Source organism: Pleurodeles waltl, chromosome 11, assembly GCF_031143425.1.
Source record: "Pleurodeles waltl isolate 20211129_DDA chromosome 11, aPleWal1.hap1.20221129, whole genome shotgun sequence".
Classification (NCBI taxonomy): Eukaryota; Metazoa; Chordata; class Amphibia; order Caudata; family Salamandridae; genus Pleurodeles; species Pleurodeles waltl.
The window spans coordinates 989,712,613-989,784,701 of record NC_090450.1 but is presented as its reverse complement, the minus strand read 5'-3'; the positions used below and the strand labels follow the sequence as shown (position 1 = coordinate 989,784,701).

The following is a 72,089-nucleotide window of genomic DNA, read 5'->3' as shown; positions in this document are numbered from 1 at the left end:
TGGGTACCCTAAAGGTATCCACCTACGAAAACCTACACGTAGGGCCCCAGCCAAAGATCTGTGCTCGCTTTGACTCCTCGTCGTCCTTCTCTGAACTCAGCTTTCCTTTCAAGGCTACTGAAGTCCGTCAGATAAATCACAACTGGAGCTACTGGAGAGTTTCAAAGACAAATGGCCCCGGCCTCATGGCTGCGCGGGGCAGGACTGAGGGGCATGAGTACGAAGAGCCTGATGTACCAAATGTCCATTCGCAAACAGTGGTCAAAACTTTTCACTGCCTTTTTGCGAATTCAAAACAATTTTGAGAACCAAGCTATGTACTGATAGGGCGGTTCTCAGAATTCCGAATTGCAGTGGCTTGTAATCCAATCTACCTCATGAATATTCATCAGGTAGGTCACAATTAGCAACTCACTATCCTGGATTTTTTTAAAGGGTTGGCAGTGGTCCCCTGTTCTTTTTGACCGTCACAGTGGGGACGGTGTCCCAAGAGGACGCCTTCCCTTCGGCGAATGCTAACGCCCCAACTCGGGAGTCTGTAACTTTTCAATGTTTTGCAACCAGATTATGGTCACAAAAGATTAATGCACACACTAACCAATTACTATTTGGAAGCCTCTACCGCTTTAACATTTTTTCCCTTTGTAAACCCAGTTTATTATTCTGTAACGTTACCAAATAGCAAAATGGGTTTAGTACTTTAAGAAGAGATATCTTGTAGTCGCAAAACCTGTGTTTTTTGCCAATTGCACGCTTTGCAAGCACAATATGGCTTTGTACATCAGGCCCCTAGTTGAATGCACGTTTATGTCACACACGTCAGTCCAATACTCTTCCAGATTCAGCAGACTGAGCCCTGAATAATTGCTTGAGGTCCCATCCCTGATGTAAACATTTGAGTCCTTTCCACGCTTCTCTTTCTTTGTTGGTGTCAGTAACTGGCCTTGAGGACTGTTCTGAACAGGGATCTTGGAGAAATTGCTGCTGAGAGAAGTTAAGTCCCACCTGTACCAATTCTGTTCTTACATTTTGCCCAAAACGTCTGACAAAAGTTCTTGCGTTTGATCTCAGACAGCCATGTTACTGAGGTACTTCTCTCGTTCACTACTGTCCACAGTTTGAAAAATAAAAAAATCACCAAGTCTCGCATCTCTGCCAAACCTAAAGGAAGAATAGGGAAAAGCCAGTTAAGTCGTCCTGGGTGCTGTTAAGCCCTACATGGCATGCTACATGTATGCCCCACTGAGGATTCTGGTTAGGTCACACAATTCCTCACATGTCAAGAGGAGGGTACATTCACAGATAGTGTCACCCGCAGGGTCGCTTAAGCAGATCCCTACTCCTCTGCGGTGACCATGGTGTAACATATGTTCCCTGGCAGGACAAGGAATTGCAAGTGAAGCCAACTGAGTGGTGCTGGGCATTGTGGGGTACCCCTAGGATGTGGGGGCTTGGACCTTCGCTCTGCCTGGATGTAAACCTTTAGCATCTTTGAGTACTCTGCTGGGTGGCCAGGCATTTCTCTTCTCTCCCAGGAGTACGAGAACAGGGGAAAATGTCTAAAAAGGTCTAAAAACCCTTCTGGTCATTGCCTTGTATCAGCCATTCTTCCAAGGCATGTTGACTTAAAACGCCCGAAGGCTGCCACAGGATATTTTGTTTTACGCCTTGTAGGGTAGGCCTTTAAATAGTTTGGAAATATGCCCTCGGCGAGCAGGGGAGTCATGATCTCCCTTAGTGAGGTCAGGCTCTTGTGTGACCAAGAAGTTTCAGTCTGGCCACCTACATCACACAGAGGACCAGGCAGAACTGGAGCCGCATGTGCCTGGAAGGCAGAATCAGACAACTGGATCTAGAGCCCTGTAGGAAGTTGGCTCTGTATGTGCTATTTCAAAGTAAGGAATAGCATGCACAGAGTCCAAGGGTTCCCCTTAGAGGTAAAATAGTGGTAAAAAGAGATAATACTAATGCTCTATTTTGTGGTAGTGTGGTCGAGCAGTAGGCTTATCCAAGGAGTAGTGTTAAGCATTTGTTGTACATACACATAGACAATAAATGAGGTACACACACTCAGAGACAAATCCAGCCAATAGGTTTTGTATAGAAAAATATCTTTTCTTAGTTTATTTTAAGAACCACAGGTTCAAATTTAACATGTAATATCTTGTTTGAAAGGTATTGCAGGTAAGTACATTAGGAACTTTGAATCATTTCAATTGCATGTATACTTTTCAAGTTATTCACAAATAGCTATTTTAAAAGTGGACACAGTGCAATTTTCACAGTTCCTGGGGGAGGTAAGTTTTTGTTAGTTTTACCAGGTAAGTAAGACACTTACAGGGTTCAGTTCTTGGTCCAAGGTAGCCCACCGTTGGGGGTTCAGAGCAACCCCAAAGTTACCACACCAGCAGCTCAGGGCCGGTCAGGTGCAGAGTTCAAAGTGGTGCCCAAAACGCATAGGCTATAATGGAGAGAAGGGGGTGCCCCGGTTCCAGTCTGCCAGCAGGTAAGTACCCGCGTCTTCGGGGGGCAGACCAGGGGGGTTTTGTAGGGCACCGGGGGGGACACAAGCCCACACAGAAATTTCACCCTCAGCGGCGCGGGGGCGGCCGGGCGCAGTGTTAGAACAAGCGTCGGGTTCGCAATGGAAGTCAATGAGAGATCAAGGGATCTCTTCAGCGCTGCAGGCAGGCAAGGGGGGGCTTCCTCGGGGAAACCTCCACTTGGGCAAGGGAGAGGGACTCCTGGGGGTCACTTCTGCAGTGAAAGTCCGGTCCTTCAGGTCCTGGGGGCTGCGGGTGCAGGGTCTTTTCCAGGCGTCGGGACTTAGGTTTCAGAGAGTCGCGGTCAGGGGAAGCCTCGGGATTCCCTCTGCAGGCGGCGCTGTGGGGGTTCAGGGGGGACAGGTTTTGGTACTCACAGTCGTAGAGTAGTCCGGGGGTCCTCCCTGAGGTGTTGGTCCTCCACCAGCCGAGTCGGGGTCGCCGGGTGCAGTGTTGCAAGTCTCACGCTTCTTGCGGGGAGATTGCAGGGTTCTTTAAAGCTGCTTCTTTGGATAAAGTTGCAGTCTTTTTGGAGCAGGTCCGCTGTCCTCGGGAGTTTCTTGTCGTCGTCGAAGCAGGGCAGTCCTCAGAGGATTCAGAGGTCGCTGGTCCCTTTGGAAGGCGTCGCTGGAGCAGAGTTCTTTGGAAGGCAGGAGACAGGCCGGTGAGTTTCTGGAGCCAAGGCAGTTGTTGTCTTCTGGTCTTCCTCTGCAGGGGTTTCAGCTAGGCAGTCCTTCTTCTTGTTGTTGCAGGAATCTAATTTTCTAGGGTTCAGGGTAGCCCTTAAATACTAAATTTAAGGGCGTGTTTAGGTCTGGGGGGTTAGTAGCCAATGGCTACTAGCCCTGAGGGTGGGTACACCCTCTTTGTGCCTCCTCCCAAGGGGAGGGGGTCACAATCCTAACCCTATTGGGGGAATCCTCCATCTGCAAGATGGAGGATTTCTAAAAGTTAGAGTCACCTCAGCTCAGGACACCTTAGGGGCTGTCCTGACTGGCCAGTGACTCCTCCTTGTTGCTTTCTTTGTTCCCTCCAGCCTTGCCGCCAAAAGTGGGGGCCGTGGCCGGAGGGGGCGGGCAACTCCACTAAGCTGGAGTGCCCTGCTGGGCTGTGACAAAGGGGTGAGCCTTTGAGGCTCACCGCCAGGTGTTACAGCTCCTGCCTGGGGGAGGTGTTAGCATCTCCACCCAGTGCAGGCTTTGTTACTGGCCTCAGAGTGACAAAGGCACTCTCCCCATGGGGCCAGCAACATGTCTCTAGTGTGGCAGGCTGCTGGAACTAGTCAGCCTACACAGACAGTCGGTTAAGTTTTCAGGGGGCACCTCTAAGGTGCCCTCTGGGGTGTATTTTGCAATAAAATGTACACTGGCATCAGTGTGCATTTATTGTGCTGAGAAGTTTGATACCAAACTTCCCAGTTTTCAGTGTAGCCATTATGGTGCTGTGGAGTTCGTGTTTGACAAACTCCCAGACCATATACTCTTATGGCTACCCTGCACTTACAATGTCTAAGGTTTTGTTTAGACACTGTAGGGGTACCATGCTCATGCACTGGTACCCTCACCTATGGTATAGTGCACCCTGCCTTAGGGCTGTAAGGCCTGCTAGAGGGGTGACTGACCTATACTTGCATAGGCAGTGAGAGGCTGGCATGGCACCCTGAGGGGAGTGCCATGTCGACTTACTCGTTTGGTTCTCACTAGCACACACAAGCTGGCAAGCAGTGTGTCTGTGCTGAGTGAGAGGTCTCCAGGGTGGCATAAGACATGCTGCAGCCCTTAGAGACCTTCCTTGGCATCAGGGCCCTTGGTACTAGAAGTACCAGTTACAAGGGACTTATCTGGATGCCAGGGTCTTCCAATTGTGGATACAAAAGTACAGGTTAGGGAAAGAACACTGGTGCTGGGGCCTGGTTAGCAGGCCTCAGCACACTTTCAATTGTAAACATAGCATCAGCAAAGGCAAAAAGTCAGGGGGCAACCATGCCAAGGAGGCATTTCCTTACAAGCCCTAAGTGGGCTGTGGTGGGATTCACAGCTAAGATCTGTGCCCTGGCATTCATCATTTGTTTTGAATGTTCATATGTGGACTGCCAGTTGTGATGTGCGCTGCAGAGCTGGAGTGGACACGCAAAGTGGTGCACCCATGTAGATGTACACTTGGTACGTTTGTGCGCGCTCCATCTGCATATGCGTGGGGGCACTTCATATATGTTAACTCCTGTCCTCAAGAGATTTGGAGAGCCTTCTTCAAAGGACCACAGGGTTCTTCAGAGGCAGGTACTGGCTGACCATGATAGCACCCTTGCCCCACTTCCCAGATGTGGTTGTGCCAATGGAGGATGGAGAGTAGAAGGCTTACAGCTCTTTGCAGGACCTGAGCAGTAGCTGTACTCACAGAAAGAAGAACTACAGCATCCATTACCCCTCATTCACTCATCAATGTCACAGTCCTGATAAACGAGGTTTATCCTCAGAATTTCTAGTTTTTTGCCTGGAGAGATCCCCTGCATTGCAAAACTGCAACTTGTCGACCCTGTATTAATCGAAGAGTATTCATTTGTTTCCATAGACACACAGCATCTGCCCTACCATCCATAACATAAAAATAAGATGTCGCCATCATCAAATTCTGCAGTTTTTAGTACCCTGTAATGGAAACAGTCTCATAGGTGGACTTTTATTGTCTTTGAATAAGGACTTGTAAAGAGGACAATCACCACCTTTATAGGGCGGAGGCTTGAGTATGAGCAGCTTCTAGGGTCATTTGCCCTTGTTGTTATGCACTGATCCTTCCCTAGCTCAGGTTCCTCTTGCAGTTATACGTGAACGATGAAGTGCTAGACCACTTGTTTCGTTTAACAATGGACATACTGGATTGACGTTGGATCATCCTTTAGTTGTACTTTCTGGCAGGAGTTTTAATCCATGTAGAGGAGAGTGCAGGCCTCCTGGAAGTCCCCTCAGCTTTCTGAATCTACAACTACTGCTGACGTGGCAGGTGATGCTTTTAGCAGATAAGAGCCAGTGATTGTTCCTGGCTGTTGCTTTTTCATAGCATTTGTTCACTGATTCTTAAAAAATGGGCAGAGGCTGAGAAGTTTGTTGCTCACCTGCCTGGCAGAAGCTTTACACACTTTTGGTTCCTAAGGAAGAAGCCTCTGAGAACCGGACCATCGATTCCCTCCAGGTTGGCAGGGCGCTTAAAAGGGGAGTCGTGGTCAGTGTTTATGAAACCTACTCGTGGTTGTTCTACTGGTTCTAATCATGATCTAGATCCTCATTAGCTCTGGATTCTTTCAGGAGGAAGGGCTGTGACTTTTGTGTACCAAACTGCTGTGGGGCTTGGCAAGCTGTGAAACAACTTGGAGGCTTGCGCAGCATGCAACACGATTAAACTGTGGAAGAACCACTCTAGGTCACAGAGAGGGAACACAGGAATCTCAGATGATTGGGAACCCTTGACATTCGTGGAGTACCAGGGCGTCTGCTTCTACAGTCTTATTCATCTGCAAAGCCCGGTCATAGCTAAAACCTTAATTTGCGGAAGATGCTTCAGGAGCACAAATCTAATCTTTCCTCTCCAACGCAGTTATCTTTCACAGGAGCTTTGTGAAGGATGCTGTTAAGGATGGTTGTGGGAGCATTGTTCCTAGTTGAGTATTGGGCTCAGAAGTTTGGTTTACCTTTGACCCCACTACTTTTACCCATGTGACTCCCAGGTAGCGGAGTGTCCAGGAAGACATGGCGGCTTGTGTATTCCTGGTGCTGTGGCCTGGGATGCTTTTAAAGTCACCAATCACCTGCTAAATAAGCAGTAGAGCCCCACATTTCTGGACACAGAAAACATTGTGCAGGGGTCCCTATCAATTAAGGCACGATACTAGTGTTTTTTTGTCTTAAACACTGGCACTGCCAATTACCTACCCTTATCTCCTAGGAGCATCTTCTATCTCTCTTTCTATTCAGTTTAAGTCCGGATTTCAGTAGTCAATCAGTCATACTGAAGATCCTGGAAGACGCGCATTCCATATTGGGTGAAGGAGACTTCTTGCTAAATTTACTGGTATCCTTTTACGCAGTTCATCAAAGCAGGTTAACCCAAAGTCTGGAACATAGCATGGGCTTTTGTAGTCAAGTCCCAAGCTGGTTGGGTTTCTTCCTCATTCACAGAGGCCAAATGGTGAAGATTGGGAAATGCACATCACGTGAATGGAAATGCAGCGTGAAGCCACCTTCCTTCTACGCACCCGCTTTGGAAGGCTACAGAACTGGCGGGCAAATCATTTAATTGTGCTCAGCCCACAAATAACAGAATTCCTCCTCTGTTACATCATCTCACAGGAGTAAATTTGACCTTTCACTACTATATTGTCCGACGTTTTAAGCTTGGCATTCATTCTCTCTTATTATAAAACCTCTATTATTTTTTATATATATATATATTTTATTGTTTTTAACACATGTAATCATTTACAAATACAAATATCAAATACTGGATCAAAGCATTCCATTGTCCTAAAGTCAGCATCACAGTTAATTACTGGTTCATTGTGCAAACTTTCTAGGGGGTTGCAAGCGATACACCCGCAAAGCAAGATAATTACAAGGTACAATACAATAACATGTAACATGTGTCACTATTGGCTGCCTGCATGTTTGGTTTTGTGTGGATCTATTCTATTGCTCATCTCACCCCTCAGCCCGATAACACATCCCATTGCAAGCATGCAATTCAATACGGCTTGACCATTATAATGCTATGCACACACAGGGATTCAATCAGCTGGATATAAGCAATCTTTTGTTGGCATTCCGGGAAGCTCAACATCAACCCATTACCATATACAATATACAAAGGCCCCTTACATCTGCCCGGTGCCCCTCCACTCTGCATGAAAACTCCAAGCGCCACCCTGCAGGCGCAATTGCCATGTTTCCTTAATTCACGGCGGGCGCTCCAGTCTAGTGACAAGCCTTTCCCAAGTGTCATGTCCCGTGTGCACCTGTCCTTTATCTTGCAATTCCCGTAACACCCGGGACTCCCTCTGTGCCCAGTGCAATGTCATGGCACGCCACACCTGGAGCTCCATAGCCCCGGGCGCCTTCTAGTTCATGGCAATCAGTCTTTTATACATGATAAATGCAAAATTGGCAAACCTATGCATATAAATGTGTTGCTTATCTCTGCTTTGCATCTCCAAGAGACAAGATCCCGGTTCCAGTGGGAACGAATGTTCCGTGATGTCAGTAATGTCCGCCACTATGTCGTGCCAAACCGACTGAAGGGGCCCACATTCCCACACCATATGATAGAAATGAGCCGCCGGGGAGCCACAACAGGGGCACGTCGGACTAGAAGCAGGGTACATGTGCCGAATACGGAATGGGGAAAGATATGTATGGTTTATAAAATAAAATTAGGTATATCAGAACCTGGGGTTTCGCGATACGCGCTGCACCTGCTGAAGGGGAAGCATCCAATCCCCGGGAGTCAAGGGCACCAGGAGAACTGCATTCCATCTCTGCCTCGCAATCTCCGCCTGTTACCATCCACTCTGTTTAGGGATTTGTACAAATTTGTATTCACTTTTGTGAGGCCATTATCTGAAAGCAAATAATGTACTGCGGGAGAAGTGATAGGCTCCTGACTGCCCCCGCCCATACTCTTCTAATTAAATTACATATGGAGTAATACGACATGAATTGTCCTGAGCCCACCGAGGTAAGGTCTCTAATGGCCTCAAACGACATCAGGACACCATCCTCAAAACAATCACCCACTGTTTCTACCCCTGCTTCCGCCCACGGGGCAAGAGAGTGAGCCCTAAGCAAACGAGTACCTCTCGGAATCTGGCACAGGGGAATGAGAGGAGTATTGGGAACCCGTTCCTCCCTTTTGCACAGATCGCCTCCAACAGGCATGAGCTGCTATCAATTAAGAGTTGCCGGTGTTGTATTTCACCGTGCGCTCCGGCAGCCACGTATAAACAGGGACACCTTGCAATTGTGTGCGAACCCACAGTGCCTCAGACGATTCAGGTCTGTGTATCCAATACAGTGCCCATTGCAATTGTGCTGCAGCATAAAAGTGTTCAAAGTTCGGGGCACCCCGACCCCCATCCCGCAACGGTCGCTGCAAAGTGACAAGTGCCACACGTGCCCTGCCACTCCCCCCATATAAGTCCCAACAACAATCTATTCAGTTCATGGAGAAAACTCCTGGGCACCACTATAGGCAGTGCAGCGAAATAGTAAAGGAACCGTGGGAGCACCAACATGTTTGCTACTGCCACCCTGCCCAGTGGAGACAAAGGGAGTGAGCACCAGAACCGAAGCGAGCTCTTCATGGAGCTTAGCGCACGTCCCAAATTGCCATCCCTCAGGTCCTCAGATTTATGTTATATATGCACTCTCAAGTATTTAAATGTGTCATAGCACCACTTTAACCTCCCCCCAGGAGAATTTTGTCTCACCTGCGTGGGCAGATCAGTCAGAGGGAACATACAGGATTTAGACCAATTGACCCTCAATCCCGAAATCTCTCCATATGCATCCAACAGGGACATCACTGCAGGTAGCGTCGTCCAAACCATCTCCAGATAGATCAGTGCGTTGTCAGCATATAATGAAATAATATGATGCGTCCCCATTCAGCGTATCCCCCACTGCTCGGCCAGTGCACGCAATCGGACCGCCAGCGGCTCCATTGCGATGGCAAACAGCAAAGGCGATAGGGGACAACCATGTCTAGTTCCTCTACCAATCGGGAAGCTGTCTGATATTACTCCTCCAGTTTTCACCCTAGCCGTAGGCTCAGTGTATAGGGTCTGTACCCAACGTATGAAACCCAGACCAAACCCCATACTGTGCATTGTGGTACATCAAAAATCCCAGCCTAACGTGTTGAATGCCTTCTCAATGTCCAGCGACATTGCCACATTATCATATGCCTCAGACGGAGTGTCGCCAATAATACTTAAGAGTCTGCGGATATTCAGGTACGTATTTCGCTTTGGCATAAAGCCATTCTGATCTGCATGGATTAGGGTGTGTATAATGGGGACAAGTCTGTTTGTCAACACCTTAACCCAGAATCTTACAGTCCAGGTTAAGGAGAGACAACGGCCTGTATGACCTCACGGCTGTGGGATCACGGCCTTGCTTGGGAAGAACCACAACTAACGCCTCTATCTGAGACAATGGGAGTGTCCCCCGGGACCATGCCTCCTCAAACACCAACAAGTGCCGCAAAAGGTGCTATGCATAAGTGGCATAGTACTCTAACGGCAAGCCATCCACCCCGGGGTCTTATTGTGGGCTATTTGTGCTATGGCTACGCCTATTTCCTCTACTGTAAGGGGTACATCCAATGTTGCCATGCCCGTTGCTGACAGCTGCGGGAGAGGTGCTCGGCTAAGGAAGACCTCTAATTGCAGAGTATCGCATGTCGTTTGCCCCCGATACAGTCCTGTATAGTATTCCTCGAAAGCATTATTAATTGCTTCCTGTGTAGGGGCCAAAGTTCAGTCGTCTAGACGTATAGCTCCAATAGGGGTCCTGCTCCTGGTCCTCCCTCAACAACCATGCTAACAGTCTTCCCGAGCGGTCACCCTCCGTCTGTAGGCGCATAAGGTGATAATTATAGCAGTGTCAATGAAGACGTTGATCCACTTCCTCATACTTCGCCCGGAGGGCTTCAAACAACACCCTGTGTTGTGTGACTGCCACATCTAAGGCCCGGAGATCATTTTCCAGGGTAACGACCTCAATGTGCAGTGAGCAATGCACTCCCTAAGAGGCCGAAAGACAATGTCCCCTCACCATGACCTTGTGTGCATCCCACTCCGTTGCCCTCAATTCCGTGGACCCCTTGTTTAAGTCCCAGTATTGCTTAATTCTTCTCTAAAGGGTGGGTCCAACAGTGCCTCCCTCTCTAGACGCCAAGTAGGAATTGTGGAGCGCTTCCTACCCCATTGTAGAGCCAGCAGCAATGGGGAGTGATCGGACAACATCCTGGCCAGGTACCCTGAATCTTTAATCAAGGAGCACACGGCCGTAGTTCCCCACAACAAGTCAATTCTAGTGTGTAGTTTGTGAAGTGCAGAGTAAAATGAGTACTCCCTATGCGTCGGGTGACCCACATGCCACATGTCATACACCCCAATGTCACCGGCCCAAGCTGTCAACAAGTTAGAATTGCGTCTGATCGCTGCACCCTGCGGGGGCAACGCTGAGCGATTCAGCAGTACATCTGGGACACAATTAAAGTCCCCACCCCAGATGGCAGGCGCAGCAGGGGCAGTCAGCAGTGCAGGAGTCAATGTCTGGAGCAATTCAGATAACGCGCTATTGGGGGCATAGACCCCTACTAAAGTGAATGGTCTACCATCAAGCTGTCCTTCTGACAGTACGTATCTGCCCCCCTCATCTATCTTGTGTGCGTGCTGAACATATGGTACTCCCGGGGCTATCCACACCAATACTCCCCTCGCATAAGCTGAAAAAGTTGTGCCATAAACCTGTCCACGCCAGCGTTTCTTCAGTGCCTGTAGGTCACCTCCCAACAATAGTGTTTTCTGCAATATAGCAAAGTGCACTCCCTGGCGCTTGAGATAAGTGTGTATACGGTGTCTCTTACCCAGCGCAGCCATCCCGTGCACATTCCGTGTAATGATGTTATACTCCTGCATAGTGTACGGTCCGCAGTAACCCACAACATGGTAGGCAATCAATTTTGTTTGCTGTGCCCAGGGACTAACCGCCAGTAAGGATATACAACTACAATTTTGGAGACAGCATCTATCTGGCAATTGTAAAAATAAAACCTCTAATTTTCACCCTCAATTCTACACCCATCCTGACATACATCAACAGGGTGACTTATTCCAAAAACCTCTACCCTCAATCCTCACAAAACCAAGCGTGTGAACTCCAGAATAGCTTAAACAACAATTGATGCTCTTCTGGTCTCTGGACGGGACGTGAAGAACACTTAACTAGTAGGTATCACACAGTTAACACTCTTTGACATGAAGTCAGTTCTTTAATCAGTAGCAGGTTGGTCACTACCACAAACAAATTCCATAATATCATCCCTATCCTTCCACTCGTGCCAGGACGACTGCACGGAACTCCGCTTCTCAACATCAGAACAAAGACCACCCATCGAACTTTGAGAAAACACTTAAGCCTATATTTTCCGCCTCTTTGTAAGCTATTCCTCAAAGCCCCAAAACATGCAGTCTATATACCACAATGTTTTTTTAATTTGTGATTTTTTTCCCCCATGGGTTTCTTGCAAACCATATGTTCTCCTGATGCAAATCTGTTCGGTTTAATGGTTCAGTGTAAAGCGTGCCGCTACGTTATCTGTGAAATGCCCCAACGCTCTTGTGGTGGAGAAGCGCTACACCAGAGTGTTAGGATAAATAAACAGATAGATAAATGAAAGGCATGCGGCTGGATCCAGCTCTAACCAAGATTTTAACCATGGATTTGAGGGCTTGAGATGAGGTGATATCACAGACTCCATATTTTGTCAGGTGTGTGTGCTGCTTTGGAGCATCACTAAACCAGAATGGGGATGCAGCGATATTCATCCTCACATTTTCATAACTGTAACTGTGCATACTTGTTCCAGCCAATCCCCAAACAGGTGAGATCCTACCTTTGTGGAACAACAACAGACAACCAAACACAGCTGATGGTCAGGTCTGCTTACGTCTCCTCAAAGGGAGGGCAGAAAAGAACTGGCCAACTCTGGATAGACATCTATTTGACATTCAGAGCCAGAAATCTGGTAAACACAATGGAGTCTCGCAGGGAAGCTGCCAGTTACCGGCACCTGAAGAGGGCAACACCCACAGCAAGTGACCCTCATGTGAGGAACCACCATTCTGTATACACTGCCATGTTCTGTATGATCACAGAAATGACACATGCATGCAGGGGGTGGAGTGAGGTGACAAACTCCAATTGGTAGACACTGAAATTACTTTTCAGAGGACCAGAAGCTTCTTTCTCCAGGGGATAATTAAAAAACCACTGTATATTGAAGGACAATCTTAGTAACAAAAGGTACCACAGAAACCAACAAAAGGAGGCATAAGTTAGGTTTAGCATGAGAAGGTGTTACAGTAAGAGGTGGCACTCAGGGTAGGCAGAGGAAGAAATCAAGAGGGGTCAGTAGGAGGAGAAGCCGTCACTGGCTGTGGTAGGGTGAGAAAGAGTTCCTGGAAAACAGTGTGAGGAGTTCCCAATTTGTGTTCAATGAAACAAGTAATTATCCAACAGAAAGAAATGCCAGCCTTTACTTTATCTTCAAGAGCCCCCAACCCCCTTCAAACAAACTCACAAAACAAGCAAGCCGGAATCTTGCAAATACTTTTTTTAGGGGTTTTATTTTTTTCTACAGTGGGTTCAACACTCAATGAGTTATGGGTTCCGTCCTTTCTTACGCAGTGATTGTCCCTCGCCGGAGAACGCAATGAACCGCGCTGTATCGTCCTGAAAGAGGAGTGAAGAAAAGAACATGCATTTAGGGCAGCCAGATGCAGTGAGCAGGTATAAAAATCCAAAAGATGCTCCTGGGACATGTACACAAGATGTTGTGATCAGGGCACAGTGAGATCCCACATATATTCAGCACAGCTGGCAGCTTCTCCCTCTATGAATACAGCATCAATCTCAAGATTACACTTTCATATTTCACACATTGATAGTAAAAGGAGGTGGGAAGGGAAAACAAACCAGCAGGATATCCATAGTGAGGGATCTGGCTTTGAGGGATCTGGCTTGCTTACTCAATCCTCAAAGGAGACATAGACCCCCATCCCCTGTGACACTTAAACTCTCAATAGAACTGTGTGCAAAGTGATGATCTCAAGCACTAAAATGTAAACGAAGTGGGCACTGATGTAATAAAACTTGAGGGGTGCCCCCCTGCAAAATACTTGGAGGGGCCCCCTCCGGACTCACTCAGGAGCTCTTATGCTAGGTTACTGTGCTGAGGGGGCCCACAAGGGCTCGCTACCCCCACACCAGAGCAGGGGCTGTGGAGGCGTTTGTTACACCTCTGGAAGCAGGCCACATTACGGCTACTCTGCACCCTCAAAATACCCCCAACCATTCACTAGACCTACTCTCACTGCCGCACCCTTCAGGCCACAAAACCTCAACCATACTTGTAACAATATCTGGAAATTGGAGAGTTCATTTTCGGTAGCATGACCAGGTGGTACACTGTTCTGGCTCTAATTTGGATGTAGGTCTTGGTACTGCTACCAGAACCACATGTACTGTCCCAGCTCAGGCACTGGTGCATTGTGTGAACTTGTGCTGAGGAGAGTTCCCAATGCAGTAAGTGCCCCAGGAGCTGGGAGCAGGGTTAGGAACTCTTAATTCCAATGGGCTTTCTTGGATCAGACTGGGGATCACACCCTGACCAGCCGGTGTAGTCACTTAAAAGTGTATCTGGGGCAGGTAAACTCACCTCCTCCACTCGCTTGACTTGTGGGCGCGAATTCCGGATGAAAGTAAGCGTTCCAATTTTAAAGTCATAGTTTGGAATTCCTCTGTGAAAACGAAAGACAAGAAAGATGATGATCTGAACGATCGGCCACTGCTTTCTACCATCTGCCTAATGTTTATCATACCATATCCCAGGCGGTAATCACCAACAGCACGGAAAGCAAAACAAATTTTCCATTCACAAATACCCTGAGTGCTCTCTATGAACAACATCTATCACTTGCTTCTCTTCTAGGTTCTCCTTTCATCAGTTCTTCAGATGTGTTAGTTACTCAGTACTGCTCTTCAGAGAAGTTTCATGGTTGAAAGAATATTTATATTAAAGTACTAGGAAGGTGATATAAACTGGCACTTTAACTATAACTATTAATATTTCAAGATGAGTTAATATAGGTTTATTTTCTTGCAGTTGTTTTGCTTCATATTTGGTTCAGCTGCTTTGATTTCATCTCTAGATTTCAGTATATTTTGAGATCATCTTTCAATTCAGCAGTTGGGCATCATCTTGGCTGTTCTAGGTGGACACTGCACCAGCTCAGATCCAGAGCTTCTGATGCAAGAAGTCCTGTGTGCCTGTGTTTAAAGCTCTTGCCCTCTGCACTTATGCTAGGCGTGTGCCTGCTGCGTTCTGTGCACTCATATGTTGACCTTACTTTGTGCTCAGCTATGCCCTGGAGCACAGCCCACGATGATGCTACACTTTGACTTCCTCCCGATGCCAACACCTGTCTTTGGGTGCTAATGTTTACCTTCACCATACACAGGCAGGGACCGGTGCAGTATACGTTCAATTAACAGGAGGTCTCGCAGGGGTTTCTGGTAGGAACCAGGGAAGCAGCCACACCGAGTGAGCATTAACTTAACCAGAGACGGGATTTCAGTCTGCGACAGTGTGGCATTCTTACAGCTACTGCCCACATCAAATGAGCAAGAGATACTTTTAAAGGTCCTAAGGAGGCATTTTTTATGTTGGAGATTATATTTCAATGATTGTTGTTTTAGCAGAACTTCAGGTACAAAAACAAAAATTCTCTATCCTCAATATACAGAAAAAAATATCAAAGTGATCCAAATCGTCAATTGTAGAAAATGTGCATGGAAATGCATACAAAGAGAACAAATACAACTCAGCGAAAGCTAAATATTCCCCCTACTAAAACATAGAAATCAAAAATCAATTAATTGAATCCATTTACTCATGTGATGTCATTTACAACATCGATACGAAAATAAATAAAAGATCTATTTTAATGAAGCGCCATAGTAGTAAGTAGGAATTACAGTCTTACTCTACTTTTTGTTACGGGAGACTGCCTCTTTCGCCGCACCTTGTGCGGAGTCTGGGCCCATGTCTCTGGGCGCGGTGTACTGGTCTATTTTTGTCTGCGCCACCTTAGTATGAGGGGGGGCGGTCGCAGCCTATCTCTCCAGGTGCATCCAACCGAACAGCCGCCACCCAAGGGGAGACTGGGTCATCAAGGAGTAAATAACAGTACTAGCAGGGTCACTGACCTCGCTGCCACTCAGTGTATTGGCCGCCCCACACCAAGGCCACAGCACAACACTCCCGGTCAGAGGGGCCTCAAGCAGTCACCGCCGAGCATATGAATTAACCTACACTTGTAATTGGTAGAGGAACTGCACGTGGAGCCGCCAGAGGTGCGCCAAATTCGTATTCGCCCAGTATGAGGCATCGAAGGCCAAGCCCTGTCACAACATGCCTCCAAGAAATAGTTCGGCCAGCCACAAGTAGGTCATCAGCACTCAAGAGCAGGCAAGCAGGGCCTCAAACAGTCCACAAGGGGCCTGCGACAGGCTCGGGCAGGGTGAACTCATGTATGGATCAAGAGGGTACCCTCCGCTCCGGCCGTGCGCCGGTGATGCGTCTGCAGTCATTAGAGTCACCCCAGCATGCTGAATCTGCGGCCCGACCACAGCAGCAGTCTTTAGCCGGGGGAGGAGAGGTGGGATTAGGAAGCCCGAGAGCCCTCTCCACAGGGCCCTGGGGCCTAGAGTGTTAGGCTGACTCCTGCCCCACTCACAATGACCCCCAAATTCACTCCATCTCACTCCCCTGGGGACACCACCAAATCACGGTCCACGTTGCTGCAATTCTGGCCCCGTCGTGGTCTCCAGGGCAGCCGCGCGGCTCACTCTCACCACGGACTCGAGCCGGCCGCTACAGAAAAGGTCCCTCACGGTCACCGCTGGGCCGTGCTGCCACCTCCTGTGTTGTCCGCCACCAATGGGACCGCCACTGCTATAGGCCCGCCTCAGGGCCTTGACCCTACATAGACCGCTCCGCCGGTCACATCTGGTCCCTGCCACCGAGACATCGCCAGGGACGCTGCCACCCCCTTTGTCGCAGCTGCACGGTCACTCGGTGCTCCAGTGAGGCACCCAGCGTGCACGAGCCAGCGCCCTCCTCCCGGCTCCGGCCACTCCAGTATATCAAATGTTAAGCCCTGGATGGCCGGCTCAGGTCTCTCGTTGTCCGACGCCCGCGGGTGGAACTCGCATGCACCTCAGACGGCCGCAGCGGGTTCTCCCCATCACCAGGCGTCAACCCCACCAGTGTTGGTTGGTGGGGACGGTCCGCTGTCTGGAAGAATCGAATATCGGATCGGAGGAGCAGGAGCTCCTTCAAAATGCGGCCGCCGTGATGGCTCGCTTGCCCCCCCCCTTCCCTCCTGCCAGTATAACACTTTTTTATAACAGTTGAGACAGTATGTTTGTTTAACTGAATTTATTCATAGGATTTAGTTGAACTGTGAATACTTGCAATGCTTTTGGTTCTTTAATGATGCCGAAGCCACTGCGGCATCGCTCTGCCTGTTACACTATTAATAATTGTTTCTATATGGTTTCTTTGCTGTACTAACAGATCCCAGTTCTAGCTGCTTGACGAAGGTGGTGAACTGCAAAGAAGTGAACGTCCAATGTTTGTCCAATATTGGAAGGATTACTACTGAAATAAAGCATTCCCCTTCTTTTTCTTGGGCGAATCAAGGACTTTATTCTTAACAAAAAATGGACTAAGGGCCTCATTACGATTGTGGAGGTCTGAGGGCCGATACACGAGCGGTGATGGTCGGACCGCTGCATTCCAGGAGGTCTGACGTTCAAATTACAACCCCGGTGGGAGGACCTGCCAGGAGATCGCAGTCACCGCCAGGAAAACCATTCCCAATGGGCCGACGGCGGTCTGAATTGCACTCAGCCACGGCGGTGCTGCACTCAGAGCTGCCTGGCTGATTACAACTCAGCTTTCCGCCAGCCTTTCCATGGCCGTCACCCTGCCAAGGAAAGGCTGGCGGAAAGCCAGAGCCAGACGCCATACGGGGGCCCCTGCACTGCCCATGCCCCTCTGCCCAGCACCATCGTAATGCGCACTGTCTGCTCAGCCACTGTGGCGATTAACTCAGCGCCGCCTGTCTGGTTACAAGTCAGCTTTCCGCCAGCCTTTCCATGGCCGCCACCCTGCCAAGGAAAGGCTGGCGGAAAGCCAGTGCCAGACGCCATAGGAGGCCCCTGCTCTGCCCATGTCTGCTACGGTATTGGCCTTGGCTCCCAATATCATAGCACTGTTAGCGTAATACAATGTTCCCGCCGGTGAGCCTGGTGGGAACATTGTAATACGCTTGGGAGGGACAAAACCGGTATGACAGTGGCATCCTCCCTCGGCTCGTCCGACCTCTAAACTCGTAATGAGGCCGTAAGACTGTGATTCCTACTTAAAGGTAAACTTACTTTGTTAAAATAGATTGTTTATTGTTTATACAACATAATATATGTTTGATATTATGTTTGTATTGATGTATTGCCTAAATGGATTAAATTGATATTTTTGATGTCTATGTTCGAGTAGGATGGATATGTAGCTTGGTTTAATTATATGTGTTTCCGTCAAAAGTATATATATATATTCCCAATGTGATTTAGATATTTTTCTTATTTTTCTATATGCTTATTTTGCATTTGGATGGAATTCATTGTGTGATTACCAAGTGCTCCCGCCAGCACAAGCAGAAACAGTAGAGCTGCAGAAGCCTGAAGTCTCCGTAAGTTTCATGTCACAGATGTGAAACTAAACTTCCCTAAAGCAGATAGGCATATAAAGTAATTTTAAGTCTGAAAACATCGTTTGATAATGCGGGCACCATCAGTGTTGTCAAATGACTCTTAAAATAAATGCAAGACGCTTCGCTTATTTAGTAGCATGACTATGCCGAAAAGGAACATCGACAAGAAAAACCTTTTTTACAATTTTATTCAACATGACTTTGCTTTAGCTGTTTAGCTGTACCCTGCAACCTATGGCTGACATTTTAATAAGGGTGATAAGCCTACATTCATGGACATATACAGTAGCTTTACATATGGACACAACAAAATCAAAGTATGACGTGAAATACTTTCTAAAGAAACATAAAGAGTGCTCTAATAGAAGACATGGAAGAGACCTTAAGAGCATAATATGTAAAGGACTATTTTTGAGGACTGCAGAGTTTGATGTGACAATGGGCCTCTCACAGGGCGACATAAGGGGGGTCCTGGCCGAGGAGCTGTGGCCTAACGTACAGCTCCTTAAAAAATCCCCTGGCCTCTTCACAGGGAGGAGAGAGGGAGCCCCAGGAGGGCCCCTTTACCAGGGGCAGGAGGGTGAACCGCTGGATGGCCTATTAGGTGCTGGAAGTGAAAATGCTGATGGGAACCACAAACAGCCATTGTTTTCCCCTGTACAGCGTGGACACCATTGGACACATTGCCTACCTCCTAATGTCCCCGGGCTTGATGGGTGAGGGACTTGGTTCAATGCCCTTTGTCTTGCCATCCAAACGATTGCCGGAGCCTGTAAATGCCTGTAAAAGAAGCATGTGTTACTCAAAACATGGACTGCAGCAAAAGTTTCTAAGGGGGAGGCGATTAGATTAAATTTAATCATCCTGATGTACAATTGCATGTTAAACGTAGATGACAAATGAGCAAACTGCATGAATGTCCATTTTATCTAGCAATCCTAACCACACCGGGCCACAAGGGAGGGAGAAGGCCAGAAAAGGAAAAAGGTAAGGGGAGTGAGAGAAAGGAGGAGGGGGAAAAGAACACAAAGGGAGATAGGGTGAGATAGGGATTAGAATGAAATCTGCCTCAGACAAAAGGCTTGATTTGGACTCCAAAATAAGGATAACTATTTTCGTGGAGCAAGCAACCCTACTTAGAGAACAGAAGAGCTCAAAGGACTCACCCGGAACCCTAGGTCCGCCATGTATTCAGTGCTATCTGCTTCAATGTCCTATTAAAAGAACAAAAAGAAAAAAGAATTACAATTCACTTAGACACCAGCATGTCACACAGAGCACAGGAAGCTGTAAAAACAACGCTTTCACACTGGAAACCAATGGCTCTTCGCCTACAAGCCACCTGAACCAACTTCGCACTAGCAACTGAAGGGTGGGCGGAGGATTTAACACTCAACTGATTTCTGTAGGTTGACAACTGTTGTGGCATCTGCAATCGCCACTGGAATACTTTTCGCTAGTAATGCAGATGTTCATACTGTCGACCAGGGAACGGTGGCTTTCACACCGTCGACCAGGGAGTCTACCAGGCTGGGTCCAGGAAAGATTTTGTTCCTCATAGCAGCATGATAGGCACATTTTGGCAACTGGAAAACCTTCTCCACTAACAGCTGAGGGGACTACCAGGGTTTAGGCGCTTCTACGCTGACCACCTGACAATCTTTTGCAGTGTTAACTATGGAGGATTCGAAGCTGACAACCAGTGAGGCTTCTGTACGGGCAACCGGGAGTTTATCATGCACAACTTTACTCTAGTGACTGTGCGCTCAGTGTAATGCTCTACAACAAAAACATCACAGGAACCTTTCTGTTATCTGAAATTCTTGAGCATTTAAACACAATCTACAGATCTTTGACCCTCAATGTTTTTCCAAAATGGATGTTCCATTTGCGGTTAGGCCAGCTGGAGAAACATAAAGGAAACCCTCTAGTACAGTTTCAATTTTACATTTGTGTGGTGAGGCTTCCTTACTTAGTGCACAACTGGGAATAACAGGTTATGGCCTATAAAACAAATGCCAATACAGAGAAGATTATAGTCAAAGCAGTTTGAAAAATATTTCTTAATACAAAAAGCGTAACTTTAATAACAGTCTTCATCATCTTAAAGTCTTAAGTAAACAAAGCAACTGAGCAGGCAATGAAATGGGAGGCATTGTCACCAAGTTTGAAGAGAGACACCACTTGTCTAATTGAGACATCCTTTTGGTTAAAGTGATGCATTTTAATTAGAGGCATACTAAAAAAAAAAAAACATTTAAAAAAAGTGTGAAGTAACATGTTTGCCTGTTTTACATGCAAATATTTATATTAAAGAATCACCAGCATCAATTGTGAGCTTTGCAATAGCAGAATGAGCTATTAAGAACTCACTGTCATATCATTCTTTATACTGAAAAACACAGACTGTGATACAAAGGCTGAAACTTGCCAAATATGAGTTAAACCTCCAGTTACACGGAATCTATCTCTACATGAAGTGACATTTCAAAGCAGAATCAATGCTTCATACACAGTGAATGGGCAAACCAGCTCTGGACACTGTCCAGTATAAATATGGTCCAAAGTGAAGATTGGTTTGAAGTTCCTCTCTCTCTCTCTCACATCCTCAACCTGACTCCACCCCCTGAGGCTTTTGACCTAAGTAAGTTGTCTGGCCCAGACATCAGCAGGGCCACAAATTAGGTTAGGCGCTGGAGGTGTTTGGCCCCGCTCACCATATTGCTAGCCTTAACCCAGCTCAGACATCCAGCCGCTTTTTAACACATCTCATGTTTGGGGCCCCCATTAGACCCGGATCAGGCATCTAGCCACCTTAAACCCGGATTAGACATCTGGCCACCTTAGACCCAGCTTTGGCATCTCTCCACTTTATACCCAATTTAGGCATCTGGATGCTTTAATCCCAGTTCTGGCCTGTAGATGCCTTAGTCCCAAGCTCAAGCCTTTCATGGCTGAAGATCACAGCTCAGGGATCAAGCTGCTCTAAACACAGGTTAGGCATTCACCACCGTTAGAATCAAACACACAGTGCTTCCCTGCCAGGACTTGTTTGAAAGTCAGGCTTCCATGTACCATTCTGCCACCTCGTAGTACTGTGGTTCCTTCTGCGTACAGGAGATGCAGTGCTTTACTTTGTGTGAATCAGCACCTTATACCACTCATTGCACTAGAGACCCAGATACATATATATCCACACAGCCCTCTTATTTAATATTAATAACTAACTGCTATTAAAGATAGAGTAAGACTACCACATGTTTAGTGGTGTGGGTCTGGGTATGCTAATCAGGGTAAGATGCCCTACCAGTAGACTGTCCTGTTTTCAGTATTTATTTTTTGTGGATTTCAGCGTTGTTTTCTCAGTTGTTTCCAATTCTTTTAAAATCAGTACTTCAGCTGCCTAACCCCCCCAAATAGACAACAAATATAGTTTTCAGTGTTTACAAAACATGTATTTTTGCAGCGATTATTACAACGCACGTGTTTAATTTAAATGCGAACACGTGCAGGGTTTGTAGTGTCTTCCCATTTGCAGTGCGTCCAAAGGACTTGTTAGATTGTTATAAGTCAATCTGTGTATTGCACTCCCACGCTCACTCACATCTCATTACCCGCTCTAACATATCATTACATCTCACATTCACTCTGACAGGGCTTGGAATGGTTTGCAGGACTATTCATGGATTAAAGTGACAGTGCTATATTCAAATGTTTTAAACAACAAATTCCTGGAAACAGTTGGGGGTCACTCATCTACTCCTTACAGAATATTATAACACTGTAGGAGTAGTCAACCCTGCCACCAGCATAGTGCCTTGTGAAACCTTTAACACTGTGAATTACACCAGATTAATTTTTTAGGAAAGTGCCATTTTTGTATGGTCACCCCCAACCTTTTTGCCCCAGTGCTGATGGTTATGACTCTAAGTGCACTGAAGACTGCTGCCCAGGCCCCAGTGCCAGGGCTCTCTCCCTATATCTGAAACAAGTGAATTGGTAACCCAATCAGCAAGGATTGTAACCCCTTTATAAGCACCTGTAAATTGTACCAGTGGTACCCATGGCATGGGTGTTAAATAGGTCACCAGGGTCTGCAGCACTGTTTGTGCCACCCTGAGCAACCCAGGTAAAAAGATGACAGCAGTCCCGCCATTGCAGACTGCATGAGCAGTGCAAACTGCTCAAACTCGATTTTGCCTTCACTATGTGTGGCAAGATCAAAGCACTATTTTTAATATACCCAGTCACCCCTGAGGTAGGCGTCCTGAGCCCAGGAAGCTGGGTGCATTATATAAAAGATTTGGACATATAAGTGCAAGCTTATATGTCCCTATAATAGCCTCTTTCCACTAAGGGCTACTATAAGTGATAAGGGGGCCACAGGATAGCATGGGCTGGCACCCGGGCACTCCCGAGGTTGGCGGCTCCATAATGGTCGCACTGAAATATGTCATGTTTGGTATCAAACAACTTGTCTCATCACCCCTTACATGATTCCCATGTCAGACTTGATGTGATAGACAGCCAGATGGCTACCTTAGAGGTTTCCCACCTTGTTGCCGCAGCCTTTCCTGTGCCCTGGCTGACAGCCCGCAGCTGCTGCTGCCAAGACAGGACAGACTGTTAACACTCCCAGGAGTCAGAAACAAAGGCTTGGCCGGGAAGGAGGTCACGCCTGACAGGATGGCTAGTAAAGTGGCACATCAAGGTGGTGAGCTTCAAAGCTTACACCACCTCTGATATGCACCCAGGTTGCCTCCCAAAGGAGGAAACATCCCCTCCCCCTTTCCCCAGGCACATTTGCACCACGGCAGGGTTCTGGGTGGCAAAGGTGGCACACACCCCAAGATGTGGTCACCTCAGAGGCGGATTAGCTCCTGGGGCTAGTAGCCTAACATCCCTAAATCTAGGATTTAAGTGGCACCCCTGGCACCAGAACCTCAGACCTGATTCAAATTGCAACAAAGGACAAAGAACAGACCAGAGTCCGCGACCTCAGGACCTACACAAAACAAAGGCAAGATACTCTGCACCTGTGGCTACCACCCTTCAACTGCACGACTGCGGTTCATCCTGGACCAAAAACCAACTCCTCCAGTCAGAGGGGAAGACCCCTTTGAGAGCTACAGGCAACTACAGACTTCCATGGACTACTGGCACTAGTCCCCTGCAGCAAGCAGGTAAAAAGGTAAAAGCACGCTCCTGGAACCATAGAATCACTGGCCCCTCCGAGGGATCACCCAAAAGTAGATGATCCAGTGCATTGCGGGAAACGTAATCCTGACCTTCAGTAAGTTTCAGGTAGCTACCATTTTCCTCCGGACCTCGCAGTAGCTTTGCACTGAGCTTATCACTGCCAAGGCTTGTTGGCTACCACTGCCTTCATTTGACACTGCAACCCAAGCGAACTCTGCAGCACCTTCAACCAACCCCATCAGAGGCACCGTTGTGGACTTTTTGCATCCGTTTCCTCACCAGCACCGTCTAAGCAGTAAAAGTAGCTCTCCTGCGGCTCCCGCTTCAGCACCAACAAGAGCAACTCTGCACCTGGGCCGTACAAGCCAGGTAAAATTCGACTTGCTGGTTGTCGTGGGCTGGTCCTGGGACCCGCATCACCTTACCTCCCGAGGGGTTTCGATGGAACTCGACCTGCAAGTGACCAATCATCACTAGTGTTTTCTACCATTGACCACAATGCTAAAGTTCTGCAGTATTGAATTGCACCAATTTATTTTTCCTTCTAAAATCCATAACTTCAATTATACTTATCTGATTGTGTTCGTTTTAGTGTTTAAACTTATATAACAATCTGTTTTACTTTTATAAATTGGTATTGATTTCCTTTGAGTGGTGTCAATTGTTTATCGTCCATGTTGGTAATCTGAAATGCCTAACACGTTCCTCCAGTAAAGCCGGACTGCTGTGTAGCACATTACGAGGACTGAGCTATGGATTTGTTAGTGTGAATCTAAAGGACCTATATGGGGCATTGTGAGAGTATTACATAGTGAAGCCTAACCAGTATCACTGCATATTACTCCACTTTCCTATATGTTGTAGCACTGCATCTTAAGGCACCTAGACTTTGATGATTTAAGCATGCTCCTCACTGTTGTTCTTCACACGTTGTCAGACTACATGGTGCTGCTTTTATGTGGACATTCCTAGCTGCAAGTGTCCCAGTGGTAAATGGTTTAATTCAAGTCAGTCCTGGCCATTTAACAGACATCACATTGCATTCTAGAACTAGAAATATGTTGCTGTTAATGTGCAACTATGGGCTCAAAATATCCAGCAGTGAAGAGCAGTTTGGTAAAAAGACAGGATTAGCTGAATGTATCACACATAACAATGGGATACCTTGCAACTATGAAATTTCTTGGTAAGTAGAAAGACATTTGTCACGTTTTCACCACCATCCTGTGTACACTGTGACAACATAATTTTCACAGGTAGCTGTCTGTACACATTTTATTGAATGTTTAAAGCCTGGGGTATAATTGTGTGAGCCAGCCATTTCACCAATCCTAAAAATAATTAAACACTGCCAAAGGATCAAGTATGATTTTAATATTCTCAGCTTCTCTGCAGTGTATAAAATATTTACATCAGACCTAAAATATGCTTCTGAACTTTGCACCTTTAATCCAAGCACATAAAACTGGCACAAACAAAAGGAAGAAACACTTTTTAGTGACATCCTTAAACAACAAAAATCAAGAATAATAATCTTAGACCACTCTTATTTGCTACTACTTTGTATAAGAAAGTTACATTGTGTTGACCCCTTCAGTAAAAAAAAAAAAAAAAAATGATTCATTCTCTCTGACTTTTCTTTCTCTGAATGGCATTATATTTTGTGGCTGTGCATGTGTTTATCAGTGTTTATATGTTGACACTGATGAGGGCTGTTTCCCTTGCAGTGGGTTTTTATCAGTTATTATAGGTTTAAACCTAAAACAGGATACCCTACCTTCCAGTAATCCAAAGAGGTCATTAGTATCATCATAAAAAGTACAGGTTGGATAACTAAATACAAAGATCATCAGCACAGAGTGGAAACTATTCACAGGCTATGCAACACACAAGACATCGAAAGTGTACCTTGCCTTGAACATTTAATATATTCATGCAACATCTGCCCTTTACCAGCAGCGATTTCACAGTAGTTGCTGTGAGACAACTTACCGTAACCTCTTCACGATGCGCATGTCTTTCAGGCTCTTTATAACCAAGTGGGGCATCGAAATCCACCTGTGTAGAAAAGATAACACAACTCATGCGCATCTTGGGAAGTTGACGGTAACGAAGACAGCAGATGATACACAATGCCATTTAACTGGTCAATTCAACAAGGAGGCTGACTTATTTTGCTGAAATTGAGGACTCGCATAGATCACTGCAAGAAAACTGATGAGATTGAACCATCTTTTTAAAATCATACATAAAGCACAGCTAGAACATTCGCTAGTCAGGTGGTATTTGCTTTCAGCAGCTTGTCAGATAACTTATAAAAAAAAATTATATGACGGTGCAACTCAATGCACCTCAGAAAATGCAAAGAAAGGACAGCCAATAAAAAAGGACCAAACAGGAGGAAAACAGGAGATAGCCAGTGACAGCACAAAGGAAAGAAAGGTAAGGAAATGAGTTCTGTAGGAGCACCACGAACACATGGGGGGAAGAAAGATTGGCGGTGTGATGGAGAACCTGAAGAAGACACTAGAAGGCCCAGGGGAAGAAAATATGGGGCAGGACACCAAGAAAATACAGTGGAGAGGGGCATCATAAAAACTCTAGGGAAAGAGTTAACACTGGGGAATTCCAAGAGAAAAGAGCAGCACAAACTCACCATATTACAGCAAAAGGTAAAGAGGAAAACACCAGTTGGACACGATAAGAGAACATCAATGGCAGAAGACGAAAACAGTGGCACGTTGGGGAACTGGCTAGGCAACAAGAAAACACCAAGATGGGGGTGGTGATGCACTAAGGAGGGGGCTAGGTGGAAAGGAAGAAAAGTATACAGTACAGTGGACAGGAAAACACCAAGAAAAAGAAAACATTAAATAAACAATTTTATTGGCTCTAGTAGAATGAATGGTTTTCCTTTCCTCCAACTTCTATGCACACAGTGCAAGGTTCCTACACACATCGAAAAGAAGTACAGCAGACAGCAGCAGTGTAATGCACTCACACACAGAACAGCTAGAACAAGGGTAGCAACAGTACAAAGTACCTTGAGAGACCTCTTTAGAGAGATAGAGACAAACGGCTCAGAATAGGAAGCAGCAGTGAAAATTTTACTAACATACAGAAAATAGGTACAGCACAGACAGGCATAGTGCAGGTTTCACCCATAAATGAGGTCCAACATAGCAAGCACAAGTACAAACATGACACAGCCACAGAGAAAATGCAGAACAGGCAGGAGCACTCCAAGCTCCCCTTACACACAGGAAAGGTCCAGGTTTCTGCTGCTGGACAAGGAGCACCTGCGCAAGCAACCCCGCCAGACAGAGTGGATGTAGTATGGGCAGTAGCAGTGCAGACAGACAGACACATTACTGCACAGGTGGCAGAGACGTAAGAATCTCACCTGCACAAAGCAGGTACAGCCTGGGTAGAAGCAGTGCAGGCTTTCCTCACACACAAAACAGACACAATATCCAACACAAAAGAAGCGACTTAATAACCAGAGCTGAAGAAAGAGTTCAATGAGGCAACTGGAATATCCATCTAGAGTCCCTCCCATGCACAGTGAATGGACTGGCCCTTTGATCTTTATATGATGTGATAAACAACCCATTAACTGCTCATAGTGAATGAGCTGCCCCTGTGTCCCATGTGCCACCACTCTATTGCACCAGTCCCCTTTGCATAACAAACTTTGGCGGTCATTCTGACCTTGGCGGACGGCGGAGGCCGTCCGCCAAGGTACCGCCGTCAGAACACCGCACCGCAGTCGAAAGACCGCGGCGGTGATTCTGACATTTGCCCTGGGCTGGCGGGCGGCCGCCAAAAGGCCGCCCGCCAGCCCAGGGCAAATCAACCTTCCCACTAGGATGCCGGCTCAGAATTGAGCCGGCGGAGTGGGAAGGTGCGACGGGTGCAGTTGCACCCGTCGCGTATTTCAGTGTCTGCTGGGCAGACACTGAAATACTTTTTGGGGCCCTCTTACGGGGGCCCCTGCCGTGCCCATGCCATTGGCATGGGCCCCCAGGGGCCCCGCGGCACCCCCTACCGCCATCCTGTTCATGGCGGGAGAGCCGCCATGAACAGGATGGCGGTAGGGGGTGTCTGAATCCCCATGGCGGCGGAGCGCGAAAGTCGGCGGTAGCCCGCCGGCTTTCCGCTTCTGGCCGCGGCTGTACCGCCGCGGTCAGAATGCCCGGCGGAGCACCGCCAGCCTGTTGGCGGTGCTACCGCCGACCTGAGGCCCTTTATGTCTCTTACTCATGGCAGACCTTAAGCCTGAAATCCTCTAACGTCTTAGGATGCACACTGAACTACGTCTTCATGCCAGGTTGCAGCCTGTGCTCACCTACCGGACCAAAGAACCAACTGCACTCTCTGCAAGCACATATGCCACATCTGCACCCACCCCTCACACATCTCAGATGCTACACCACACACAGACTTTGTACTTGGAGATTCCTGGCCTTGGGAAAGTCCAGGCCAGATGGAGGTAAAGACATCCGTTTTTTTTGGGGGGGGGGGGGGGCAGTTCTCCACTCCTCCCACAGAACGCAATTAGCTACACTCGCACCCAACATGGTGACCGCGTGGACCCTGCTATGCACACATGCAAGGTCCAGCCTTTAATGACTGTGAAAAGACGCATCAGTAAAGGACATGTAAAAGAGTGCTATTACATTTTGATTGGGAAAATGGGCTAACGTGTGATCTCTAGGACTTATTGTTCTCTAATCCTCAACGCTCCAGACCTTTTTCCAGGCTTGCGCCGGGGGTGAGAGAACTTGATGATGATGGCTGGCGTGAGGCCCTCTGGCTCCCAGAGAACTGGCCATCCCTGCTCGCCGTTGCATGATCCAACTCAAATACTTACACCACACCTACCTGACTGCATCGAGTTGGCAGAGCTCCCTAGGTTCAATGTGCACAATCTTACTTATTGCAGGCTGACTTCTTTCACATGGTCTGGGCTTGTCCGCTCTAGTCTCCTTCTGGGAAGGTATAGGAAGGAAGCTTTCCATGGTTCAGGATTGCCCAATATACCTCAAAACCCAGGTGGCACTCTTGGCCTACTGGAGGAGCATATGCATAAAACGGGATCTCTGGGAACAGCTGCCAGTCCAGAGTGAGCACAAGAGGAAAAGCCCATTTTATTTTTCAAAACTAAACTAAAAGGGACAGGACCGTAGGGAGCAGTTGAAACTATTAATTGCTCAGGTTGGAGGATTGCATGTTCTGCCTCTGCTGATGAAAGAAAGCTTTGTCAGACAAGTAGGGTGGGCCTAGGTTGTGGAGAAAGTTCAACAAAGGTCATGCCAATTAAAACTGGGCCCAGGTTGAAACCATAAGTTGATATAACCTTTTTCTGGCTTTAGAAAGGTTTCCTTTTCCAGAAACACACAAAAGATGATGGGTAAAATACTTGCAATGTTTCTAACCATTAACAATCCCTTAGAGTAGCATTCCAACCCATTGCTCTTTTGCCCACCATGTCACCTCAGATTAGACCCAGGCATATGCAAATCAGCATTCGTCCTGCTCCAAGAGGCACAGTCCAATGAGAACTGCCAAGCCAGGTCCTCAATGAGTTGGACACAAACAAGCCAAGACAGGTTTCAGCCTGATTGGGCTTCTTCAGTCCGGTGCAGCATGGTTCCACTGGCACTGTATGGACTGGATTGCTCTTATTGGAGCAGGACCAAGGCTGATTTGCATATGGCTGGCTCTAATCTGAGGCGGCACAGTAAGCAAAACAATGATGGGTTGGAATGCTAGCTCAGGCGAGTGCCAGTGGTTAGACTATTTGCAAGTATTCCTTTACTCATTTTCTGTGTTTTTGATGGAACGCCCTAAAAGGCTAAGATTATGTCCAGAAGTGGATCCTTTGCTCACTGTGCTGCTGGAACCAAGCTGACCTGACTGGAGAGGCCACAACTACGGTGAAACCGGTCTTGGGTTGCCTATATTTCAATTTAGAGAGGACCTGGCTTGGAAGTTCGAAGTAGGCTGTTCTTACTGGAGCAGGGCCTAGGTTGATTTGCATTTGGCTGGGTCTAAGATGAGGTTGCATAGTAGGCAAAACAAGATGGATTGGAAATCTACCCAAGCCTTTCTCAGTGGAATTTGAAAGAATATCTACCATCACTTTATGTTTCTACCTTTTCCAGACCCTCCACGGTAAGCTGAATCCTGCATTCTGGGTTACATTAAGCTTCCTAAAAGGTTTTTAGGAGCTCCACACTGTGTACATAACAGTAATCACACTGCAGATTCACTTCAGGGCCAGCAATGAAAGTCCAAACCTTTTGGGAGAGGTAATGTACTGAGGCACTGAAGGATAATATTTTTGTGCCTTGTTCTAATTTTGGATTTAAGAGAGACATCTCGGTCTAAAATTAACTCCACATCTTTCATTTTATCTGCAGACTGGTGTGATTCACTCAGAAAAGGAGTGACCCCAAAGACGGAGACTGATGACCTTCCCATAAACCTTGGACTATCAACTCCTGACCCTATGCTGAAGTGTAGATAGCTATGTACCATCCAGTCCACAGAGAAGCATTTCTCAAGGGATGAAAAGGAGTTTGATCCGGCAACATCTTCATGAGAAGCTGTCCCTATTCTGCATATGAATGAATTTTTCTGAACCCCCCACTCCAAACACATTAACAAGCATTGGCAAAGCCAATAGCTCTTGCCTATGCAAGAGCTATTGGCTTTGCCAAGGTGTTTTAGCCATGTTGTATACCAGCATGGACGCTGTTCAGCATGGCTAAATGTTATTGGCGTACAGGAGAGTGTCATAAAGTGGAGTGTCATAAAAGTTGCGTTATATAGAGTGAAATGTCCGTAGTGTTATGCAGTGGCGTGAAGTACCGTGGAACAGTGTCGTCATGGAGTGTTGTAGAGAGGAGTGGAGTGGCGTAGAGTGTACTAGAGTGCAGTGTTGTGGAGTAGAGCAGAGTGCAGTGGAGGGACAGCATAGGTTAGAGTTTAGTGCCGTACAGTGTAGTGGCATAAATTGGAGCACAGTGTTGTAGAGTGGAGAGGTACAGAATAGCATAGAGTGGATGGCATACAGCAGAATGGCGTGCAGCGGTGTAAAGTTAGATGGAGTGGCATAGCAGGATTTGCATACAGAGGAGTGGACTGATGTGGCGTAGAGTGCAGTAGAGTGCCACAGAATGGAGTTGCATAGAGCTTTGTGGAGTGGCACAGAGTGTCATGGAGTGAAGCAGAGTCGAGTTGAGTAGAGTGGAGTGTTGGAGAGTGGCATAAAGTGCAGTGAAGTAGCATAGAGTACAGTAGAGTAGAGTACAGTGGAATACAGTGGATTAGAGTGGAGCGGTGTACAGTGACAGTGAGTTGTGGAATGTTATGGAGTGCAGTGGACGGAATAGAGTGGAAGGGCATAGAGTGGAGTAGACTGTCATACAGTGGAGTGGTAGTCCACTGCCATTACAGACAACATATTTTCAATTGAAATTACCATTAAATTTGCACAGATATACAGATTTACGGATATAAGTATACAGTGCACAAACGATAATGTGTAGAAATGTCATCACCTAGTGAACTGGTTTTGATCTTATTAAAATATTTGTTTTCACCACACTTCGGAATTACAAAAAAATGTGCTTCATTTGTTCTTTCCTAATTCTGATATATTATGAAATATCTGCACAGTTAATTTACAGACATTTGAATTGTGTTGTGTGTTAGAAAAAAAGCCCTGTCACATAAATCCTCGCACTTTGAAGTCAGAGAAAGAAAAGTAAACACTAAGCTCTCTCCGTAGACAAGAGCCTGACATTTGACCTCTTCTGTGAATGCACAGCAAATGTGACGAAATAAGAACAAGATTTAAAGGCCCGTTTACAGAAAACGAGCCCTGTGGATGATTACATTAAATAGGGTATGTGCCAACGTTAGGATGAACTCAAGCTGGACAGCCTAAAACAAATAAAGCCAGCAAATAGAAAGCAAGCAAACGTTATTTACAAAACACAAAGCTAATGGTAAGCAATGGGCAGAATGCATTACCAGGGACTCTTTCAGAATGTCCCCAAGAAGTCATCAGCAAACCAGACAGCTTCCCCCGAAAAAAAGTGGCCACGCTTATCATAAATATCATGGGGAACAATGGTGAAACCTTGGACATTGCTTTACTCGACTGAACAAGCAATCCTAATAAACTGGGATTGTTTTTTCAGGAAAATCTCAAAATCAAATTAGGGTCTTGTCCACTGTGCACCTAAACAAAGCCTGCCTGTGCAGAAGAACACTATGGTCGACAGTGCTGAAGGCTGCAACACATCCAAGGATAGGTGTACTACCCCAATTACTATCCAGTATAACTCTTCCCATGACACTAGAAGCATTGCATTGGCCTTCTAAACAGGATGAAAACCCTTGTCACATGTCAAAGTACCTATGAATTGGCAAGAAGAATTACTGTTGGGACAACTTTAGTGTTTAAGTCAATACAAGGAAGTTGCTGATAGGACTAAAATTACTAAGTAATGTGGAACCTAGGGCAGTTTTTACAAGATTCTGAGTCACCGGGTTCTGTTTAAGACACAATTCCTTCAGACAACATCTTACTCATGAGCACTGGCTCTATAGGTGCAAACGTTTCTGTCTGATTCTTAGAAGGAACCCAGAAAGCAAATTTAAAACTAAATTAGTTGCTATAGGAGAAACCAGGAGGTAGTTGTGCCTAAATGGCTTGTTTGGTAATTAGCAATTGCTGGAAGATCTTTCTCCCTGACTGCGTGTAATTGATAGGTCTGAGTTGTTCAAACACCTGAGGTGATCAGCTCCAGAGTTCTATCTATTTCCTTGCCCTTGATTTGGGGAAAACTAGCTGTGTTACTCCAAAACCCACTGATCTTTGGGCATGTCTACAGTATATGAAGATTTGTACCCGGTCCCCCACATTCTTTTCAATGCGCACAGATCTGCTCTTTTTAAATTTATTTCACCAGTCGGGGTTTAGTGCCATCGATATAAGATCTTGTAGAGCATTTCTCACCCGTGTGTGGTGTGCAAAGTTGTTTCCCAGTGTGTAAATTTTATCCCACTGGTTATGCTCTAATGAGATATTAGGACATTTTCTCATTGTCTTTTGTAAGCATAACATGGCTGGGAGCCATGCATTAAGTGCTACATAAATTCTGGAAACTAGGGGCCACATATGTGAATGCCCCAGGGGCACAACGGCAATGTGCGCCTACTATGCATGCCCCTGGGGCACTTCAGTATTACAGAAAGGGCCACAGACGCTTGTGAGGCCCTTTTTGTAACACAGATAGCGCTGCCGCACATATAGCATCAGCGCTATCACCAGAGGGTGTTCCCTCATTTGTATGGGGGCATGGCACCATGCAAATGAGGGAATCCCTTTGCCTCTGCACCCGCACTGCAATACTGATGCGGGCGCAGAGGCAAAGAAGCTATCAGAAGGCGCACTGACAGTGTGCCACCTAAAGTGTGGCTCACTGTACGTGCACCCCCTGAAGGCAGCCCTCGGGGGGGGTGGGTCCTATGGACCCCCCCAGACATCCCTTTGCAGGTAGGTGCAGTCACTCACTGCAGCTGCCTGCAAGGGAATCACTAATGCCCCTTAAAAGTCCTGAAGGATTGCCGCCTGCACAGTTAAGCACAGAGAGGCTGCTTCACAGTCGCTCCGTTTTTCACTTGAATACGCTGCCCCCATGACAGTGCTAGTTCGCTGCTGCAATGGGGGGGTAGTGCTTTCAATGTAATAGGGCGCATTTTCTCTGTTCGCGCCTGCGGACCTGTTTTTGTGTGATAGGGCCCCAGGTGTTGTGTAGCTGTTAAGGTTTGCAGAAATCTCTTGAAACTTGCAGGTGACTTTGTGGCATCCTCCTTCATGTAGGATTGTGTGCACCAGTACTTCTTCAGCAGTTAGTGTTATTTTGCCTGCTAAGAGATATTGTAAGTAGCCCTAATGTCTTTAAAAGGGGGAAATTTCCAGTTGTGCTAAAGATCATGGAGTCTAAAATAGCCTGCCTCTTCCAGATCTGGAGGTGCGATACATATAACCGTGTGTGAAGTCCAAGTTCCCGATAATGGTGAAGTAGGACGTGGATATGTGTGAGATCCTAGCAATCCCAGGTCTCTCTACTCTGGCAAAATGGGAAATGTACAAACTCCGACCTTGTTGCCACTTCAGGATCTAGGATCTGGCTGTCACTTTCTTGTCTAGGAAACTCCATATTTTATCTATTTCACAGTGAAGCCACTTAATCACATAAAGGAATTGGGTGCCTTCATAATGATAATAATGCAAATGAGGTAAACCAAGACCCCAGGTCTAGGGTGTTTTGTGCATGCTTGTCTGTGCAGAAATAGTTTTTTGCTGGACCAAACATAAGTGTTGCAGATGTCGTGCAACTGTGTAATTTCACCTCTAGAGAGGGGGAATGACAGGGCCTGAAACACATACAGTACCCTAGACAGACCCACCATTTTGAATGATGAGCTTCTCATAAGAGAGAATGACTGTGCCAAGAGTTCAAAAGTGTATTAATCTCCTTCGTAAGAAGTTTAAAGTCACTTGAGGTGCATTCATAACGGCCAGGGGTTAGAAAGATCCCTAAATTATTTAGTCATTTATTGTCCACCTGGATGTGTCTCCGTCTGTAAGTGTGAAGCTAGCTTTTGCCCCCGCCAGCATTAATCTTTCAGATTTTCATAGATTTATTTGGAGGCCTGCCAACCAGTGATGTTCCTCTAGCAATGAGACCAGCTGGGACTGTCTGAGAGCAGTGAACTTTGGTAAAATATTGTCTGTAAAGGCTGACACTTTAAATTTGTCTTGGCAGAAATCAAATCCACTGAATTGCTTCTGCTCTCTAATCTTTTCCAACCGCAATTCCAGGTACAGTGCAAAAAGCAAGGGGGACAGAAGGGAGTCCTGCCTTGTGCCTCTTTGGATCTCCATGCACATGGAAGCTTTGACAATCACTTGTGTTCTGGCCTAAGGTGAAGCATAAAGCATTGATCCCAAGTCTAGCGTGTGCTACCTTCATTCATGCCCCAACACACCTTTTCAAATGCTTTCTCCATTCTGGTTTCTGCAGCAAGTCTATTAGATGAAGAATCGTTTTGGCACTGTTGCTAGTTGATCTGGTAAGGATAAAGCTGGCTTGGTCATGGTGTATCAGCAGCGGACTTACCCCTTTTATGCGGTTCAGCAACAGCTTGGAGAAGATCTGCATTGAACAGGGACATTAGGCGATATGACCAGCATTAAATGAGACCCTTGCCTGGCTTTGCTACCAAGATAATCACTACCTGTGCCATAGAGTGAAAGAACTCCTGGAATGTATCTAGACTAATAAAAACCTCCCTACGGATCGGGCCAAGAGAAGTGCAAATTGTTTATAAATTGCTGGTGTGTAGTGGTCTGGAAGAGGATATTTATCCACTTTCAAGCTTTTATCTGTAGTAAAAACGTCACTGGCCGATAGGTATCAAATTGAGCAGCCTCCACTTTGGGTATGGTAGGCAGGGGGCAGTGCTGAAATGGGGTTTATTGCCGCTGGGTCTGATGGGGAGACCTTATAACATAATACGCGTCGAAAGGTTGCAGTTTACGCCTCACGTCACTTGTTTGGACATTGCTCTTAACGCTTCAATGTACTGCCACATTTAACTGCTCAGAGCTCGTTTGTCAACAGGGCTTCTGCTTTTCTGCCCTCTTTGTGAAAAAACAATCCTACCCTTGCCAGGATATACTACACTTCCCACTGAGATCATCTGTCTCCCAATCTGAATGAAGTTGATTTGCGCTTCTGTTCCAGGAGTACTAGTTCCTCGCACAGACATTTCAGAGCAACTTCCATCACGCAACACCTTTCATGAGTACTTTAATGGTTGACCACCAATCCAGGAATAATTTATCTGGTACGATTAAGGGTCAGATACTCCCACATTATTTCACAGATTTCATGGAGGACAATGAAATCGAGCGAGTTGGACAGGTGTCAAGTGCCTTTTGGTCTCTATCTCTCCTAGGTCATTCAGTAGTTGCCTGAACCGGACCATGCTCGGATACAGTTTATGGACCATGTTCTACCTCGCGAACCCCCTGCACTAGTCTTTGGTCTATCAGGATGTGACAGAGGCACGCATAGATTTTTTGCTTCTGGCACAGAACTGGTGCCTCCACTACCCGCTGGTGAGATTAGTCCTGTGTAGGGTGCAAATCATAGTTAAAATCCCCACCAATTAGAACTGTTTTTTTCTGAGATTTTAACTATCTCTTGTACCATCAGGATGAGCAATTTCTCTTGTTTTACATTTGGGGTATGAATAGTAGCTATGTAACTGGCTGGCACTCCCATTCTCTCACCACTAACAGTCACCTGCCTCTTCTGACTGCTTCTTCTACAAATTTATGTTTGTTGCAGAAAGATACAGCAACGGCTCTACTGTCAGGTGCGGCTGCATGTAGGGAAGTGTCTTCAGCATAATCAGCAATGATCCTCCCTTGGCAAATGTGTCTCTTGCAGTAGGCATATATCTGCTCCATTCCCCTTGAGGTCACTCAGCACCAGCAGACATTTTGTGGGACTATTTAGGCCTTTATATGTCACTATCTTCAATTGCAGGTTTCTATCCATCGGGTGTATGAACATGTGGAAAGGAGAGATGCTGAGTAGGGATCATGTGCTGTTGGGGAGGAGCATGTCTGGTGATATGTAAACTTGTTAATGGCATTGCCACTCTCTACTTTACACAAATGAAAGTAAAGAATGAAGTCAACATAACTTAGCAATTGTCTACCTGAATCAAATCTGTTTGACTAGAGGTTAGAGTGTGCGTGAAGGTTATTGCCAAGTTTGTAGCTTTGAAAGTTACATGTCTTGTACCTATCTCACTATCTCCAACCCTGTGCGGCCCAAGGGCTAGTACGTGGTGTAACGGTTCTATGGTTGCCCACCATCTTGCCTCTACTCAGGCCATTTCCCTAGCCTTAGAACAGTTGTGTTCTATAGTAGAGTGTCTCTTGTCTCACTTATGTGGTGCTTCAGTTATCTGGTGCCACAGTTCAACAGGGAGCAGGCTGGACTTGGGAGAAACTCTTCCCACCCCAACACATATTACAGATGCAACACCACACTTTTTTCCTGCCCAGATCTTTTCTTTGGCAGGGTTAGACTTTCTTTGCTTGCCATTTGAAAATTTTCATGCCTCCTTTTCTCATACCCTTCTCTCATATCCGATATGTCCGCTAACATCCAGGACTTGCTCTGCTCTTGCAATACGAGCAAGGTGCATGTTTCCTACAAGGAAGCAAAGTTACGCTGTTTGCGATCCCACAAGAAAATAATCTGGAATAAGTGCCCCAACATTTGATGTTTTTGGGTATGAACAGTTCTGTGATTGGCCTGAAAGACATAAGTTATGCCAAAGGGATGGAGGACAGGGCTTGGAACGCTTGGAGCAATGACCTATTGAAGGAGATTGGGCCACATCTCTAGCCTTAGCCATAATGGCATCCTTCTCCTCATAACCGCAGATCAGAGACAAAACATCCGCTGGAGGGCGGGGGTTGACTTCCACCGATTCTATGGTTCTGGGAGTCTCTGTGGATACTGTCCAGTTTCACCGCCCTTTCTAGATTCTCCAAGTAACTTTGGAGGTCACCATCTTGTATCTCCAAGGGTATGGATGATTGGATGGATTCTTGAGGGACTCACACTTTTCCTTAATGATAAGGTGTTAAGTGGTCAGTTGTCCACTTGTTCAGGAACATCATTCTTCATGTCACCAACTAGGCTGGCCAGGTTGGCAATGTTTTGACACATGTTGTTAAGCTGGTTTGACAGCTGGGATGTCACTTTGATCTAACAGAAGGCCTGCAGCAAGAAGTCTGTGGTGCCTGCCCTCCCCCCGCCAACCAGGATCAGGCTGGAGTTGTGTACCCACCTCCAGGCTTTCCTGAGGGGTGCTCCTCTTGTCCAGGTCAGCTCCTCGTGCTTTGTTCTTATGCAGGTCTATAGTGAAAGCTTCTTTCTTCCCCTTCCAACCCATCATATCTGTGTTCTACATTTTCGGTGCTGGGCGTTCCCCTCACACCCTGGTTGTGCATACTCAGTCCAGAGGATACCCAGGCAGTGGCTTTATTATTTCAGTACCTTCTGGATCTCTACCATCTTTCAACAGCTTCTTGCCTGTATGAGCAGCACTTGACCTCTTGCGCTTCTTTGCAGAGAGCTGTGGGGTCGGTACAGGTCCCCACAAGAGAGCAACAGTATTTTGTTGCTCTATGTTAGTCGCCAGCTATATTCCCTAGACAGGGACCAGCAGGCTGTACCCCAAATCAGGCCTTCCTTGGATTGCCTCGCTAACATTCAGTGTACCCACCGGAGTTGAATTCTTTCATGTTAAGGAATATTCTCTGCCCCCGCTGCCAGGTGTTCTAATGATAAGCTGGAGCCCCCAGTTTGAATGTTCTCCCTTTCAGGGGCCCGAGAATCACCGCCCCTTCAAGGGTCATCAATCCCCAAACGTCAGTCCAATTAAAATCGTGTCATGCTCCCCCTCTAGCCTTCAGCTTCTGCCTAGTGCTCCCCAATAGCACCACCCTCACGTCCAATGTCCAGGAAGGCTATGAAATCTTCCAGAACACAAAAACTGTCCCTGCAATGGATATTAGTTGGGGCAAGCAGAGGGACTGGTGATATAAATGCATGCAATATTGGTAGTAACAAATGTGATACCACCTTGCAGAGATAAGCTCATTTTTTAGTCTTGTTTGTAACAGTCAGTGCACAGAAACATGCTGCCCTCTAATTTGTCAGAAATGTTACTCAGTGTTCACAGGAAAAGGGCGAATCTGACACCAACTGCTGGGTTTGCAGACTGTGGAAAACAAAGCAGCCACTCAAGGTGCTGTTTCGAAATGTTAGAACAGTTGTGGCTCCAATCATCCCATATTACTTGAAGGGCATCACGCAAAACTCATTTGTCAAAACTGAGTTACCAAGCAAGGCAATCAGTGTAAATCCTTTTAAACACTGAAAATGGACGGTGCAGTAAAATCATATAGGAAGCCCCTATCACGCAGCAGGTGGTACCGGTAAACCTAAGCAAATGGAAGTGGGTGAGGTGGGGAAAGGTAATTGTATTAGCAGTACTAAGGTAATGGTAACCAGAGCAATAATTGGAATATTAAGGTAATGGTAATTGGAACATTAGTAGTCCTTTTCTTTGCTACTGTTATATAGGTACTCAGTTGACTCTTACAGATGTCAGCTTTTAATCACTTTTTAATCTCAAGATTGATCTTCTCTTTGTTAGTAACTAGTTGTATGTCACCTGTTGTTTTATGTGAAGGGCTCCACTATACATTGGGTGGGCTCTGTGTTAAATCTCACAATCAAATAAACAAAATTAAAAAAAATGTAAGGGGGAGAAGGAAAGAAGGCGAGGTGAAGAGATGCTGTGAGGAAGGAAAGAGGCGAGGTGATGAGGTGCTGTGAGAAAGGAAGGAGGCGAGGTGCCGTGAGGAAGGAAGGAAGCGAGGTGAGGAGTTGCCGTGAGAAAGGAAGGAGGCGAGGTGAAGAGATGCTGTAAGAAAGGAAGGAGGCGAGGTGAAGAGGTGCTGTGAGAAAGGAAGGAGGAGAGGTGAAGAGATGCTATGAGAAAGTAAAGAGGTGAAGTGAAGAGATGCCGTGAGAAAGGAAGGAGGCGAGGTGAAGAGATGCCGTGAGAAAGGAAGGAGGCGAGGTGAAGAGATGCCGTAAGAAAGGAAGGAGGCGAGGTGAAGAGATGCCGTGAGAAAGGAAGGAGGTGAGGTGAAGAGGTGCTGTGAGGAAGGAAGGAGGTGAGGTGAAGAGATGCTGTGAGAAAGGAAGGAGGCGAGGTGAAGAGATGCCGTGAGAAAGGAAGGAGGCGAGGTGAGGAGGTGCCATGGAAAAGGAAGGAGGCGAGGTGAAGAGGTGCCGTGAGGAAGGAAGGAGGTGAGGTGAAGAGGTGCCGTGAGAAAGGAAGGAGGCGAGGTGAAGAGATGCCGTGAGAAAGGAAGGAGGTGAGGTGAAGAGGTGCCGTGAGAAAGGAAGGAGGCGAGGTGCCGTGAGGAAGGAAGGAGGCGAGGTGAAGAGGTGCCGTGAAAAAGGAAGGAGGCGAGGTGAAGAGATGCCGTGAGAAAGGAAGGAGGCGAGGTGAAGAGATGCCGTGAGAAAGGAAGGAGGCGGGGTGAAGAGATGCCGTGAGAAAGGAAGGAGGTGAGATGAAGAGATGCCTGAGAAAGGAAGGAGGCGAGGTGAAGAGGTGCCGTGAGAAAGGAAGGAAGCGAGGTGTATAGGTGCCATGAGAAAGGAAGGAGGCGAGGTGAAGAGGTGCCATGAGAAAGGAAGGACGTGTGGTGAAGAGGTGCCGTGAGAAAGGAAGGAGGAGACGTGAAAAGGTGCAGTGAGGAAGGAAGGAGGCGAGGTGAAGAGGTGCTGTGAGAAAGGAAGGAGGCGAGGTGAAGAGGTGCAGTGAGAAAGGAAGGAGGCGAGGTGAAGAGGTGCTGTGAGAAAGGAAGGAGGCGAGGTGAAGAGGTGCTGTGAGAAAGGAAGGAGGAGAGGTGAAGAGGTGCTGTAAGAAAGGAAGGAGGCGAGGTGAAGAGATGCCGTGAGAAAGGAAGGAGGCGAGGTGAAGAGATGCCGTGAGAAAGGAAGGAGGCGGGGTGAAGAGATGCCGTGAGAAAGGAAGGAGGAGAGGTGCCGTGAGGAAGGAAGGAGGCGAGGTGAAGAGGTGCTGTGAGAAAGGAAGGAGGCGAGGTGAAGAGGTGCCGTGAGGAAGGAAGGAGGTGAGATGAAGAGGTGCCGTGAGAAAGGAAGGAGGAGAGGTGCCGTGAGAAAGGAAGGAGGCGAGGTGAAGAGGTGCCGTGGGAAAGGAAGGAGGCGAGGTGAAGAGGTGCCGTGGGAAAGGAAGGAGGCGAGGTGAAGAGGTGCTGTGAGAAAGGAAGGAGGCGAGGTGAAGAGGTGCTGTGAGAAAGGAAGGAGGAGAGGTGCCGTGAGAAAGGAAGGAGGCGAGGTGAGGAGACGCCGTGAGAAAGGAAGGAGGCGAGGTGAAGAGGTGCCGTGGGAAAGGAAGGAGGCGAGGTGAAGAGATGCAGTGAGAAAGGAAGGAGGCGAGGTGAGGAGATGCCGTGAGGAAGGAAGGAGGCGAGGTGAAGAGGTGCCGTGAGGAAGGAAGGAGGCGAGGTGAAGAGATGCCGTGAGAAAGGAAGGAGGTGAGGTGAAGAGGTGACGTGAGAAAGGAAGGAGGAGACATGAAGAGGTGCCGTGAGAAAGGAAGGAGGCGAGGTGAAGAGGTGCGTGAGAAAGGAAGGAGGTGAGGTGAAGAGATGCCGTAAGAAAGGAAGGAGGCGAGGTGAAGAGATGCCGTGAGAAAGGAAGGAGGCGAGGTGAAGAGGTGCCGTGAGAAAGGAAGGAGGTGAGATGAAGAGATGCCGTAAGAAAGGAATGAGGCGAGGTGAAGAGGTGCCGTGAGGAAGGAAGGAGGTGAGATGAAGAGATGTCGTAAGAAAGGAAGGAGGCGAGGTGAAGAGATGCTGTGAGAAAGGAAGGAGGCGAGGTGCCGTGAGGAAGGAAGGAGGCGAGGTGAAGAGGTGCCGTGAGGAAGGAAGGAGGCGAGGTGAAGAGATGCTGTGAGGAAGGAAGGAGGCGAGGTGAAGAGGTGCCGTGAGGAAGGAAGGAGGCGAGGTGAAGAGGTGCCGTGAGAAAGGAAGGAGGAGAGGTGAAGAGATGCTATGAGAAAGTAAGGAGGTGAAGTGAAGAGATGCCGTGAGAAAGGAAGGAGGCGAGGAAGAGATGCCGTGAGAAAGGAAGGAGGCGAGGTGAAGAGGTGCCGTGAGGAAGGAAGGAGGCGAGGTGAAGAGATGCCGTGAGGAAGGAAGGAGGCGAGGTGCCGTGAGAAAGGAAGGAGGCGAGGTGAAGAGGTGCCGTGGGAAAGGAAGGAGGCGAGGTGAAGAGATGCCACGAGGAAGGAAGGAGGCGAGGTGAAGAGATGCCTGAGAAAGGAAGGAGGCGAGGTGAAGAGATGCCGTGAGAAAGTAAGGAGGTGAAGTGAAGAGATGCCGTGAGAAAGTAAGGAGGTGAAGTGAAGAGATGCCGTGAGAAAGGAAGGAGGTGAGGTGAAGAGATGCCGTGAGAAAGGAAGGAGGAGACGTGAAGAGGTGCCGTGAGAAAGGAAGGAGGAGACGTGAAGAGGTGCCGTGAGGAAGGAAGGAGGAGACGTGAAGAGGTGCCGTGAGGAAGGAAGGAGGAGACGTGAAGAGGTGCCGTGAGGAAGGAAGGAGGCGAGGTGAAGAGGTGCCGTGAGAAAGGAAGGAGGCGAGGTGAAGAGGTGCCGTGAGAAAGGAAGGAGGCGAGTTGAGGAGATGCCGTGAGAAAGGAAGGAAGCGAGGTGTATAGGTGCCGTGAGAAAGGAAGGAAGCGAGGTGTATAGGTGCCGTGAGAAAGGAAAGAGGCGAGGTGAAGAGGTGCCATGAGAAAGGAAGGAGGCGAGGTGAGGAGATGCCGTGAGAAAGGAAGGAAGCGAGGTGTATAGGTGCCGTGAGAAAGGAAGGAAGCGAGGTGTATAGGTGCCGTGAGAAAGGAAAGAGGCGAGGTGAAGAGGTGCCATGAGAAAGGAAGGAGGTGAGGTGAAGAGATGCCGTGAGAAAGGAAGGAGGCGAGGTGAAGAGATGCCGTGAGAAAGGAAGGAGGCGAGGTGAAGAGGTGCCGTGAGGAAGGAAGGAGGCGAGGTGAAGAGATGCAGTGAGAAAGGAAGGAGGCGAGGTGAAGAGATGCAGTGAGAAAGGAAGGAGGCGAGGTGAAGAGATGCTGTGAGAAAGGAAGGAGGTGAGGTGAGGAGGTGCCGTGAGAAAGGAAGGAAGCGAGGTGTATAGGTGCCGTGAGAAAGGAAGGAAGCGAGGTGTATAGGTGCCGTGAGAAAGGAAGGAGGCGAGGTGAAGAGGTGCCGTGAGAAAGGAAGGAGGTGAGGTGAGGAGGTGCCGTGAGGAAGGAAGGAGGCGAGGTGAAGAGATGCCGTGAGAAAGGAAGGAGGTGAGGTGAAGAGGTGCCGTGAGGAAGGAAGGAGGCGAGGTGAAGAGATGCCGTGGGAAAGGAAGGAGGCGAGGTGAAGAGGTGCCGTGAGGAAGGAAGGAGGCGAGGTGAAGAGATGCTGTGAGAAAGGAAGGAGGCAAGGTGAAGAGATGCTGTGAGAAAGGAAGTAGGCGAGGTGAAGAGATGCCTTGAGGAAGGAAGGAGGCGAGATGCCGTGGGAAAGGAAGGAGGCGAGGTGAAGAGGTGCTGTGAGAAAGGAAGGAGGCGAGGTGAAGAGGTGCTGTGAGAAAGGAAGGAGGCGAGGTGAAGAGGTGCTGTGAGAAAGGAAGGAGGCGAGGTGAAGAGGTGCCGTGAGAAAGGAAGGAGGCGAGGTGAAGAGATGCCTTGAGGAAGGAAGGAGGCGAGATGCCGTGGGAAAGGAAGGAGGCGAGGTGAAGAGGTGCTGTGAGAAAGGAAGGAGGCGAGGTGAAGAGATGACGTAAGAAAGGAATGAGGCGAGGTGAAGAGATGCCGTGAGAAAGGAAGGAGGCGAGGTGAAGAGATGCCGTGAGAAAGGAAGGAGGCGAGGTGAAGAGGTGCCGTGAGGAAGGAAGGAGGCGAGGTGAAGAGGTGCTGTGAGAAAGGAAGAAGGCGAGGTGAAGAGGTGCTGTGAGAAAGGAAGGAGGCGAGGTGAAGAGGTGCTGTGAGAAATGAAGGAGGTGAAGAGATCCAGTGAGTAATGAAGGAGGCGAGTGAGAAGTGGAAGTGATATGGGGTAAGTTTGAAGGTGAGGAGAGTAGGGGCATGAGGTTTAGAAGGGGGCACTCTGGTGTCCGGTTGCGGGTAGGAGGGTTACATTTAAAGTGAGGAGAAGTGAAGAGGAGTAACTATGCCATTAGTAGGGGGGTGAAGCCAGACTGAGGTGAGGTTAGGCGAGTGTGTGATAAGAAGGGAGGTGCAGATGAGGTTTCGATCAGATGGAATATAGTCAGATTGAGAGTCGGCTCCAAGTAAGGGTGATGTGTTGAGAGGTCCAACTTAGTAAAACATTTAGGTAAAAGTGAAGGGAATCTGGGTTGAGGTTGATCTGAGGTGAGGTAACACTGAAATGAAAGTGAAGGGTTGAGGTGGAGACTCAGACAAGGTGAGGTTATAAGGCTGAGAGGGGAGGGAGCTCATCAAGGGCAGTTTTCCAGTGCTGTTGCCCTTCCTTCTCTGGTTGACTTGTACAGGACCTTCAGCGGATGGAATGAAGCAGCTCCTGAGAGTTTGGATAGTGACTGCCATCCAAAGAGGGTTGCATGGCTTTGTGGTTGGTCAATCAGAAGATAAAGATTGGTCATTTGGGGCTCCCATAGCTCTGCAGCTGGCAGGAGACTAAAGGAAAGAATTTAAAATACAAATTCAAACTTTTCTATCAGAATCTGAAAGAATCTAAAGCCATTTGTCCCAGCAGCACAGCACAGCACAGTACATCAGGGGTCTGGTGTGCTCAAATGTCAACTGAAGATGATGAGACACTGCCTCATGCTGCTAAGTGTTGCACAATGAACCAGAGAATGCAAAACTCCATGCATGAAAACAAATTGTTCATGCAGGGACCAAAGTTCAGGGCTATTCTCAGAAATGGTGGTTGGATAAGTGGTATATTTTCTTCCCAGGTCCAAATCACACTTTGCATTTGCATGTAGTTCACGACTCCTGGCTGGCACAGGCTTGGGTACTTGGGAGGCAGTCTAAGGCAGTGTACAAAAGCACTAATTAATCCCTGCCTGGGAGCGCCCAGCCTGCCATGTCCAGAAGCGTGGGTTAACATGACTGACATCCTGGAGCTGGCACTAGTCCTTGGGATACTACTCAACCTGGAAGCAAGTAGTGGAGTGAGTGCTAGCAGAGGGTGGGGGGTACTGCTTACACTGAAAGGTACGGAGCGCAGTACCTGTACAGACATGGAGTCCAGACAGTACTGGGAAGGATGGGCTGGAACTGGAGCAGTACAGGTAGCAAGTGGACGTACTACTGTGGAGGAGAGAGTGGTGGTGGAGGTGGTAACGCCAGAGTGGAAGCAATGCTAGGGGCGAGGACCGGAGCTAGTACTGTACAGTACTCGTGTCCTCGGAGTGGAGGTACTACTGTGGAAGAGTGAGTGGTGGTGATGAAGGCAGTAACGGCAGAGTGGAAGCAATGCTAGGGGCCAGGACTGGAGCTAGTACTGTACAGTACTCAAGTACTCGGAGTGGAGGTACTACTGTGGAGGAGAGAGTGGTGGTAGAGGCGGTAACGGCAGAGTGGAAGCAATGCTAGGGGCCAGGACTGGAGCTAGTACTGTACAGTACTCAAGTACTCGGAGTGGAGGTACTACTGTGGAGGAGAGAGTGGTGGTGGAGGCGGTAACGGCAGAGTGGAAGCAAGGCTAGGGGCCAGGACTGGAGCTAGTACTGTACAGTACTCATGTCCTTGGAGTGGAGGTACTACTGTGGAGGAGAGAGTGGTGGTGGAGGCGGTAACGGCAGAGTGGAAGCAAGGCTAGGGGCCAGGACTGGAGCTAGTACTGTACAGTACTCGTGTCCTTGGAGTGGAGGTACTACTGTGGAGGAGAGAGTGGTGGTGGAGTCAGTAACGGCAGAAGCAGAGTGGAAGCAATGCTAGGGGCCAGGACTGGAGCTAGTACTGTACAGTACTCATGTCCTTGGAGTGGAGGTACTACTGTGGAGGAGAGAGTGGTGGTGGAGGCGGTAACGGCAGAAGCAGAGTGGAAGCAATGCTAGGGGCCAGGACTGGAGCTAGTACTGTACAGTACTCATGTCCTTGGAGTGGAGGTACTACTGTGGAGGAGAGAGTGGTGGTGGAGGCGGTAACGGCAGAGTGGAAGCAAGGCTAGGGGCCAGGACTGGAGCTAGTACTGTACAGTACTCATGTCCTTGGAGTGGAGGTACTACTGTGGAGGAGAGAGTGGTGGTGGAGTCAGTAACGGCAGAAGCAGAGCGGAAGCAATGCTAGGGGCCAGGACTGGAGCTAGTACTGTACAGTACTCAAGTACTCGGAGTGGAGGTACTACTGTGGAGGAGAGAGTGGTGGTGGAGGCGGTAACGGCAGAGTGGAAGCAATGCTAGGGGCCAGGACTGGAGCTAGTACTCTACAGTACTCAAATCCTTGGAGTGGAGGTACTACTGTGGAGGAGAGAGTGGTGGTGGCGGCAGTAACGGCAGAGACAGAGTGGAAGCAATGCTAGGGGCCAGGACCGGAGCTAGTACTCTACAGTACTCGAGTTCTCGGAGTGGAGGTACTACTGTGGAGGAGAGAGTGTTGGTGGAGTCAGTAATGGCAGAGACAGAGTGGAAGCAATGCTAGGGGCCAGGACTGGAGCTAGTACTGTACAGTACTCTAGTCCTCGGAGTGGAGGTACTACTGTGGAGGAGAGAGTGGTGGTGGAGTCAGTAATGGCAGAGGCGGAGTGGAAGCAATGCTAGGGGTCAGGACTGGAGCTAGTACTGTACAGTACTCGTGTCCTCGGAGTGGAGGTACTACTGTGGGGGCAGGAAGTGGAGGAAAAGCTTCTACAGGCAGAGAGAAGGAGCAGAAATGGTATGTTGAGAGACTTGAACAATCCTTTCAGCCCACATAGCTAATATAGTCCCGAAGGCCAAGTAAAACTTACGTTCATGTCGCACTCGATGATTGATACGGCTTTGTCCGGCTTAGTCTCCATAACGCGCAGCTCGTAGATCTGCAATAAAAGCAGAAAACAGCAATATATTTATCTAAGGTGAAGGGAACCTGCTGTGGAAGGAAGGTGGAAGCAAGGATATGGGGCATCAGAGGCGCCACCTCAACACTTAGGACTCCTCAAGAGGTACGAAGAAGGATTGCAGCATAGCTTAACAAAACCTTAGAGATTAGAAAACAAAGTATTAGGAGAGCCTTAGTAAACCTCCGGGGCCAGAAGGAAAGACAGCCTAACAGAGACTGAGGAACCTTCAGGGGCCAGAAAAGGGAGAGATCAGTAGAACCAGAGAGACTTGATAAAGAGAGTGGCAACAGGGCCTCAGGATACCCCAGAAGACAGCAAAAGGAAAGGAGCATGAAGGCCTCAGGAAGGTACAAAATAAAGGTACCAGTGGAGTGTCAGAAATGCTCAATGACTATAAACAGGAAAGCAGTAATAAACCTTTGAAACACCACGTGGGCTGTAAAAGACAGGGGAAAACCGAGCATTGGTTAAACGTCGGGCTACTATAGGAAAAGAGCATTAGAGACAAACGAAACCCCCAAGGGCACGAAAAATTCATAACTGAAGAGATTCATAGCCCAAGATGGGCAGAAACACTTGAATAATAAGTATCACTGGTAATCACTGGTGCATTCAATTCCTTTATATTTAACTCGCTTGCTCCTTCATCTACAGGCAAAAGAGTCAAAGCTCTGCCTCAAAATGGCAATGATTATTCTAGATGGAGATATAAGCAGCCCAGACGTGTTACAGCCATGTTGAGCTTCATCCGTACAACTGGAGACTGTATAGCACAATAAGGCTTAATCCCCCATCTTGACAGCTCCCCATCCGGCACAGTATACTACAACTCCGCAGATTCTGCTGCTCCCGAGCTTTGGAACAGAAAAGATTTCTTGTTCACATGACCTGACAACGCTTTACCCAACATGTACTCAATACCACACGGCAATGGCTAACTAATAGGGATTTCTCAGCTAGACCACAACTTCCTTACAAGCAAACCATCATTCACCAAACACCTTTGAAAAATCCAAAACAAAAACCAAAAGGTTCTGGCATCTTGTTTTTAGCATTATTTGCAATGATTTGCAGTATGTTCCTTTGCACTCCAGGGTATCCATTGATTTAATATGTGCTGTGAATCTTTATTCATGCAAAGTTCTCAATTTATCCAGTTTCATGCAGACAGTGTTTATGCAGTCTTGGTAAGCCTAGCATTAACCAGCCAGCCCTCTTCATCAATTGGTCCGCTCTAGTGTCATTCACACATTTCGTCCATCCACTACAGCATATAGTATGGGGCAGGAGGACAACCAACTTCAGCCACTGGCTAATTTCACTGTGAGTGTCACCATTCTGCTCTTTCAAACGGAACACATCCACACAGAGTGCCAGACAACTTTGATAGTTTGGCAGACAAAGTCAGTAATACTGACTTTGCCAAAGCTTGTTTTTTAACTTTGCACTCTGCGTTTTTATTTACTCGTTATAAGCACAGACCTTAAAATAGCACAATGAAAAAAAAGGACTAGATGCACACCTGACCTAGGACGACTTAAGATTTCTGTATTACACGAGTGTGCTGTCCCTGCCAGCCCTCCCCTGAAATAACAGAATCGGCAGCCCTACCTTTTCATTGTAGTTGATGGCGATCACATCTCCCTTGGTCAGACAGGCAAAGTTCCGTAAGGCATTTTCCAATCTTAGGGCAGAGTTAAGATGAAAGAGACCCTTGTTTTGACACCATGCATGCAACAAGACACACACCTGCTGGAAGGATCACCAACCTGTTGTCGACCAGAACATGGATGGACAATGAGAACTACACCTTCAAACCAAAAGAACTCGGTCCATTGGGGAAAGGATACACTGCTTTGGGGTTAGTGATGTCCAAGAAATCTGGGCTCTGTGGTTGAAATTTGGAGTATGTGGCCACCTGAAGATTAACACTGTCCACTTGCACCAAACCGCCTTCTTCTAAGAGTAAGTTCTGCATCATCTGTGGAAACAAAAGGTATGATTTAAAGATAGATATTGGAATCTGTAAGGAGAATGCAGTTACTGAAGGGAATACCCATCCTTGTAGGGTCCAAGACAGGACTTAGTTTCCTTGAAGACTTTTATTGCCCGAGTTTGGTTTCACTATCTGTCCTGAAACATCAACAGCCCAAAGGACCCAACTGAAGGTAGACTGAATCTGTTTGCCATTTATACTTAACAATGAGTTTGAAAGACACACTGCTACCTTCCCTGTCCTACAAATGCTACAATTTGCCACAGATGTCACATGCTTATCATGCGCAGGGGCTCCAAAAGTTGTGACCTGTGCGCCTTCAACTAGAACATCTGGTTCTGTGGTTTCTTGTACCCTGCCCTTAGAAGACATTGTAGTGCCTTCCTTTGAAGCACAGACAGATTATGATGGCAGGGAGACAAATCACAGTGGGTTCTTCTTCCTCAGATAGTGTCTTTATTTCTTCAAATTCTTGCCTGTCTTGTGTCTGTCTCAAAAGTTTTGTGAGAATTTAGTAATTAGTTTTGAAACAATGTACTCTTCTGGACAAGATTCCATGCACTGACTATACTTTCTTTGAAGAACATCTGTATGTTGCACTTGTCCTACACAAGCAGAAATGTTTTAGTTAAGGGTTCCTTGCTAAAAAGAAATTACTCCACACCTTGGTCACCCAGTTGTGCACTTACCCAATGTGGAAGGTAACAGATGCCCTCATCAGCCACAAACTCAAGCACACCACAGTGTGTCGTTCTGTCTGAATTCTTATTGGTCAACTTGAACAACATAGGGTAGGTTATGTTAAGTCGACCTGGAGGAGACAAAATGCAGTGATATCATTAAATAAATGTAGCACAATAGATAGAAAAACAATCCTGGGTGATGGCCTGGAGACATGTACATATGGACTTGCAATACTGAGCTGTGGCAAGCTACAGAATTCCACTTTGTATGATGTTCAAACGCATGCAGTGGCTGTAATTCTGTTGAGTAAAATGATCTTCTGCTGTTAAATCACCTTACTACACATGCAGCACTTAAAAACAGATATGCTAAAGTGTAAACAATGATTATGCCATTTGGTTTTGCCATGTTCTATTTTTTAATTTAAATTTCTCTGAACAAATCTGAATCTCCCCCTTGTCACCAAACGTATGATTTTAATCCTCCTCCCCAAAGCACGGTACCATCTTCTGCTTGTTCTTTCACTATTTCCCAAGTCCTTTTAACTTTCCTACTTTTAACCCCTTTTTCTTTTTGATGTAGTCAGTCCTTCCTTGGTCAGCTGTGCTGTAGTGGTGCCGAACTGAACCATGTCTATTTTGGAGAAATAAGGGGTAGACTCGAGGTAGGGTGTGCCATAATAAAAGCGCTTGTTGATGGAATGGGGCTCGAGAGATCTGTGAATGCTGTTGGTGTAACCTGGAAGAGGAACAAAATAATTTACTTAGAAAGAAGAGTAGCAAAGGCCCTATCTTCATGGGAACTCTCCAGTCAAAGGAGCTAGTTCTTCAAATGCAGCAACCATGCATTATTCCGTCAAAAGTTACTTTATCAACTGTAGTTGAGAGTAACCTCAACAAACTAAGTATGTGGTTTTTAATCCTTGTCCTACCTCTCGCATGAATCCAATCCTTAATAGGGAAAGGCAAGAACGGGTCCGCATGTTTGATTACATGGGGGAATCACATTGTCTGAGCATTCTGATTGGACCCCACTCCACCTACCCCCAGGTACAGAAATGCAAACTAAAACTTGAACAGGTCTGTGGGGGCATCTCAAGAGCCTAGTATGCCTCAGCATTTCGACCTACTTCCCCAGCCCTTGAGATGTACAAGTACCAGGTGCTGGGAGCATCCTTGTATGGTGGGGAATTAAAGAGCCACTGAGATGCAAGGCCACTTGAATTAGCTGAAAACCGATTTTTAAGGAGTTTAAACAACCTTCCAGTTAGTACTCCCTTGCACGCTTAGACCATGCCCTGAGAAAAATTGGTGATGTGGTAAGACTGAAACCGTTGCTGTAGTTGCAAAGGTTATGGGCAGCTCCCCTGCTGACCTCACTCGGCAGGGCTCTCAAAGAGGTGTTGGGGATGGTGGGGTCAAAAAAAGATCCCCTGGATAAGAGCTGTGAGAGACTGCCTAAGGCAGTTAGGGATTGACGATCTCTCGCTATGTTTTGCAGACCCAGTACCTATTTCTAAGCAGGCGCTCAAAAGAGCATATTGGTGTTTTGTAGAATTTTAGCTAAGGGTGTTTTTATTTTTTTATAAAATCCTTTTATGGCCTTTTGGCCGAAGTAAAGATAATTTGTATTCGTATCAATTGTAGTTATTTGGTGTCACTGGTAATTGTAGGATTGATGGATGGTCTCACATTAAAAGTAGACTTGGACCCATGTAGGGCACCATTAGGTGGTGCAATCATGCCAACAGATCCCTATGGTGTGCCACATACTGCAAGGGTGGTGCCACCAGGCTGCACTGGTTCATAACTGGTTTCCATTCCTCTATACACTACACATTCTCTCCCCACAACACAGCCAATGTCTGTCCCCCAGTTCCATCTGGCCAAGCATGAGAAACCTTACAACGTGCAAGGGAAGTTATTTCATGGGGACCAAATTCTGTAATTCTGTGGAACTACTGAGGAGTCCTAAGTGTTGAGCTAGCCTCTCTGATGCCCCATATCCTTGCTTCCATCTTCCATCCACTGCAAGTCCCTCTGCTTTTATTGCATATCAACGAGCTGCGTGGTGTGGTAGCTAAGCTCAATAAAGCTGTATCAATCATTGAGTGAGACATAAACACAAGTTTTACTTGTCCTTTGGGACTATATTAGCTAAAGGGGTTGAAAAAGTTTTCGGGTCTCTCAATGTACCAGTTCTGCTTCTGCTCTCTGCCTGTACAAGTGGTACATCCAATCAGGAACCCTAGTGAAGGGTAATGGGAATCATTGCCATGGGTACGAAATATGTAGGAAGGTTGTACGAAGACCAGTGCTGTTTAGACAGATCAGAAAAGGAGACATGTCCACACAGTCACCCTACAATCTCCCCATGTGTGCTATGCACAAGCAAAATATAAAAAGGCACCAAATGGAATTAAAACATAACTTAATTTATATGCCAAAGACATGGATGAGGGGCAGAAGAGACTCTACTAAAGTTTGTTGACTACTTGGTGATATCCTACTGAGGACTGGCAGAAAATTCCCAGCAGCCACTAGAGGCTGAACAAAACAGGCATTAACATTCCTCAAACACATGGAATTAATAGCTAAAATCAATCCCATAGATAAAGCAAGCAGAAACAGGAGGAAGCTTTTTCTAGGGTGCCAGCAAGTAAGTGTTCACAGAAAACGGGGCTTTCAAACTCAACTTCTTGTGGATTTTAGTTGAATATACTTACTGAGCTGATCCAAAGCCGACGGTGGCATTATTACTACAGAAAAAAAAGAAAAGACAACATTAAGTGACTAGCAAACATCATCACGAGCTACACCCTGCACTGGGCTGGTGCTGTGTACTGAACCCAGCTCCTCATTACAATTACAAATGTAAACAAATCATACCAAGCAGAACAGATAACCTTGCTACTGCGCCAAACGCCCGCTAAACTGACACAAGTGCAGAACTTCGTGAAGTGCCACAGAATGATACAAATATCTAATCCACCAACACATGAAAAAGCACATGGCCCTGGGCTTAGAATAAAAACCGCCAGACTGTTTCACAGCAAACATCTTAAAGGCTCTCTAAAGCTTTAGAGGTAGGGCAATCTTTTCCAATCTGCCTGGTATCAACACCTAGTCCATGAAAACCCAACCTCTCCATTTCCATCATCACTGGAACACAAAGAGTTTTCTTCTTTAACAGAGTCCTTAAACCGGGGCTCAGCACCGTACCACTTCAGACTTGTACGATCCTTGGTAGGCTCCTCACTCTTAATCCCAATGTGCAATCCCTACTATTTCAGTTGGTGGGTCCAACAGGTGACCCTGGACCTTGTGGTGCTCGCGCCAATGGAAATCATGACTGAGCTCAATCAGTTCCACAGTTTAAGGCCCCAAAGACTAGTATACCCAGAGTACGCTATTGCAAGTGCCTTTTTCCAGCCAGCATCCAGCACCCACTGCCCATGCATAAACTGATACTCCAACGGGGCTCCTGCTATAAATTCACTCAGTGCACCAGGCCATCTTCTCTCATTGCCAGATTCCTGCTACCCCTTAAAATGGACAGTACAGCACTGAATTAGCCATCACATCCTAAACTACATTATGGTCATGGATAAAACCTTTGTAATTTAAAGCGGAACCTGAGACAGAGGTAAAAGCCAGCTGAAAACTAGATACATAGTATCTTCGTTTCAGGCGCCTGTGCATAATTGGCTGCAGTTTGTAAAGATAAACTAAATTAAAACTCGAAGTCAACTTTGCATCATTGAGTCAAAGAAGAGTGAACGGTACTGGCCAAATCATTGGGAGACATTTTTTAAAGCAAATGTTGTTATTAACATTTTAAATCAGGGCTGTGTGTATCTTTTCATCGCAGTCATATTTACATTGGATCAGATTTTCTATTGCAAATATATACGTATTATTGGCAGACATGTTATTGGCCTCTGCAGAAACGCTGCATCGACCCTGCTGACATTTGGACTTAAGATGTTCTGGGTTCTTAGAGATCTCAGTATCAGGGGGGGTTAGCCTACTGTCTATCACATGACCTACCCAACACATCCTACTGCCACAGGAGAGGTGCCTTATGCCAGTGGCAGGCTAAGGTGCCAGGAGGGAAGAAAGGCTTCTTGGAGAGAAGGTAACAAGGAAGGAGAGTTGGTCCCACATAGCTTCTTTAATTTAGAAAAATGATCTATATTACAGGCTTGAGTAGCTGGCTAGTCATAAGTCACTCAGTCACATGTCCACCACATCCAAAAATTGACCCTTTTCCAAAGCGCCAGGCTAGTTAGGAAAATCGATGCTGAGCTGCTGTTGAGAATGGTTTATGGTCATACAATAGGAAAACATACAAATCAATCAATAAAATGCATATTCTTTACAATTGTGGGACCTTAGACCTCTGTCCTAAGCAAATTTCTCAGCCTCCGTACATGTTCACAATCAGGAGTCTGTGTCACTTTAAGGTGAATGGAGGCTCTGCCAAGGTGCTGCTTAAGGCAAACCTACACACCTCATTGTGAACACTTCTCCCAGGCCACACTGACAAGGATACACAGTGCAAGATCCTACACCGGAAGCAGAGGTCCACTACATGCAAGGGTTTACAAAGCAAAAACATCACTACAGAGTAGTATAGTAGAGGTAGCATAACATGTCATAAAATAACAAAATCCTAAACGTTCATAGCAATGCAAAAATGTCCACTTTGCCCAGTCTTCCTCAAGTGTGTCTCAATGTAAAAGGTTGTTCCCCTGCAGTCAGTAAAAATTTACCCATTTTGCATTGTCAGATTTTATTTTTATTCAGGCAAAGTTGCCACGCTGGTTCAACAGGGCAAGCAACCAAATCTCCTACAACATAGGTATGCCAACCTACCATGTAAATAAATGTTGTGCAGTTCATGATGTTGACTAATGTTGATGCACTCTTGAAGAAGGCTGTATGCATTCTAGAAGATCCTTCACACTTTAGTGGAAATAGATCTGTTGCTAGGTAATTTATCTATAGTGAATCAACCAGTGAAAGGTAGACCGCTAACACAATACATATTCTATTCTTGGTGGATCTGGAATTACTTGAACCACTTTTACAATCCATCTCTGTACAATGTCAGTTCCTTACGACTGCCAATATACACTTAAGCGTTCCACAGCCACTCTTTATCACAGTGCAACAAATCATAGCCCACTGGGGAAATTGGGATAAATAAGAGACTTATGAGGGCCAGTCTTACCACCCACCATCTCTCTCCTTATCCCCGCCAAAGTACCCTGAGCAGAAATTCAGGAAAAATAATATGCAACCTGAAATGACTTCTGTATTCATCTGGAATCGTACCAGACTGTATAATATTTCATATATAAATAACCTGACTAACAGTCATAAATTAGAATAAATTCTAAATGTACATAATAATGGCAATGATTTACATGCCACAACAAGAACTGAATTGCCATTTGGTAGTAAAATAACAGGCCCTTCCTAATCCAAATAAATCTCCTCTAAAATGACCCTTACACACTGCTAGTAATCATAGCTGCATATTGCACACATGTTTGCAACTGGTGCGCAACTCACTTAACTATAATTATTTTTTGTGTAATCGTCTTATTGATTCTTCATTGCAGATTGGTAGACAGCTACATTAAATGGGAACGTGTATGAATACACCCCTTTATACATTTTTAAAATCTATACATTAAACATCTTGGGCTCTACGGATTCTAACTATAACGTGTTTCGGCATTTATCAGTCTAATTATCACTGCCATAGACGACAAAGTTAAGCTGTATGGTTTAAATATTTTACCAACTCTTTCCCCGTCTTTAGTCATCTCAAGGTAAAAAACTAGGAGATGGGTTGAAAAACGTGATTGATATCCTGTCCACTGTATTAGAAGTACCACTGGTTATAATGCACTTGTAATACAGCAGAAGAGATGTCTGCTACATTTACGAAGGAGTAACCAGTCCACGAGCTCTAAATCAAGCCCATAGTCACATCTTGATCATTCTTCATGCAAGTGATGGAAGCATACAAATGGCAACACATGAAGTACGTACTCTTCCCTCCTTTCTCCACGTCCGAGCGATCATTAGGGCCAGCCAGCATGGACACAGAGTAGCAGCGGTACGTGGTCGAGAAGCGGTTCTGGAAGACCCGCGGGATCGGGTGGTCAAACATGTTGAAGGAAAACTAAAAAAGAAAAGGAAAAGGAAGCAGCAAGTTAGTCATATCTAAAGGTATTCAACTGGCATGATGATCACAGTCTAATATTACCACCACTCGTAACTGGTCGGAGAGAGGCGAAGACAAGAAAGATCAGACGGGTGAAGTGTTGGATAAGGTTCATTCTTACACATAGTTGGGATACGAGAAAGCAAATTTCCCAAAAGAACACTTCTGTACCCTATTGGAAAGCCCCAATAACTTGTGGTGCTCAAAGAGACACCAAATGAGGTTGGCAGTGTACTTCTTCTTTTTTGTCACTTCTGAGCAGCTGTTCACACCATCCTTCTCATTCAGCACATCAGCACTGGGCTGGACAAGGTCTGGCGTGATACCAGTCCATCAACCAATAGCATTAGATGGACTGGTAGTGTCAGTTCACCACAGGGTTGCAAGAGGGCTGTGCCAACCCCAGGAATCTACTCAGCAAAGTTGGACAGGGCTGAAGAAAGACTGATAGAGATCCTGTTCAGCCCTGGGCCATGCGAAAAAGTTGCAGCCCACATGCTGCTGTAGCTAGAGGAGTGGTGTCAGAAAACAAAGACAAAGACAGTTTGCATAAGGCATGAATCATATCAGACATATGCAACTTGTCAGGCAGGCCAATGACACTCACTCTGAAGCAACAAGTACAAGACACATGGTACCTACGGCCAAATATGAGACAATGGAGGCGAGTGGCAGGCCACAAGTGCCTGCTAATGAAAACTTACGCAAAGCTAATCTTAAACACTAAAAGTACAGACCACTTATCAACTACTGTAAGGGGACAGGCTTTCTGCAGGTTTACTCCCCACTTTTTCCCCCATTTTGACAACTAGGTACTCGTGTAATGGCTCTGAAAAGCCCCGAGCCCTGCTAAACCCTCCATGCCTGCGCTCTGACCCTTAAAATGATGACTGTTTAATTGGCTTGTCCCGAATTGGCATAGCCCAATGTACTTATAAGTCCCTAGTATATGGCACCAGGGGTACCTTGAGACTGTGCGCTCAGGTGTCTCTTGTGAACTGCAGCACTAGTTGTGCCACCATGAGTACGACAAGGTAAAACATGGCTCCGAGTCAGCCACTGCAGACTGGAAGGGCACTTTTAAACTGCTAACTTAACTTTGTCATTTAAGGTAAAGGCAAAGCCCAAACCTCCCTTTTTAACATATGTACCCCCCCCCCCTTTCAATGTAGACCTAACAAGCCCTAAGGCAGGGGGCTGTATGTTAATAAGTGGAACATGTCCCAGCAGTAAAAAGACTAAGGGCTATATGTACCAACGAATTTTCCCATAGACACAGAATGGGTAAAACCATTTGCTACATCTGGCCCTAAATGGTCATTTTTACTGTGGAAAGGCTAGTGGCCCCATTGTCAAGTACAGAGTTACAGGCAGACACCTCATCCCTGCTAACTTCAGAATGAGACTACTAAAATTGGTACTGTAAGGTTACAAAGGAATCAGTGCATTACATCAGATTTAGTGGTTAAATCAAATTAATGTCACTGGTGAGCAAAGTGCAACTCTGGTCCTGTCATGCAGACAAATTCTGCCTTCTTGGAAAGACATGCTAAGGACTCTCAGGAAAGAATACAATAGAGTCCTGCTCTGGAAGGAAGCGACGCCTCAATTATGCAGGAACCAAAAGCAGAGTTGGTGCAAAAGACGACCTTCAAAGGAGAAGCTGCATTTGAAAGGCAAATGGGGAACACTTGGGAGGGGGTTGCTCCATTGTTCAGGCAGACAGGCTGACACTAGGGACAGTAGAGGGAAAACCAGTTGCCAAACCGGTTTTCCAGGGATGTGTAGCCACATCTCTCGGTTGGGCTAGGGAGCTTCACAATCCAGGAGAGGGTCCTCCCATACTGGAACTCCAGATGCCACATTTTGCAGGAAGTGGTCATCAGTTCTGAGGGAACCTGGTAGCCCATTGGCTACCAACTGCATCTTGCCCTGAGAGCATTTTCTGAGCACATGAAGGGCATCCCTGCCATCACAAAACTCAGATCTCGATTGGACTGGAAGGAAGACTGAGGAAGGACTGCCCTGCTCCACAATGGAACTACCAAAAAGAGGCTGCACCGTCATGGACTGCACCTGCTGTAGCTAGTGGGTAGAAAATGAGAGGGACTGTGCCTGCAGTATCCTTCCTGTTGTGCCCTGCTCAATGAGAAGTTGTCTTCAGAGCTCAGCCAAAGTCAAGAGACTCCAAGGGCCGGCATACTGGCCTCCTGTTCCCAACACACGTACACAACAACTGATGAAGTCTGCTGGGATAAGTTGGTAGCCCAAAGACTTCAACCCGCCACCAACCGCTACCATGCAGCACTAAGGAACAGAACTTGCCGCACATAGTTACACACGTTTGCTGAGCCTGGATGTGTTGCTGGGCTGCAGCTGGGACCACGAGAGGACAAGTTATCGACCCAGGAAGGATAGGCCTCTGACTAATACAGGGCAACCAGTAGTCCAGTGGCGACTGGATTTCTGCCAGCACTGAGAGGTCTTCAAAGGACGTTGACTTTATGACCAGGATCACCTCCCCACATCATGGACTGTGGAGTAGTTGCAGAAAGACCCCCATCAACTGCACTACATTCACAGCATCCTGTGAGCATCTTCAGCATCCTTCATCCCTTACATCTGGACCACTTCCATAGGAAAGCCCTACAGAGGATAAAAGTACTGGAACTCACCAAAGACTGCTTCACCTGCTGAGGTAACTGTTTCTGGGGGCCTTTCTGGTCCCCCAGACTGGCTTCCTTCTGGAGCTGGTCAGCTAAAGTTAACTGAAGCAGCCACACTGCAATTAGCCCAAATGTTTTAGTGAAATTTTTCTAAGTGTCAAATTTGTTTAATTTGCCAGTGCTTGTTTGAGGTTGAGTAAGATGCTTTAATGTACTATACTCTGTACATTTTATATCTCCTGAACCCTCCAATGGATCTTTTTCATTGTGGTGTCTAAAAATACCACACAATCCAGTCTATTTTTATAATTGGTGTTGGATTTCTTTGGTGTTTTTTGTTAATTTTTCCTTCAATTGTTTTGGTGCTGTTATAACGCTTTACACTTGTTCCTTTGAGGAAGTGTTGCTTTTCAGAGCCACAGCTACCCAGGGTTGAACTGAAGGTTTGACAAACGAAACCTAAGGGGCCTAAATGGGTTGGTAATTATATTACACAGCGAAGTAACACAACCACACCAAATAACCAAATAATACACCCCATCCCTCACACCTACTAACATCACTAAACTGCCTTCAACTGATAGTCCCTGCATGGTAAGGACTGCATGCAATCCATATAAAGCTTTGCCTCATAATTTATCTGTGTAACTACAACAGAAACTAGAGGGAAACATACATTACATAAACTGCATTCAATGAATAGTTGCTGCATGGTAAGGACTGTGTTAAACACATACAAAGCATTGCCTCTTTATTTCCCTGCCTACCTACCACAGAAACTAGAGGGAAACAAACATTTAATGAACAAAAAAAGAGTTTACTGTGGAGATTCCAAAAAATCAACACACAAAAATAAGCAGAATTACAGAACAACATCCCTCCATAACTCTGGACAGAGACCTTAAAGACTTAATTCAAGGGAGGAATCAAATAATTCCTAATAAACAGAAACAATAGCTTACAAAAAAAGATTACTCAGACGATGTCTTAAATCAAGATTTGGTGAACTTGAAATACACAATCATTGACTATCCCAAGGCACTGGATACTTTCTGCAACTGCTAAGTTCAAATAGCAAGCAAGGTTTTTTCTGTTTTCTAACCAGACCGGTGGGGCCTAGAGTCAGATATTCCTCCATAGGTCAGCAGCACAGTGGGAGAAAGTTTGACTCTGTCTTTGGGTTTTGACAATTTTGTAAATCAAGCTTTGTAATCAATTGACTGCTGGTTCTGCAGTGGGAAGAAGAGAAGCGGAGTTTAAGGTTCACTCTAGAGAAAGCACTACAAAGAGTCCTCACTCAAGATAGTACTCAATGCAAGGACTCATCACAGTCCTAGTAAACTGCACTAATCCCACCATTTTGGGATACTAGGTACCACCCTCAACCACACCCAATGTCCATCTAATGCTCTCATTTGGACATTAATGTAAATACTTAGTTGGTCTATTCCTAACAATGCTTACCCGTCAGAAATCACCACTTTAACTTCTTTTGACATTTTGAAGTCCCAGATGCCCTAGCCCACTTTACAACCCGGGTTCTCTCTCAATGTGATGCTATACAGGCAGGGCCACTGGATTTATGTGAATGTGCGGCTGCAGGATTTTGCACATAATTATAGATCCGGCACATTTGCCACATAATCCATCATCTTCCGCATAATCTGCAGATTTCTAGTTCAAATGGTTCAAAAGTTACTAAAAATGCAGCTATGTGTGTGACTGCACAGTGGAAGTCGCTTTACAAAGGTTGAATAGTCACTTTTCTGTTGCTTATTGCCATATTTGGGTAATAAACTGGTACTAATGAGGTACAACCAATGCCCAGACAGTGTTAACAAGTGTAAATAAGCATTTACAATGCAGTGGGTCTCGCAGTTGCTCGACATAGAATTATTAGCATTGTAAATTCCTAACTGGACTTTTCTTGCCACATACATTGAAAATGAAAAGTAAAACAGTTGCCATAAGCTAGTCAATTCAAAGCACCACAGCCGCCATGAGCTTGAGCGCGAACAAGACACAAAAGGAAAAAGAAGTTTGCTCGCAAACATAGTGGCAAACGTGCAATTATCCATATAAGAGGGTCGATGACAAAACTGCCCCAAGGAGGGACAAATGTAAAGCATTTACCAATGATAATAAAGGATTTTTGAAAGGCAAGCCCACAAACAAGTGATAGTGATGAGTGTGCGGTGGGGCGTGGTTAAAAGCCCACAGATAAATCCCAACATATTAGAGCGCTTGCGCAATCAACCTAAAAAAAATGACAGAATAATGAATACTATCACAAAAGGTGGGACATTATGCCTCATAATTTGGCTTTTCTTGCTGCATAATTCACTCAACTCTGCCACATAATTTGGTCTTACCCTGCCACATAATTCCAGTGGCCCAGAATATAGGCAAACACTTCATCACCCCACATAGGGATAGTAAGAGCTGTATAAATATTACAATCCAATCCAATGTGACCACCATACCCATATCTGGGTCCACAAATGTCTCAGGTTTAGGACCACAAATGCCCCTGCTAGGGATCATAGGTGTTACACTTTTTCTCCACTAATTGCTCTCTTATTTGCCCCCCACACAGGTGAGGGGCACTTGGATTACAATTCAGGTGTTCCCAGCCTGTGGTCCAGGGACCCCTGGGGGTCCCTGAAGCCTCCTCAGTCGGTCCGCGACTGCTTAATAAATTAAATAATATTAACAGGTTGGGTCCCTGGTTTTAGTAATGAATCAGTGAGGGGGGTCCCCGGATTCCAATAATGATTCAGAGGGGGTCCCCAGGTTCCAGTAATGACAAAGTGGGGGTTCACAGAAGTCAAAAGGTTGGGAACCACTGATATTTTCTATATGGCCCACTGATGTCTCTCCCTACATCCCAAAAAGCGTGCCCCTCGTGCCTGTCCCACCCCTCAGGCCCCCCATCCACCTGCCCCTCTCTGGGGATCACCTAATGCCCCTCTTTTGTGCCCCCTGTTAAAGTCACAGATGCCCAAGTAGTGTCGAAGCTTAGAGTCCCCCGCATGACAGACTTACCATGGTGGCCGGGTGACAAGGGGGCTCTGGGAATACTCCGGGCCTCCCCTCTCCTCCAGGACGCCGCTGCCTGACCCTCGCAGTGACAATAATAACACCAAGACCCAAACTGTGCTGAGTGTCAGAGCCGGCGCAACGGAAACAGAAGACGGACCAGCATGACCAGCACCGTCAGGCAGCGCCCGCTCCCCTCTCCCGGCGGCCATCTCGGACTGCTGTTTGATTTCACGACAGTGAAACGTCGCCCTACGCCCAGGCCACCACACTCACCACAAAGAAACACCAAACAGACACAAACGAAACAGTGTAAATTATCGCGCTGGCAAAAGTGCATTTTTATACCTAATTCAAAAAATAATAGCACATGACAATAATCTGCGTGCGTATTACTATAAAATACACGGGGTTAACTATGCAATATTATATTACTTAAATAAGAAAAAGTTACTACTAAAACATCACTGGTATTCATTCTTTGCTGACTGTGTATCTTTCAAGATGGCGTCAACGTTTACACAGGGGAACGAAATCTTTCCGGTTCTCTTGCCATTCAAAGAGGCACAGTGAGAGTGCTCTGTCACCGCGGCTGCTGTTGCTGGTCTTTCGTCTGTGTGGTCATCGCAGCAGAAATAGGACTGGGCAGAGCAGTTTAAATGTCTGTGGTTCTTACAGCAAAGGGGACATCTCAGCTGTGGCAGTGTGTCACTGCCAACAATAAAAACTGCAATTGAACAGTTCAGGGAATGTGGAGTGGTACCCAAACTCTTCAGTGGAATAAAAAAAAAATCTAGCTTATGCGTCAAGAATTTTCAATTCTATTAAGGACATGGAGGCGAGGATTAAGCTGTCTCTTCTTTTACTGAACTTTCACAGCAGCCAATAACAAACTTAAAAAGAGAAAAACTACATTTCCCAAGAAACACGTTATCATGTCACATGCACCAACCACATATCGTAACCTAACACCATAAAAACTCTGACCCCCAACGTCATATCCTCTTTCTTTGTCCAACAGATAGTCCTGCAACAAATGAACCGAACTTCCTCCAATTAGTAGAGTCCGAAAACTTCTCCGAAAACTTCAGAGCCTGAAGAATCATTCCACACTGGCAACGAGCCAAACCATGCCTCCTACGATGGGAAGGAAATCAAATAGTTTTCTCCACCGAAATTTGAAGAGATCTCAGGAATTCTTCTGATCAGATCCTATAAAAAACAAAATTAAATAATAATACCTCCCAGTGTCATATTTTACCAGAATAATTTCTACAAACAGTATTACATCTAGAACATAGGGAGGGCATAAATATTTTATATAACATATACATTATAAACTTCAATAACTATAACGGGTGGGATAATCCTCACCTCCGTGTCCTTAATAGAATTGAAAATTCTTGACGCGTAAGCTAGAATTTTTTTTATATTATGTCAGTACCGGAGGCTCAGATTATGCTAGTTTAAAGCTGATTAATAACAATAGAGGCAACATCAACAGCAGGTTTAAAATAAAACTTACGAAAAGTATTTTCAGAAGACCAATCAGCTGTCTTCATAATATCCTGCAAATTAGAGCCTAAACCAAATGATTTAGAAGCCATAGCTCCTCTCACAGAATGAGCTCCAAACTGATCGGTATTAATTCCTGCTTCATTCATTAACCATTTAACCCATCGCGAAAGAGTGGCTGAAGCGACTGGTTCAAAGGGTTTCTGTAAGGAAATTAATAACTGGCTGTTCATGTTCTGTCTGAACTCCTCAGTGGCTGACTCATAGTCTTTCAAACATTGTACTACACATAGCTTTGAGTTATCCGGATACCAAGGATAGGATACTGACCTGCAATTAGTCTTGGTTCTTCTAGAAATGGAAAAAGTAACGCCCTCAGGAGAATATACTCTTCCAGATAAATCCAAGGCCTTGACATCCGAAACTCGTTTACAGGAAATCAAACAGAGTAACATGGTCAACTTTGCTGATAATTGTTTACAAGAGAGAAACTTATTACTAGGCCAGCCATCAATAAATTTTAAAACAACGTTTACATCCCACAACATGCTATATTTGGCCTGAGGTGGATTAGAAAAACGAATACCTCTCAATAACTTACAAATAAGTGGATGTTCGCCCACAGGTTTACCATCAATAGGTCTATGTCCGGCCCGAAATAGCCGATCTAAAATTATTAACTGTCCTATAGGCTATTCCTGAGGAGGCTAACCCCGCTAGGAAATTAATTATCAAATCAACACTTGATTCCAAGGGATTGATATTCCTTCCATTACACCAACTAGTCCATCTGCGCCAAGCAGAAGCATATCTCTTGTGGGTTCTAGAAGCCCAGGCTTGTTTGATAAAGTTTTCAGCTTGTTGCGAAATGTCTGGCACTTTCCAATTTGTCCTGAAACCATCCATGCCATCAACGTAAGGGTCCTCGATGAGATCAGAGGATGTTGAAGGCCCTTCGGACTCAATAATAGGTCCTGACGAGGAGGGATGAGTAACGGAGGGGCGCACGCTGATTGGAGAGCAATAGGGAACCAGGGTTGAGATCTCCAAACAGGAGTCACCAGGATAAATTCTGCCTTCTGTCTCCGAACCTGAGACAGAACCCTGGGAATCAATAGAAACGGAGGGAAAGCGTAACCCCGAAAAAGGGACCAATCCTGTAGAAATGCATCCGTCGCTGAGGCCAGAGGGTCCGGCCTCCAGCTGAAGAACCTTGGAATCTGGGAATTGAGGCGAGACGCAAAAAGATCCACCTCGCAAGGACCCCATTCCCGCATTATCTGTAGAAAGATAACCGGATCTAACCTCCAATCGCTGGTATTCTTCAGATACCTGGAGTTCCAGTCGGCAACAGTGTTCTGCGCTCCCGGTAGATACTCCGCAACAATTATTAATCTGTGGTTCAAGCAATAGTGCCAGAATTCCTTGGCTATTTCCGCTAGAACTCTGGATCTCGTTCCCCCTAGCTTGTTGACATAACTCACTGCTGATATATTGTCCATCCTTAGCAGAATGCAGCAGTCTGTCTTGAGGGGGGATAAGCTCTTTATCGCAATCGAACCCGCTAGGAGTTCCAAACAATTGATGTGAAGGGATTGTTCTGTCAAGGACCAGCGGCCCCCGGTCACCACCGATCCGCAACGGGCTCCCCAACCCCATTGACTGGCGTCTGATTCTATCACCACCTCTGGTTGGGACCTGAATATGTCTCTGCCATTCCAAGCTTCCATGTGGTGAAGCCACCACTGAATCTCTTCCCTGACCTCCGAGGACAATGGTATCAAGGTTGAGTAACTCCAACCTTGTCTCAGATATTTGATCTTCAGCCTTTGCAGAGCCCGATAGTGAAGAGGAGCCGGGAAGATTGCCTGAATGGATGAAGCTAACAGGCCCACCAACCGAGCAATGTGTCTTAAAGAGATAGTCGGTCTGGATAGGGATGCCCTCAATTCCCTCTTTATATTGCGAATCTTTAATGAGGGAAGAATCAACTGAGCTTGGAGCGAATCGATCTTGAAACCCAAAAACTCTATCACTTGAGTTGGATTCAACAATGACTTCTGCGCATTGATAAGGAAACCCATTTCCTGTAATAGATTGATTGTCCAATTCAAATGGGTCTGTAAAGTTGTTGGGTCCTGGGCCATCAATAAGATGTCGTCCAGGTAAATGATCAAGCGAATCCCTTTGGTTCTCAAAGTCTCCACTACTGGTCTCAACAACTTCGTGAAGCACCACGGTGCTGAGGATAGGCCGAATGGGAGAGCTGTGAACTCCAAACATTGAGCCTTCCATCGGAATTAAAGGAATCTCCTGTGGGGAGGAAAAATTGGAATTGAAAGGTACGCATCTTTTAGATCTAATCTTACCATCCAGTCTCCTTCTATTAAGATATCTCTTAACATGTGAATCCCCTCCATCTTGAAGTGTCTGTACACAATCCAAGAATTTAAGTCTTTCAAATTCAGAACCAGACGATGACCTCCCCCTTTTTTGTCTACGACAAAAATGGGATTGCAAAATCAAGCTGGATGAGGGGTTGAAAAAACTACTGCACCTTTGTCTAATAGCGCTTGCACTTCTGAATCTATAAATTTCTGACTTTCTAGGGAAAAATTCATTTGAAGAGGAGGGACCAACTGACGAGGAGTACTGATGAACTCCAGATGAAAATCTGATAACGTCTGAAGAACCCAAGGATCCCCAGAAATCCTTCTCCAATTCTGTGCACACAGACCTGCTCTTCCCCCAAGAAGAAACTGAGAAGGGTGAATGAGCCTTACCAGCGTAGGAGGCATCCTGGATCGCTCCTTGTTGTCCTCTGCGATGTCCTCTGCGGAATCTAGGCATACCACCTCTGTGTCTAGTGGGGTAAAAGGTGGCATCTGACTGGCCACCTGACCAATTACCACGTCCTCTTGGATAGTCATTTTGGGGACTGGTAAAGGAGCCCCGGCCAGACATTCGTCCACCATAACATCCGGCCCTGACAAAAAGGCCTCGTCTAAAAACGTTTTTAAGTGATAACTGTGCTTTATCGAGGGTGGAAAAGGTGGAACAACATTTTGCTAATTCTTTAATAAAAGAAGATCCAAATAAGAGGCCCTCAGCAGCTGGACCTGCTTCAGATGTTGCTAAATCCACCAGTTTCGGATCCATGCACATGAGAATAGATTTTCTGCGCTCAGCTGAAATGGCACAGTTGGTATTGCCTAATTGGCATAGCGCACGTTGAGCCCAACCCAGTAAGACATCTGTATCTACTGGTATGCCTGATTCTTTTTGACACTGCCGCTAAATCCAGGATTTTAGTCAGAGGGCCTGACATGTCTAGTAGTTTATCCTGACAAGAACGCCAAGACCTATCCAAACCTTTTTTAGGATCTTTGGAAAACTTTTTCAGAATGGTAACCATGGTCGGATCAATCTCTGGAGTGTCTGCTATGTTATTATCTAAATCTAGTCTAGGCATTCGGCCTTGAGGCGAGTACGAACTTCCTTGTCATAACTTTTCCTAAGGTTATCATGTACGTACTGCGCCACTTCTGCAGATGGAAACCAGTTAGAGGACCTAGGGTGAACGATTTCTGAGGGGTGGAAATCTAGCAAATGAGAAGTGGAATGCTTTTTATCCTTCTTGCTGCGGGTTGGCGCAGTAAGGTCATCTGAATCTATATCAGAGGAGTCTCCTGAAGTGGAGGAATTATTCAAGGTGCTGTAATTATGCTCAGCAATACGTTTCTTGCGCAGTTTAGCAAAAACCTCTGCATGAATGTCCTCCGAGGGATCTTCGTTTGTCAGATTCTTAGTTTTAGTCTTAGATGTGGAGGCTACTTGAGGATTGCTCCCTTCAGGGGTAGTAGGAGACGTATCCGGCACCCAGCCTTGAGAGTGGGCGTATTCTAGCTGTTGCCCTGAAAAGGGGCCTAACACTCTCACCAAGGCATCATTTACAGACTGTTGCACTCTAGAATCGAGTGCCTCGACTAAGTTAACTTCAAGTTGATTGTCATTATCCTCAGGGTAGTACCCAGCATCTTGATCACTCCATTGCGCCATAGCAATAAGGGTGCCAGTAACAAACTATCTAGGGGGAGTGAAAAACCCCTCTTCAGGCAACAAAAGGAAAAAATAAGCCCTTAAATAATGAGTGGAGGGAGCTGCCTGAAAATCACTCTAGGCAAAGCCTAATATTATTTTACAACCCAGATAATCTGTTATCTGGGCGTCAGGGACACACTTTTCCAGCCTGTAGGCTCCCTTCAAACAGATTTGCCCTAGTGCACTGAAATCACGAGCCGATCTGCAGGGGAAACTTCAAGGGAACAGATCGGCTCGTAAAAACGCGCGCCCCAGCAAAATACATTTGACAGGGAAAACAGACTGTGCGCAGCGCGCCGTGCTCCTGCTCTACCAAAGTAAACAAAACGCGGGCATACAATATACAAAGTTAAGCTTTAAAGCGCTCAAAATCGCGACGCTAAATTCGATTCAATCAATATTAAATAACAGTATTAACATCATAGAAAATGCAAGAATAAAGAAAAATGGCACTTATCTGCTGCGAAGCAGCAAAGAAAGAGGATATGACGTTGAGGGTCAGAGTATTTATGGTGTTAGGTCACGATATGTGATTGGTGCATGTGACATGATAACATGTGTTTCTTGGGAAATGTAGTTTTTCTCTTTTTAAGTTTGTTATTGGCTGCTGTGAAAGTTCAGTAAAGGAAGAGACAGCTTAATCTGAGTCCTGACATAGAATACAGAAAATAGAAAACACAGAGGATATGGTGTTCTACTTGAACAGACAGCTCCAAACGTGCTCCATAGTAGGTGACACCAACCAATTATAGGGTCCGTTTTGTGACTCGTAGTTTTGTTTTCTAACACTGTAAACAGCCCTGCCAAGTTTCTCCAGTCCATGCTTGTTGTGCTGGTCCTACCAAGGTTTTTTTTTGTCCTTTGAATTCTGGGATTTGTAGTCCTGTTTATTCCATTCTCAAACAGGACTACAATTACCAAAATTCAAAGAAAAAAAATCTGAACTGGACCAGAACATCATGGATGGACCTGGGAAACTTGGCAGATATGTATAAATTGTAAGCAGTGCTGGAAATGGAACACATTTACAGAACTCTGGTGATTTATTGTGTTCCCTGGAAACACCTGGCTTGCAGTGTGGCAGCAACAAAGGAAGCAACACAGCACTTAGTAACAGGTGCAGCCCCCACAGAAAGGTGGGGGGAGGCACCTTTGTTTTATACTAATGATAATATCACACCAGGACTACACCAAATGTGTTAACTCTGAAGGGGAGGGGGGTCCTTCAGGTAAGCCTCCTTGAAGTTAATCAAGTCCTTGGGCTGTCAAAGGCACAACAACACCCCCAAAACCCAAGGCCTTTTGTCCCTGTCCTGGAAGCAAGTTCACACCCTCGTTCATGCCTATTGAAATGCAAATTACTGTCTGGGAGGAGTGAGAGAGCAAAATGCAGATTTAGCTTCCCGGAACTTCAGGCAGGACAAAATATTTCTTATAAATCAGACTTCACCAATGAGTTTGGCTTGTAATAAATATTACAAAAGTCCAAACATTAAATAAAATTTGTAGCTATTTCCCAGGCGGAGATAACATTTATTAAACTTAAAATTGTATCACAGTGCTTTCTTATGGAACAGCCAACCCTTTTACAGTTAAAATGGCTTTGTATTGCTAGTCACTGTAAGGACTTGATTAACATTAAACTTTTATATGTCCTACTTTTAAATGCCATACAACCTACCTTATGGGTAATAAGGTCTACTTATGAGTGACTTAATAATGTTTATAAGAAAGGTTTAGGCCTGTCAAAAAAGGATTATTTTGACAGGTTGAATTTGCAGTTTAAAACTGCAGAGCCAAACTACAATGGTAGGCCTGGAGACATGCTTTACAGCGTCACTGCAGTGAATGGCACAATGAATGCTGCAGTCTACTTACTGGAAGCATTTATTTTAAGGCTCTAGGTACACTTGGTACAATCTTCTAGGGACTTATGAGTAAAATAAATGTGCCAGTCAGGAGTATACGAATGTTACCATGTTGAAAGGAGGAGTACAAGCACTTTACCTCTAGTTAGCAGAGGTGAAGTGCACAGAGTTCTATAGTCAGCAAAATAGGTTTCAACAATTGGCAAAGAAATCCAGGGAGACCCTGTAAAAAGGGCACATTTTCAACAATGTTTATTTTGCTATATGTTGACAATATACTTTTGTTCATCTAAAACCTCAATTCAAGTTTGTCCCCTGTAATTAGAGAGATTATCTGATTCAGAACCTATGATGGCATTTCTATAATTTGGAAAAATTCTGAGACCTTCCTAGCTACACCAAATATTGATAAAGAGTACCCCCTTAAAATTGTGGCTGACTCGGTCATACATTTGGAGATGGTTCTAACAAGAGACAAAGGCACAACCATTAATTGTAATTATGTCCCAGGTACCGCAACCTTCATTCAAAAATTGAGAGATGGATTAAACTCCCACCCTCGGTAGCTAACCGCATAGCAATTATTCCCAAATTACTGTATCTTCTCACTAATATACTTATCATTCTGAAATAGTAATTTTTGTAAAACAACTTAATTCCCTACTCTCTAGGCTGACTGGGCAGGAAAGCACCCCAGGATCTGGTGGGATGTCGTGATACTCCCATTTGAGAAAGGTGGATTCACAATCCAGATGTGGAACTCCATTTACTGGCAACACAATCGTACTTTGCAAAATTCAAGCACCATATAGACTATACTCTCTTCTTACCCAGACCTACTCATCAGATGCAGGCTGTAGAAGTCATTCACTGGGTTATTTGGGAACCCCAGTAGGTGGGCTGGTGATGTGCAAATATGTGCTTCTAACATGCATTTAGCTGACAGACCCTATTGCCTTTGATAAGGATGGAATGGTTAGGGAGACACTGGCTACCAAGGATATGTCCTGACTTTGTAACCTATTTATTGATGGTCAAGTGATCCCCTCAGACCAATTCCTAGATGAAGATATCTGCTCCTGGTCATTCCCCGCAGAGCTATCAACATCTTGTCCCCTACAGTATATGATTGAGAGTTCCAATGCAAGAGGGTGGGTTTCTAAATTATATCAAATACATACGGATTCTTGAGCTGTTATGATGCACCCAGCCCATGAGAAGAGGCTCCAGATATATTCATATTCCCCTAGATGATGATGTTTGGCTGTACTGCTACCATCCAACCAAGGTTATATCTATGAATTTTAAACATAAGTTCATTCATTTTAAATACCCCGCTCGCTTTACTTACTACACGCCAGTCAAACTGAGTAAGATAGACCAGACTATCCCCTGCGCTGTCATCCATACTCTTGCCCAGCACCATTGTGCATTTAACATTGCGGAGTTCTGAAATGTGGTCTTTGCTACAGTGTGATGTCTGACCATCTTTTAGAATGTGCCCCTCTCACAGCCCTCCTGGTTCATGTGCTAAAGATCCCTCATAACTGTAGACAATGAACAGCAATGCTTTACTGCTTGCAAAACGTAGAGTGGCCATGTCTGGTAGCAAGGCCTTAGTGAAGCAGCCTATTGTGATGACTTTTCCGACACACTCACTGCCAGGCTACTTGTCATAAATAGGCCTAAGGACATTTGGGACCCACTGAAATCTTATTTAAACAGTCTATAGAGGATCTGGATCCTTAAGTGACTCTTTCTAAGTAAACTATTAGTGATGAGTTCAGCTAGGTAGTCTGAGTCTGTACTTTACAGGCAAGTTCATATTTTTGATGAGACTTTGTTGATCTGAAATTAACTTTTAATACCCTGTGTGTTCGTCTCCCGTTCACTGGCTTCATCTTACTGTTTATCTGTTTCTATATGCAGTTATGTACATGATACACTACCATCCTGCCTTCGGTTGATTTGAAATATGCTTACTGTACTGTGTTGTTCGAAATTGGCACAAATAAAGTTACAAAGTTAAAAAAAAAAAAACTCTTATGCATGGTTTACAGACGACTGAACCAAATAGGCTGCTTGTCTACTCTGATGCTGCACTTCTGATTGTACCTCATGTCCATTGCACTTAAGGGAGTGGTCGCACCTCTTCACTCAGGTCACTCCTGTTCTTTGTTTTGGAAAACACTCCAATAGGTTGTTGGAATTAACTGGCCTCAGCTTATTAAGCATTTTCTTCCCACTTGCAGGTGGACTTGCTCTTAAAATGCTGTACTGTTATTAACAGTCTTGTCCACCTGGGGGAATCTCGCTGCTTCAAATCTTATATCATGGTTGCTCTTGATTCATCTTTCCCCTTTAGATGTCAGTGACCACTTGAGGGATTCTGGGCTCCACTTGCCGCCATCTTAGTTGGGGCCCTCTGCTGCACCTAGGCTTCAACCGCTCTGAATGTCTGCGGTCGCTTGCTGGTTGCCCTGCCATTTGGCTTCCCAAAGCCCGTGGCTAAGGGAAGAGGGCATTTCTTTGACCCCTTTTGCTACCCTTGTCTATTATTTTGTTACTGGGCAGAGTGTCTTTTTCAACCATGCAACTGATGCTCACGTTCCTCGGGGCTGTCCCCTAAATGAAACTTGTCCCTTTAAGTCTTAATCAATCATGGGTCACCCGGTTCGGATTTCACTGACAACTAGTCTAAAGCAGCAGTCATCTTTACTACTTACATGCTGGGTGTTTTTTTAGACAACCACAGCATCAGGGTGTATCGTGTGTCTAGGTAGGCTCCCAAAGTATTAAGCAGAGAAGCAGATAATCAATGGACCTGCATGATCAGAGGTCTCCCCTCTTTTATAACATCATCTGTGCAGGTGCTAGCAAGCTTGCTGAGCTAAGTATAGAAATTGTTAATGCATGCTCCTTCCTTTTGTTGGGCCTGGCACAATTTGAAGCATTAGTGATCTGGATTTAGCTAGGGATTAAAGTGAGTGTCAGGAATGCCTGCAGCTCTATCGTAGACATTTTCATCACCTATGTTGGCAAGCGTTTGGAAACGTTTGAAAATCCTTTCCCCGGGAGCAGTCAGTGTCGACCTCCCTTGATGATGATCACGAACTCTCAAGTTTAATGTAATGCTACGATCTAAATGTACTACTGAGGCTGTTCTGCAAGGTTTGGATATGATATCTCCAAGTGTTTATTGCTTGAGTACTATGCCAGCAGTATTTGTTTATCCCTGTAAAAGTGGCTATGGTAACCATTGTTTCTTGATAATTATTATATATCCAATAAAAAGATGTGGAAAAAAAAGAAAATCCTTTCCCTGGCTCAATGTAGGAAAAGAGACCATTTCATTGTGTTGTGTGAGCCCCAGGTTGCCCACTGTAGTTTTTTAGGTTATACATCCATGTGAACCATCTAAGGCTGCCATGGCATGTGCCGCTAGCTTATTCAATGGCGGAATACTGGCATTGGTATACTGGAGAGTGGCACCAGCCTGTGGGGCAGCCCCTCTAACGTCTGGTGTGTATTCATTGGCTGTGCCTTGATCATCATCTCCCATTCTTGCTGTTCATCAGAGTTTTGTTGAGGAGGGATCTGTGTCATACAGTATGGTGTAAAGCAGGTGGCATATCACTAGTCAGGCTTTTGTTATCTTCTGGTATCACCTCTCATCTGTTGCTAGGTGGTGATGGTGTTGCAGTAAGAGAAAACCTGAGTCAATTGTGAGTTAAAGTGTTTGCAAGCCACTCTGTAGAGGTTATGTTTTTCTCTCTTTTTTTATTCATCCTTGTTTTCACTGTATCCGATGAGAGGGATACT

At 46.1% G+C, this 72,089-nt stretch overlaps 1 protein-coding gene across 1 annotated transcript; it reads right to left on the bottom strand.

Moving 5' to 3' along the window:
* Positions 1-12,926: 12,926 nt before the first annotated feature.
* UFD1 (ubiquitin recognition factor in ER associated degradation 1) lies at positions 12,927-60,946 on the bottom strand. Its single transcript, XM_069215318.1, has 12 exons — positions 60,790-60,946; positions 54,904-55,036; positions 51,564-51,596; positions 48,844-48,965; positions 48,009-48,139; positions 47,770-47,842; positions 46,066-46,134; positions 25,348-25,413; positions 19,323-19,370; positions 18,848-18,936; positions 14,037-14,118; positions 12,927-13,051 (listed from the first exon to the last, which is right to left on the bottom strand). Exons 1-12 carry the CDS (start codon positions 60,790-60,792, stop codon positions 12,980-12,982), a joined length of 921 nt encoding a protein of 306 aa, XP_069071419.1. The 5' UTR covers positions 60,793-60,946; the 3' UTR covers positions 12,927-12,979.
* Positions 60,947-72,089: the final 11,143 nt, after the last annotated feature.

Excerpts from the sequence above, each read along its gene's own strand:
- UFD1 (XM_069215318.1), bottom strand. Across the intron at positions 51,597-54,903 it reads CGTGGAGAAAGGAGGGAAGA|TAATAATGCCACCGTCGGCT; the intron begins GTACGTACTTCA and ends TTTTTTCTGTAG. Across the intron at positions 14,119-18,847 it reads AAGCCCGGGGACATTAGGAG|AGGAATTCCAAACTATGACT; the intron begins GTAGGCAATGTG and ends TCGTTTTCACAG.